Source organism: the organism of the source record quoted next, unplaced genomic scaffold (assembly GCF_019419815.1).
Source record: "Pyrus x bretschneideri cultivar Hongxiangsu unplaced genomic scaffold, Pyrus_bretschneideri_v1 Contig53, whole genome shotgun sequence".
NCBI classification, from domain to species: Eukaryota; Viridiplantae; Streptophyta; class Magnoliopsida; order Rosales; family Rosaceae; genus Pyrus; species Pyrus x bretschneideri.
This window is the reverse complement of record NW_025999791.1, coordinates 1,546,936-1,619,024: the sequence shown is the minus strand read 5'-3', so window position 1 is coordinate 1,619,024 and position 72,089 is coordinate 1,546,936. Positions and strand designations below refer to the sequence as shown.

Sequence of the window (72,089 nt, the reverse complement as noted above, 5' to 3'; positions counted from 1 at the left end):
TTGACTACCTCACCCTTATCCAAACCAACCCTCCTCGCATTAGAATTCGGTCAACCCTTACTGGACAACCCACGACAAGATTGTAGATGAATGCTACCGAGCCAAGAATAACTCTAAGCTCGGCCCAAAATAATATTTTGGGCCCAAACAAATACAAATCGTCAAAGCCTAACTAAGTTCTCCAAATTGATGCCTCCCCCCTCCCTATGTTGCGTAGAGAACCCTAATGGTTAAATTGTTTATTTATACTACTAAAAAATAAAACCCTAAACGGTCTTAGAATAAAACTAGGAAACATAATAAAATAATAAAACAGAAAATAAAAGGTTTCCTGTTTGAACTAAAATTCGGACTTCACAGAAAATTGGACCTTTGACCAAATAAATCAACTCCGATTTGTTCCCAAAGGGTATCTTTTGAAAGCTAGAGACGTCCCCTACAAATCCTCAGAAGGAATCTTCCTCAAAATATGCCATCTTGATCTCCAAAATACCCAAAACGTCTAGAAACGTCAATCTGGGAAAGCCGCGCGCTGGGCCTTTTTTTCATCGTCACGGTCAAACGGCTTGGTAGAAAAATCTGGAATTTTGATATTATCATCTTGACAGACCCACGAACATCTTCCAATTGGAATCACTCCAAAATTCATTCGGTTGATCACTTTTTGCTCCAGAGGAAGTCGAATGTCCTACATTGAAAATATATAACAAAGTATTAAAATTCTACCAAAATAACCAATTAACTATAACTAAGAATAGGGTAAAATATATGGTATAATATGAACTCATCAGTGCTTATAAAAGGTTGGGCTACTCCCCACATTATCAATTAGTTTTATGGTGGAACCCCAATTTTCTTCATGGTATCAGAGCAAGTTGGCTCACGTGTGAAGTCCAACAGCCAAATGTGCTCTACGTCACCCAGTTCGTTTTGCCCACGTGTTTGGCTTACCACACGTGAAGGGGCATGTGAGGATATGAAGGTAAAAGAGTTTCATAGTGAAAGAATAAACTTTGCAGGGGCTTATAAAATATTTGGCTACTCTCCGCATTACCAATTAATTTTATGGTAAAATCTCAACTTTCTTCATCTCTCTCAGCCGCGTTGAGTATATTGTCTGCTGTGGCACAAGGAGGAAGAGAAGAGAAGGGTCACTATCCTATTGTTCCTTATCTCCTTCCATTACGTGGCTGGAATGTGACTTTGCCTGAGAACTCTACTGTCATGGGCCTCCCAAACTTTGCTCTTTCACATATACAACACCATATATCCATCCTAGCTCCTGCAACATATGTGTTGCCATGTATGGACCAAATCGATGGATAGAGACATCTAGAGTGGTGCCAAGTGTCCCTTTAGCCAAGGCTTGTTTGGATGCGACACATACGTGTTTTTCGTCATTATTTTTGTAGAAAATTTGATGCTTCCGTGCATTTAACAAAATTTTCATTATGGCATATGTGGGTATTATTCAACGCTCTAAATAATAGATCAAGACTATTTCCGTCAATTCAGATTTTAAGTATTCAGGTATACACATCAACATTGAATTGAAGGGTTTTTTTTTTTTCTTTCTTTGTGAAATGAATTGAAGGGCTTGATATTTCAAATGCAGCTAGCGTTAGGAAATTCGGGGCACATAAGAAAAGGTTTTTTTTTAATTAATAAATAAGTGAACATTTGATATCCATTTTATTTTTAATATTTAATTGTGTTGTTGTTGTGGGGGAAATATAGCGAGGGGGAAGGGTAATGGATGTAGAAAAGTGAAGGAAGAAGGGGGAAGGGAAATGGATATGGAAAAGTGAAGGAAGAATGGAGGGATGGTGTAGAAGAAATACACAAAGAAAGACGTCTAACTGAATGCTAAAAACTAGAAACAATTTCTAAGTTGTTTCAATTTTGAAGATTTTATTTTCTTTCGTTTGTTTTTAGTTTCCTTTTATTGAAGATTTTATTTCACTTTGAAGTTAAGAATTAAAAAGTGTGATAAAAATAAAAAATGATTACTTCAAAAGCAATGACATTCTAACAGAAGCTTTTAAAAGCGACATTTAGATATTGCTTTTAAAGTTACTTTCATAATAAGCTGAGCAGAGCCTTTAATATAAATATTTTAATTCTTATAATAACCTTATTATATAATTTTTTAAAATTACATCATTTACTATTCCCTTATGTTTTTGACCCATATACTCACCCGCTACCACCTTCCACCACCTGCCATTGCCACTCCCACTATCGCCGTCGCATCCACCATCGTAGAGGCTACCATCCCACCACCATAATTATCTCACATCAACATTGGCATTACCTCTCCCCCACCACTAATGTCGCCACCAACTCCCTCACCACAACCCCCCACCCCCCCCGGGGGCACTACCATCTCTACTATCACCCCTGCCACTACAGCTAACTATTGCCGTCACCGTCGCTACCACCACCACAATCATGATCACTTAACCAAATCTTATCAATTTTAGACATTATACACATCAAATAGTATGGCATAAAATTTTATCAAACATTGTGGCACTGCTTTTCACACTCTAAATACGTTTGGTCTCAACTCTCAACCTGCCACTTCTTTGTTGGCAACTTTGCATAGTGTAGGTCTCTCTCTCTAAAGCTTCTTTCGAACTCATGTTTGAAGTGAAAGTTATGTTCACTGATTTTACGTACATATATGTACGGTGTAGCTGGAGATATATACTAACAGCTTGACTTTATATAGCCTGTATTGTTATGAACTCGACAACTTTTTCGGTAAGCTATGTAACTTTAACTCGGTACCTAAGCGATGTCCCACAGAAAAGCACAGGTTTGGGTGAAGTCATATAATGTATTTGTACGTATTTAATGGTTTGTAGGTAATGTGCTATGTATTCTCTGAGGCGTGCCACATTATTCTCATGAGTGTTACATATATGCATGCCCCATATCATGTGTTGCATGATCCACATGGTTATTAGTGAATCTAATATATATATATATATATATATGAACTTTACTTTATGTAAGAAATCGTTTCTCCAGCCATGCTTGTAAGTCACAGTTTGACACTTACAAAAATAACTCTTCACATTTACGAAAGGAAAATTTTATGCATATGTCAAATTATAATTTCGTTTGAAAAAATGAGGGACGTTACAAAATCTGGAGCGAAGTATTCACCGTCTAAAATTCCTGCAGTTGACTACATGCAGAGGATTTGAGCTTGACATGATGACAGAAACGAAAAGGGAAAAGGCTATAGCATACATTCCTACCTATTTGCTCTTTGATCACATGTGACTTCACATTTTAAGCTACAAAACCAGATCAGTGTTTGGAAGAGATATTAATTTGGCAGTAGCAAGCAGAGATGAAGGCAGGAATATATGTGCAAGAAAACCCAGTATGCAAGTTGGCAATGGAAACATGAAATCAGATAACCCCACCATGCATTATTTCAATTCCCTCTTAATTTGAAGCATATATACGAATAAAAAACAAATTTAAAAAATCAAAACCAAACGAAAAAAGGCCAGCAAGTTATGCCCGGACCATTTAGAACACACATATAACATGCATATATGGGGATTAATAAGTCCTATGACCATGATGGAATGAGGTTTTTTTTTTTTTTTTTTAATTTTATTTTATTTTAATATTTTCTACTGTCTTTATAAGGATGACTCTTTGAACTCTTTAGAATTAAAACTTGATGGGTTTGATATCGTTGTTGTCTGAGATTAGAGGATTTGGACCACCAAAAAAAGGCATCTTTTTCAGATGTTGCATTAACAATGTGGGGGCATATTTTAATTATGTGATATCCTTGGTCCCTTTCCCTTTTGATGTATAAATTGATATCTTATGTTTGAGCTAGGATTCAGTAAGCTCGAAGACAGATATTATAGGGAACTAACTTTGTGAATTTAGAATCCTACATCTACTTTCTGTCTAGATCAGATACAATGATATATATTTCCAAACTAATTATTGAGTGTGAGATATTGATGTGAAATTGCATATAAATATCATTTGAATTGATATATTCAATTTCTCAATAGAAACTTCTCTTGTTTGATCAATTTCCTTATAAATCAATCTTCAATGGTAATCAATAAATCAGTGCCTTTGTCCTATTGTAATTGGATAGATATAGATGGGTGTCATGCCATCATTTTGAAAATTGATTTGTTTTAATACAGATTTTGAAATTAGTTTAATGTGGATGGTAACTAAGAGGTGTCAATTTCATTAGGGTTTACCACACTACTACATTTAACTATTTGCGTGACGAACAAAAGTTGGTTGCACAAAATGTATTTCTGTCGCACAAACGTCTAAGAGATGGAAACTTCGTCACGCAAAGATCATGAATAAAGACTTTGCGCAACAAACAATAGCATTGGTCACAAGAACGCGGCACGGCGGTTTAGCCTTCGTCGCACAAAATTTTTAGGAACAAATGAGTTCATCGCACAAAATACCAGGATACAAACGTAGGATGACTAATATTCGTCTCTCACGACGACAGTTTATTCTTGCGTGACGAAACCTTGTTAGTCGCTAGAATTTTGCAAGACGAAGGTATTCATCGCGCAAAAAGAAAAATATTTTTTTTAAAATTTAATTTTTTGTTCTATTCTTTTTAATTTTGTAATAAAATTAAATTGCAGTTAAAAAAATGTAATAAAGAGAAAATTAATTTTTTAAAATAAATATAAAACGTATGTACAAGGAAAATGTTTAAAAAGTAAGGGAGTAAAAAACTAAAAAAATAATGCAGCGTAATCTACGAGGTTGTCATTTAGAGGCGGCTGGAAGGTCTCAAGGTTGGGGACGGGCTCAAAGGTCAAAGGGGCAGAGTTATGGGCATGCTCAGGTTAGAGAGGCTCAGATGTCGACGGGGGACGAAGATCCAAGAGACGAATGCTAGACTGACTGAGGGCCTGTGCAATCAGTGGCATCTGGCTCTTATATGATGCGAGCTCAGTCCTAAGGTCGGCCATCTCAGTTGTCAAAGTTTTCACCTCATTCTTTGACTGCGATAATGAAGAGGCTCTAGGTTCCGGCCACCGGGTATTCCCCATCCCCCTACAATACATCCCCGGCCTCCGCCCAAGAGTCTAATCCAAGGTCTCTATAAGGATCTAAAACCCCGCATCCTCTTAGGGGATCCACAGACTTGAGCGGAGTCTCGGGATGAAGCTAGAAGGCAGACTCCTGAAGAACCGTCTCTTCTCTATCATCGTCGCCTGTGTAATATAACATGAAATATTATTAATAACATTCAAATAATAATCATGATACTTGAATGCATAAGATAGTAATTACAATTGAAGAATACTTACATGAAGGGACTTAGTCAACTCATCCCCGAGTTGAACATAAATGTCACTAAAGACATCGATCTTCGGGAATTTTGAACCCCCTATAATAGAACAAGAGAAGAAAAATGTTAGTACAAAAAAAAAATTAATATTATTGGCATATTAAAAATTGAATATGAAAAATTTTATTATTACTTGCCGCCGCGCCTCCATCTTACATGAGAAAGGCCTCGAACCGGAATGGTGGAGAAGAGTCTTCTTCTCCCGATTGCTCTTGTTGGCTTTCGCCTTCTTCTGTTATACAAAAAATAAACGTATTAGTTCTAATTTAAATGAAATATAAAAAAATCAACAAACATCAGTAAGAAACGTATAATACTTTTAAACTTAATATAAAAAACGTACCACATATCCGGGCTCATGAAAATGATTGCAGAGCCACACCCAATTATCTTCCTAGTCCTCAAACTCCTTCAGGCAACCCTCCTCAAGAGCGACATGTGGATCATCAAATGTCTCAAAATATTGGTGCAGGTCGCTTTTCCACTGCTTGTACCATTCAGCGAAGAACCTGTTGACATACGCCAACATATTATTGTTGATGTAGTCGCAATTGTAGTGTGTCGACAATGTAACAAATTAATTACATACATTAAGTAATATAAATATATAAAATTTAAAGGAAAAACAATTAAAAGGTAGGATACTTACCGACAACTATGCGTGCACCTTCGTCCTTACCTCGTCTGGCATCGCCTTCCAAGACTTCCATTGCATAAGGCAATAGGTCCAAACGACGTGACCAATGTCGAGGGCCAATGCGCTATGCTGCTCCACCGTTGGTGTAGCCCGATCTTAGTCGTTGTATCTGATCGTGACACATCCGTTTGTCACTCCGGTGACCTTTGTTGTCTTCAACTGGCGACAAGGTCCCTGGGTATTTTTCTTTGCTGAAAAAAAATAAAAACAGTCAAACAAACACAACAAATTAAACCAAAATTTTAGCAGAACCTCCCCTAATTCCCAAACCCTGGACAATGTAATGAATAATATAAGATATCCAACAACAATCACAATAGTTGAATGCTTCAGTAGTGGATGCCAAGTGAAATATTACATAGTGTATATCTAGTTTGTAACCTATCCAAAATCAAAAGCCAACTAAAAATTTTAATCGCATGAGGAACATTTAAATTCCACATTCTATTTAGTAACTCAGTTTATAAGTTATTTGTTGTTACATTATTTTGAATTCAAGTCGCAGGTTTGACAGTAAATCGACCATTGGCATTCATGCTCCAACAAATAGAATCATTTATATCAAACACTGATAACAGAATACGAAAAATTTTATTAGCAATATAAATATTGACAAAATTTATCATAAGAGATTTATTCAAACAGTTATTGGAAATAAAATGAAAAAACTTTCAAGTTGCCAAGCTTAATTGATCTTCCTGTATAAGATGGAACAATCTATATGGAGAAATCACCAAGGCATTATAGAAAATTTCAATTCTCAATGTTTATCACATGTTTACTTTGTTGGGACCTCGAGGCATCAGTATTGGATGCTGATGTGTCGGACGTGCAGGGGAACTAAAGAGGCTGATGACGCCAACACTTGGGAAACCCCGGGACCAATCGGATCGATCGAATTAATCGGCTTGTGGTCCATTTCTGCTGAAGCAATGGCAGCTAAAGTAGAAGCAGGGGGAATCAAACGGGCAACATTCGACACCGCCTTACGACTTCTAATTAGATGTGACATCTGCACAATGAGAAGTTAATAAATTGCTCTCTGGACTGTTGGTTGTACAAGCAGCCAGTCATAATTCTTCTAAAACTTCTATAGTATTTATCAGATTAATCATATAAGCTTCTCCCATTTATATTAGAAACTTTAAAAAATAATGAATAAAAAGAATAACATTGAATCAAGGACATAAGAAAAATTCCAGTTCTATTGAAAATTTGTGCAACAAAGTTTTGTGTTAAATAAGAAAAACAGTGTATCGATTATGAAAAAAAGCTGGCACATAAGATTTAAGCCACAAAAGCCTACTTATTAGATGCATCCAAGTAAATCAACCATCTTTACCTTCAGAAGGTTTTCAAAGGAAATTCTTTCACAAGACTTTGAAACCTAGCATCATAGTTGTTTGAATTAAAATCAAGCAATTACAACATTAAAAACAAGCAGACTAAACCATTAACTCAGTAAATTAAAATTAGCATAGTAGTTTGAATCTTAGCATAAGAAAGATGGAATGTCAGATGGCCAACTAAACAGACTATATTAACTGGAAAATTGCCAACTCAAATGACCATATTAACTGGAAAAAAGCCAACAAAAAGTAGCAAGGACTTCCCTTTATTCTCAATGGAGAGAAGTATGTTTCATGTATGACAATAAGTTGGATAAAGTTGATATAAATATGATGGATGCTTTGATTACAATTCTAGTTCTAAAGCCTCAAGATGAAGTTCGTATATAATTGGGAAAGCTCCGCTTAAGTAGACATACCTAATAAACACAAGTGAGAAAGAAGAAAGCTCGCTTTATACTTTTTACCCTTTTTTTTTGTTAGGGAAAAATGTGCATAACACCGTTGGGTATGACCATATAACAATGCACGGATATAACAAATGATGAGGAATAAATCAACACGAAACTTTATTAAAGAAAGCAACACAAATATGAACATGTATTTCATCCTTGTGTTCAATCAGTTAAAATAAAAATATAACAATGCACTGATATGACAGCTTGTAAAACATGTATTTCATCCTTCTTGATAAGATAGCAAACCTTATTAAAGAAAGTAATTGCAATAAGAATTAGTTTGGAATCAAATCAACACAATACAAACACAGCATCTTTATCTTTACCCCAATATACCTAAACACTAAAGCAGCCCTCTATAATTATAGTGCATAACGTAGTGGGACTCCGCACATGTTTGTACAATTCATACACAAATGAACAAAACGACTCAATCACTAGTGAAAAAATCATAATCATGGAAGAGCTTTGACCATGCTTAATAGTAGTAGCATCTACTATATTGATTTCACAATTAATGATAGGCTCAAACTTTAACTCTTCCAATCAACATTTACACTCCCAACAACCAACATCAAGAATTTTAACACAACTTATGCTTATTTACAATTTCAAAATCCTTTAGTAAGTTAGATAGTGCTTGAACCATAAAAGATCACTGAACTGTAAAACAAACATCACCCAATGTCCACCTCAAAACAAGTAAGTTGAACTGTAGCTCAAATATAACAATGTTACTGATGTTATCTTCACCTAATCTCCACTCTACTTGACAAACACAAAAATTATTCTATCCCAAATGTTAAGATTAAAAGCACACCACAAAGTAGCACACAAATGTCCTATTAATTTTCCTTATTAACAATAAGATTTGTCAATTGTAGCATATGAAAATAAGGGTCTTTCCCGCAGAAGATTGTTTTATCTAACTACTTAAAATGTCACAAAAACTGGGTTCTTGTCCCTACTGACCAACCATCGAAAAATAATTACTAGACTGACTTACACTTATCTAAAGTCTACGAAATTTTATATGCAGATACTAGACACATAGAGAACACTCACACAAATTTTTGGGATTTTTGGAGTTGATTTGCTATTTAAATTAAATCGAACAAAAACAGAACAAAAACAGATTTTTAAGTAGTTCACAAATTAAGAAAAAACGAGTTAGGGGAATTGCTATCCACCACCAAATAATCATGCAAACATGTTATGTTTCATTCAAATTCCTTTCATTTTTGGATGAAGATGCTCAAGTTGGCTCAATGTTAGAACTCAACCTATTACTCTTTCTTATGTAGTATGATAAGAGAATGACGTTTTCAACTTAACTTAGTCCCTAACATGCAATCTCGAATGGTGTGTTTATAGATTTAACAAGTAGAAATCATTAAGAATGAAAAGAGTTTGAGTCATCACAAGGCATCGTAAGTAATGGCGTTATCTAACTTATCCTAGAAATTGGTTCACATGTTAATCGCAATTAATAAGTACTACTCTAGAACATATGTAGGTCCTCATTCGACAAGGGCAGGCACACACATATTCATAGCATTAGAATCCTAGATATGCTTACAAAGTATGCATCCGTAGAAAACACATAAAGAATTCATCAATGAGACAAGTAGTGAAACAATTTTCATCCATTCATAAAAGTAATTCAAACGAAATGTCATAACAAACTTGCAATCATATTTGGGGCTTCAAAACAGCCCCTAACTGCTAAAAATTAGTTACAGATAATTCTCAAATTAAACCAAAAGAAAGACATGAGTTTGAGAAGATAAAACCGAGAGAAGAGAATGCCAAGATTTCCTCCTTCCTTTCATTCTTTCCCCAACGCAGCAGCCTTGCCTTTTTTCCTTGCTTTCCTTCTTTTTGTTCTATCTTTTTTTCACACTTTTCTTTTTTTCTCTTTGCTGCTACAACCTGTAGGTCTTTTCTTCTTTTCTGCTGCCACAGTTTTTTCTCCATAACTCACCCCACTAACAGCCATTTAGTGATGACAATAAGTGAGAGGAAATGCTAAAACAATTGTAACTCTTTGGGCAGCCTTTATGCCCATTACTCTCACTTAATTTTCCATTTCCTCTGATATTTGAATAGGTGTTAGCTGGCTTGTTCTTGGCTGCATCAGTTTTGGCTGTTAGTTTTATTGGATTTATTGCTTTCAATGCTTTCTTGTCAGTTACAGACTGCTCAGCCTCTTGGGAACCTTTCAGTGTTAAAACAGCCATAACTTCTTCTAGAAAAATGATATTAACAATCTGCGAAATGCTTCAGAAAATAGACATCCGTAGCTTTCCAAGAATATAAGGGTCATTCTCTAATTCATTCTGAGCTGTCCACAACTTGCTTCCAAAGTCAGCTGACGTGCACAGGCAGTTTTGACGAATTTGTTACTTAAAATTCCACTTGTGCTATTTTTCTTTTCTTTACTTGACAAATCCTACAAAACACAAAAACAAAGTAAATAGCTCAACAATATAAGGAACTAACTAAGAAAAGACAAGTGAATTTGATGTAAAATATATATAGATATGAGCTTATCACCAAACTACTGTCGAGAAGACAAAATTTAAAATAAAACTGAAATAAACCCATTGAATGCACAAAATTCAAGATGAACCAAGGTGGAAAATAAAAGTGTAGCTAAATAGATTCAACTATTTTGCAAAAAACAACTCAACAACACATTGCAGTTAAATATGTTTGCTGAATTAAACTCAAACAACTCAAGGGAAACCCTTCTCAGACCAACTGCTAATGTTGACATTTTTAACATGACTAGAAAAGCAATTAAGTATTTCATCATGTTGCTTTGTAGTTAATATTCACATGATAAGTGCTTCTGTCACCCTTCTATACAATCAGATTCTAGAGATGTTCCCTAATTTTCCCTCGACTGCATGTTCATATATATGTGGTTTCCTAGGCCTTACTAAAGCATGTCATTGATAACTAATTAAATTATTGCAGGTATTCAATCCATAAACTTGTCAAACCCTCTTTCGATAGTAACAGAGCATAGCTCTTCAACAAGCACAACCATTCATTTAAATTTCCTAACAACAAAGCGCAGCTCTTCAACAAGCAAATGTTATAAATGGCACTAACTTTGTAATACTACCCTCTCCCTCCTACCATGAATTTGCAGTCGATGAATTATGTGTATAAACATCAATTATAAAAATCAAAGCAATTATCAAAGCAGATTAGAACCCATATTCAAAACATTAGATTTTAAGCAACCAGAAATCAATTAATTATAAAAATCAAAGGACATTAGAACCCTAATTCCTAAATTTACTAGAGTTAAGTAAATTGAAAATTACCTTAGAGAGAGAGGGTTGTCGTCGGAGGAAGAAAGAGGTTTGTTGGAGGAGGAAGAGAGAGGGTTATCGAAGGAGGAAGAGAAAGTGTGAGGGAGAGCTGAGGGAGATGGATGTCGGAGGGAGAGAGTTTACATAGAGGAAGAGGTGAGGGGAAAGTGTTTGTGATTTTAGTTTAATCCTGAGGTTCTTGCATGACAAACAGAAGACATTCGTCATGCAAAAAATTCAAATTTTCATGAAATTATTTTCGTGCCCGCCAGAAAGTCAAAATTTTTAGCTTCCTGCGCAACTAAAGGGAAATTAATCGTCACACAATGAGCTGAAAAATTAATTTACCTGAGTAAATTTTTTTAAATTTATATTTATGAAAATAAAACAATTTATTTATGACATTAGATAATCAAATTACAAACAATTTCATTTAATATGTTTTACATAGCAAGTCACAAATAAATTGCATTATTCATCATCCGAACTATAATAACTTTCGTTATCTTCGCTATCATCATTTTCGGTCTCCCAATCCTCTTCCTCAATAGGTACGTCACTGTTGTCGTTCGAGCCCATTGCACCATTGTATTGTGGAATATTACCAAGGTCAATTGTAATTAACTAAATCGGTATTTCGATTGAAGCCACTCCTTGTATCTAAAACGGTTCTTGGATAAGATTTGTATCTCAAATTGTTTCTGCATCATTTTTCATTGAAGATTCTAAATGTTGGTCAGCGACGTCGTCAACGTTGACGTCAGTAAGGTCTTGTTCTGGTATAGTATACATGTTCCTCTGATCCATCTTCTGAACAACTTTGCAACCTCTCCCAGCTTTAGGGTCATCTAGATACACAATTTGTTTTGCCATGTTTGCCAAAATGTAAGGGTCGTCATCGTACCAAGTTCTGTTAGTGTTCACAGATAGTATTCATTGGTCGATTTTAACATTTTCCTGTCTATTTGGGTTTGTATCAAACCATCAACATTTAAACATGATCACTTGGTGTCGGTCTTTCTAAGCAATTGCACGACAGTTGTTAGTTTGCCATAGAAATCAATGTTTGTACTTTCACCTCCACCTGGGACATGGACACAGTTGTTTTGCATACATAACTTATCATCTCGTGCAGTCCCCAAAAACTTGACGCCATTAACATGGCAACCTAAGAACAATTCAATGCGAATCGGGCCGAACGCCAAATTATATAACTCTTCACTGTAAGTGGGGGAATTCGAAGCTTTCAATTTATTCACTTAATATTATACAAAAACATACACCTGTTAGTTTGAGAAAATTAAATACTACAATATATATCACAAATACAAAACACTTATAACTTACATATTTGAAGCTTACAATGGATGTTCTTGCTTCATCATCTCTTATCTAGGTATGCCATAATCTCATCACAATTGTTTAGTACGAACCCATGCGCTTCCTCTATGTCATTTTGGAAAACGATTCACCTTGTATAAGATCTCCAAAGGATCATGCGTATTGGGCAAAAACAAAAAGTTTCTCCTTTCTCACACCCCCGTTATTATTGCATTGATGACAATTGAAAGTCGTCTCAACATCTTTTAAATACATTCCACAAAAAGTAAGCGACATATATTGAACCCAAGCCTTTATAATTGATCCTTCAGGCTTCACCCTGTTGCATACATTTTTTTTAGCTCCTCAAGAAGCTTGCCAAAATAAAACGATATGATACAAATTAGTAAGCGTGGGTTAATGATGCATAAACAAATGATGAGGATTATATACCTTTCTATTGGATACATCCAGCGATAGTTGACAGGACCAACAAGCAATGCCTTTTCGGTCAAGTGAACCATCACATAGATCATACTTGTGAAAAAAGCTGAAAGGAATATCATCTCAAACTTGCATAAGACTTAGACAATGTCATGGTGTAACTGATTAACGTTTGTCTTTTGCAACGTTCTTGCCCTCAGTTGGGAAAAAAATTTAGACAACAATATGATTGGCTTCAAAACATCTTCGGGCAAGAGGTGTCGAATACCCACAGGAAGTAAGTGTTGCATAAACACATGGCAGTCATGGCTCTTTAGTCCAACAAATTTACCCCCATCAACATTCACGCAATGTGCGATATTAGAAGCATACCCATTGGGAAACTTTACTGACGATACAAACTTTAAAAACTTTTTTTTGTCATTTGGTTTCATGGAAAAAAAAAATGCAAGATCCCTTCTGGCTTTATCATTATCCCTATTCATCCATAAACCCCTCCGTATGCCTATTCTTTCCAAATCAATACGAGCTTTGATATGTCCTTTGTCTTGCCCTCAATATCTAGAATGGTGCCCACCAATGTGTCAAATACATTTTTCTTAACATGCATAATGTCAAGGTTGTGTCTCAATTTTAGTTTCGACCAATCCGGGAGCTCAAAAAATATAGGCTTGTGCGTCCAATTCGTATGTATAGAAGATTTGGTCCTACTCATTGTTTTCCCGAACGGAGCAAATTCCAAATGGTTAAGTTGTTCCAAAATCTGATCACCTAACCATTCTCTAGGTCTGAGGCGATGCTCTGTTTTCCCGTCGAACTTTTTATCCTTTTCCCGCCACTTGTGGTCCCATGGCAACCATCTCCGATGACCAAGGTAACAAACTTTTCCGACATGCCAACCAAATGTTACATCCTTGCATACAAGGCATGCCATATAACCCGTAGTGCTCCACCCAGAAATCATTGCATATGCGAGAAAATCGTTCCCAGTTCACATAATTGCTACCTGCAAAGTGAACATCTTCCTGGTGCACTTATCGTACGTGCGCACACCGTTTGTCCATAAATCCTTTAGCTCATCAACCAACAGCCTTAAGTAAACATTGATTGACCTACCAGGATCCTCAATTATCAAAAGAGTCATCATCAATTTTTTTTTTTCATGCATTTCCAAGGTGGCATGGGAATATGAAAATCGGCCAAGTGATGCGGTGTTGGTTTAGAACCTTGAACGGATTGAATTCGTTAGTGGCAAGTCCCAATCTAACATTTCAAGGATCAGCAGCAAACTCAAGGAACGTTCAATCGAACTCTTTCCATGCCTTCCCATCTGCAAGATGCCTCATCACATCATCGTCTACCCGTTTTTCCTTATGCCATCTCATGTCAGTGGCAGTATGCATCAACATATACAATCGTTGCAACCTAGGTTTTAGGGGCAGATAACCCATGACTTATTATGGGATCTTAGTCGTTTTATTATGAGATGCATTTTGAACATCAACTCATTGCATACAGGGCATTTATCCAATGCTTTATTCTCTTTGTAGACTAAAATACAATTTTTTTTGCAAGTGTGAATTTTTTTCATAACCCAATCCAAGACCGTTCAACCCCTTTTGCGCATGTCTATGGTCTTTCGGCAAACAATTTTCCTTTGGAAGCATTCCCTTGAAAACCCCAAAGAGTAATCGGAACACTAGTTTGACATACAATACTTTATTTTTTTTTTTCCATGCATTAGTTCCACAATGGCCCTAAAAACGAAAAAGCTCTCACACCCCAGGTATAACTCTTGGTTGGTATTTTTTAATAGTTTTTCATATTATTCAAACTCTACACTATCCATTTCTGCATTATCCATTGGTGTAGGCACATCATCTTCCCCTTCCTGATTAGTGTTTGTCAAGGCAAATGGAAAAGCATCATTTATAATATCCATGACTTGTTCATTAGGATCCACAATAGGTTCAACATTGTCCACTCTTGTGGTGTTTGAAGATGAAGCATTGTCTAATTGTTCCCTATGATGGTTCCAAGTATTATATGTCTCAATCAGTCCATTCCTTACTAAATGAAATCGAACATTTTCAATTGTCTCCCTTAACATGTTGTTACACCTCCTACAAGGACACTGGAATCTAGTTGCACCCGGGTTATGTGTACGTGCAAAGTCAATAAAATCCTCAATTTCATCCAAGTATTCGTCCGCACATCTATTCGGGTTCTGTATCCACGTCCTGTTCATAAATCCTGGAACCACAATAATAATTACAACAACTTCATACAAATGATAGTGTCACCTTATGCCTCCGGCAAGGGCCCTATCCCATTCGAAAATGCATAGTTATGTCACGTAATTTATGGCTACATCAAATTAGATTTCGACGTGGATGAATTTCGACAGCATCTCGGTACAGTTCTTTAGATGTACGATGTAGATATAAAATACCTATGTGCCACCCGAAGAACATACAAAGATGACACCAAAATCTCCACAACTAAAATCTAATCCTTCAACCATAAACTATGCGCCATAATTGTGCATTGCCAAACTGTCCAAATAATGGGAAAATTCAAGAATTAATTGGACCGCAGTCATGCTTTCGCATCCATGCGCGAAATCCAACTAATCCTCGAACGGGAAACTAAGTTTTACTAAAAATAAAAAACAAATATGAAGTTAATTTCAATTAACTCCATACATCACAACACATATTTGTCTGTCACGTACAAATTTAACAACATAATATAAATATAATTTCACAGCACAATATAAACATAACAACATAAGTTCAACATAATTTAATTAATTTGATATTATAAAAAAATAAAACGAAGAAAAAACCTTCTCAATCGTTCTCCACCAATTGCTAATCACACACAATATCCCTATAGAAAACGAAATTCATGGCATTAGTATGAATTTACATTAATACTTTTACCCTAACAAAAAAAAACAAATACCAGACACACCAAGATAACTCGATCAACCTAGAGAAGAGGATGGAGGGAGTATTAGATGATGAAATTGAGAGAAAATGGAAATGACGGATGCCGAATTGAGCAAAACCGAAAGGGATGAGTGCAGAGGCTAAATCTGCAATTTTACTGCAGTTTGCCTCTGCACTAGCTGAATCCAGATTATAAAATTCACTTTTGGACGAATGATGCACGACTAATGGAGAATTTGTCATGCAAATAACCTTTGTGCAACAAAAAAAAGTATTCATCATGCAAGTTTACCATTTTTTTATTTTATTTCCATTACTTTATAGTTTACTCTTTTCAATAAATTGCACAATGAAAACATGTATCGTCGCACAATGCATATTTTTTTACTTTTTTTTTTAAGTTTTTCCGTTTTCTTTTTATGTAATATAAATTTTATTTTAATCTAAATTAAATACTCAAACCTAATTAAACATTAAATTAATTAACAAAACTAATTTATTATCCCAAATAAAAATTATAATTAATGTAAATATTAATACTCATCCACATAACATAAATTTATTAATTAAAATAGATATAAAGTCCACAAAATCTCATTCCAAAAAAAAAAATTACAATTCAACTTCAATCCTCCTCCGCCCTCAACACATCAAACATCTACTGCTGGAAACTCTACTTGAAAAGCCCATCCACATACTTTCGATGCTTCTCATCGGTTTCATCAATATCCCAATGAACCTACATTATTAATGTCTATAACAATAAATTAGTAATTTAAAAAATATTACGTTTTCACAAAAATAATTATTCATTATTTACTACAAACTTATTGATAACTCCCTCAACATGGACTTCTTCAACTCCTCAGGGACCTTTTTCCAAGACTCAAACTCGGCAGAACATTCCCTCCGCACCAAACTCCCAATGTCATACCTAAATTTGGCGTACGCATCAACCATACTTTTGTCTTCAAGGTATGGCACTTGCTTTCGTCGATACCTCTCTGACCGCACTATAAGTTTATTTTTGCCAGAACCTTCTCCAGAATCGACCATTCTTTTGAAACAAAATTTATTTGAAAACTAGGGTTCGGAACTTGTGTTTATATAACACTAGGATCCCTTTGCGTGACAAAGATATTTGTCGCGCAAACGAGTCATAACTGCGCAATAAATGGGAAGGTTTGAACGCAATCTAACCGTACTTTGCACAACGACAGCTGTTGTTCGCCGCGCAAAATTGTCTTAAGCGATGAAAATGGCGTCACACAATATATGTCGCGATGAACAGAATGATTGTAATTATAAGGTTTACGTAAACATACATATCTATGTTTACGTAAACTGTATAATTACAAATAAATATTCAGTAAAATATTTATTCTAAAAATAATTACTACCTTAAATATTTATTCAAAAAATAATTAATACCTTAATCCATTCATTTATTTTAGAAAGCAAACAGGAATTGAAGCCTAATTAAGTCCAAATACATAACTTCAAAAAAAAAAAAAAAAAAACCTTCAATTTAAATATTGTCCTCAAAAACATAAATTTAAAACTACTATTTCGATGGTCCTCCATTCCGCTCGACTTCATAAGACCACCGATTGTAACCTCCCTTAAACTCATCCTCCATCAACTTCATCAACTATTTGTTCGTATCATCATCAAGAGTATACTTACACTGTTACACATATATGCAAATAATTAATTCCAACATTTAACCAAAAATTTCACAAAATTAATTATTGATCCATCAACATTATACTTACTAATAATTCATCCATCACCGTCTTCTTCGCATTCTCGGGCACATATATCCAAGAACGCCGCTCAGCAGTAGGACAATTATTCCACATGGCTACGACAATCACATGCCCAAACTCAAAATGTTGCCTCAAATCATTCAAGTCGGCAACGGGCACACTCTGATCCTTGTTTTTATCCTCCATCCCAGAACGAACAGAATTGTGAAGAATAAGGACAGCAAAAGCTTATATTTATAGGAAGGTTAGGGCCTTTGCGCGACAAAGCCTTTGTCGTGCAAACATTTGTAATAAATGCAGTATTGATTCCTCTAATTCACCTGCAATGAATGGTCTGAGTGAAAACTGACAGGAACTTGTGCAACGAAACCTTTGTCACACAAAGGTCCTTATTTCATCACGCAAGGTTTTCACGCCAAAATAAATTACTTGATGACTTTGCGCGACGACAACTATTATTAGTCGCGCGAAGTATTCTTGCGCGACGAAGGTTTTCATCCTCATCATGCAAAAAAAAAAAAAAAATCTCCTTTCCTGTCTTTTTTGCTTGACGACACTATTTTTTCCGTTGCGCAAGTACCACTTGTACGACAAAATATCGTTCGTCGCGCAAACTATTTTTCTACTAGTGCCATTTTTAATAAAAAATAATAGCAAAGCATGGACATATAATATGAAATTATAAATTAACTTGGTTATTGTTTTTTGATCAATTGGTGGATCTTCTAACATGCAGGGACAAATATTTAGTTGATTTAATTACACATTAGAATACTTTTGATTAACATGAGTCTGATTAGGAATGGGAAAATATTATATATGAAATTATAAATTAACTTGGTTATTGTTTTTTGATCAATTGGTGGATCTTCTAACATGCAGGGACAAATATTTAGTTGATTTAATTACACATTAGAATACTTTTGATTAACATGAGTCTGATTAGGAATGGGAAAATATTCAAGTAATACTGCACATAGTTATATTATATATTGTGTGAATGGTTGGATAATATTATGATTTTTTGTGGCTCTACATCAAAAGGACTCTTGTTAGTGGAAAGAGTAATACTGCTTATGGTCTTTATGGATTTGGGAAAAGCGTATGCTAGGGTCCCAAGAGAAATCTTTGGAGGATTCTAAAAAATTAAGAAAGAAGTATGAGTAGCATATATCCAAGCAATAAAGGATATTATGATGAAGCAAGGACTGCAGTAAAAACTCATAAAGGATAAACTAAAAGCTTTCCTATAACCACAAGGTCACACCAAGGTTCAGCTTTAAATCCTTACCTTTTGTATTGGTAATGGATGAGTTAATGGGACATATGATGTCCCTTGATGTATTTTTTTTGCAGATGATATAGTGTTGATAGATAAAACCCAAGAAAGAGTAGCAAAGCTTAACCTTTGCCGGGAATTTTTGGAATCTAAGGATCTTCGCCTAAGTAGGTCAAAGACAGGGTATATGGAATGCAAGTTCAATAGGAATGGGAATCCAAATGAGATGGGAGTAAGAATGGAGATCATGAAATACCAAAGGGTCAGCGATTTCATTATCTTGGATGTATCTTGCAAAAGAATAAAGAATTGGATGGAGATCTCAACCATACAATACAAACTGGATGGATGAAGTGGAAGAGTGCATCGGGTGTGTTGTGTGACCGATGTATGCCATTAAAGCTCAAGGGAAAATTTTATAGGATGACAATAAAACCAACAATTCTTTATGCACAAAATGTTGGGTGGTCAAGTCAACACGTAGAAAAAATGAGTGTAGCAGAGATGAGAATGCTTCGTTGGATGTGTGAGCACATGAGAATGGACATGATTAAAAATGAGGATATCCGAAGTAAAGTATGAGTAGCCGCAATTGAAGATAAGATGAGAGAAAATCGGTTAAGGTGGTTTGGACATGTGAACCGAAGACTTTAGATGTTTCGGTTAGAATATGCGATTATGAGACAGAGGCTCAAGGAAAAAGGGGTAGAGGAAGACCTAAGAAGACTCAGAAAGAAACTAAGACTTGGAGTACTTAGAGTTATCGAAAAAGACATTTTAGGATTCATATAGCTGACCCCATTTAAAAATGAGGCTTGGTTGTTGTTGATGCTACTAGTTACTAGCATTAACATATGGATACTTGACACTCATTTTATAAGGTGAATAGGGTAGTTTGATTTAGGGAATATGAAAATATATTGAATTTCTAACTTCTCTTTTTTATCAAATGATGAGATTGGCCTTTTCAGACGCAAGGGCATATAGTCACAAAGACCTAAGAGAGTTCATCAACAACATTAATTCATTTGACTACAAGATTTTCTTCCAGCTCCAGCCCCAAAGGGTGTACAAGTTTATACAAAATGAAAACCAAAAACTACTTTAAGCAAGATTTGTTCGTTCATTCTTTCTCTCTCTCTCTCTCTCTCTCACCATCATTCTTCACGCGTCATTTCTCATATATACTTTTTCATATCTCAAATACAAAAAAATAAAAATTAAAAACTAAATGTATATTACACAATCAATTACACAAAATTGACATGGCTTGAACAAACCATTAATCGATTATGACACCTAAATGTAGAAACCACATTAAAACATTAAAACATACTTAAAAGAAGTGGATAGAAATAGTCCAACACAGTAACCACGCAACTTACCTAAACTTTTAAAGGAATGAAGTACAGAGTTAGGTTACAATCATTTATTAAAACTTAGGTCTCTTAATTATACATTCAATTCATTGTACTAAAAAAATATACATACAACTCATAATTATTTGGGTTTGCTTGTCTCGAAAGTACATGACTTGTAAATTCATAACAGGAAATATAATTAGAGATGCCCAATGGACAGGAAAAAGAAGTATGGAGAGAGCTTGCTAGGTTATATATTTTCAAATTTCTACATTGTTTGAGTTTAGGATTCTTACAACCGAGTGCAATGGCGTTCTAAAGTTCATACATCCCACTCCACTTAGTGAGATAATGCTTTATTATCGTTGTTTGTACCTTATTTGAGTTGAGTTTGACATGAACTTTCCACAGCCATAGAACCTGAATTTGGTAGTTGGTAAGTTAACGACTATCACATGAATAATGTTCCCTACATTTACTTCAATCGCCATAAAATTGGTCCACATCTTTAAATTAAGATGTCGACATACCAATCTCCAACCATCTTTTACCCTTTCATTTCATTTTTACCACATTTTTAATTGTCATAAAAGTGAAGTCATTGTTTCAAATACTACTACATTCATTGTGTGCAAAACTCGTAATATATAGAATTCAAAAAGGCAATGAGAGTAGTAAATATGACATTGTAAAGACATTTAGGTGTCATTCGTTTGGAAGTTATTTGAGAATGACTGAAAGCGTTTTTGGTGAAATAATTTTGGAACTAATTATTAATAAAAATGCAAATAAATCTTAAAAAAACACTTAAAGTGCTTCTTGCAAGAAGCGTTAGAATTGATTTTGGAACCCATTTTCCTAAAAGCAATTTCAATCATTTTAAAAAAATATTTCCAAACGCGTTGTTTCTAATTTGAGGCATTATGCTGATTTATGGGTTCTAGATTTTTTTTTTTTTCTTTTTTTTTTTTTGGTCAAAAGGTAGAACTTTATTGAATTACATACGAATGGTTACATTTGCATCCTCTGCTAGAATATTAAAAAGAAATTCTAGATCTAACTCATCCTAACCAAATCTCCCGCCATGCTTAACGACATGCGCTGCTACTGAGTGAGCTGCACAATTGCATTGCCGAGGGATGAAGCAAAACTCCACCAACTGGAATAAGCTCGATATCTTCCAAATATCTTGGAGATAAATATCCATAGCTACATCAGCCAAGACCTCCTGTTGAGCATCTAAATCAAACCTTTTGAGTCTGATTCCACCACCAATCGAATACCAGGTACCATCACCGCACTACCAAGTATCCATTCCATTCCCACCCCAATTGACTCTGCCTCTGCCATAATCACAACCCCAAACTTCCCTTCTACTACCCCTCCTACAAGTTTTGGGATACCTGCGAAATCACGAAGCACCCACCCTACCCCACCCACCTTCGAATTTTTCCACCAAGCAGCATCATAATTCAGCTTCAAAGTTCCAAAAGGGGGTTTCTCCCAATGCATCTCCGCCTTCTCCCTCTCCACGTCCCCCACACTTCCATCCCGTGGCTCCCTACCCCTCTGTTGTTCCCTCCCATCCATCGCCTCTACTTCCCTAAATGCTTCCAGTTGCTTCCTCCACAACTCCACTGCCGTGTGTGGTAGAATCTTTGTCCCAAAAAATACCACATCATTCTGACACTTCCAGATTCGCCAAAACCCAAACACTACCTGCTGCAATATTGAATCAGCATCCACCTCCTTCTCCAATCGCTCCACTAATCTCTGCCAACCCTCCAAAAAATCCACCACCCCTATAGCCGTCAAATCAATCTGCACGGACGTCCCAAACCAAAAAGCACGGGAAAACTCACACCCAAAGAATAAATGGCCCTCCGTCTCATTTGGCATCCCACAAAGATCACACTTGTTTACCACCCGAATTCGTCTCATCTCCAAGTTATGTCTCACAGCTAACGCCTTCCGACATGCGTTCCAAATAAAGAACCAAAGTTTATTCAGAACCAAGAGAGACCATGTCTTCTTCCATATGCCTCCCATCTCTCCCGCCGAACTTAACATGTCCCCCCCTTTACGTCCAAACTCACCATTTTTCAACATCTCCATCGCCACATAATACCACGACTGCACCGAATAGAACCCATTATTTGTATAATGCCAGATTCTCTTATCCCTGCAACCCCGTCTACTGATTGGGATAGCCTCAATTATATCCACGTCTTCCCGATCCACCATTGCCTCAACCAACTCCATTCTCCACCCCCGTCTATCCAGAGAGATTAGCTCACTAACCTTCACATTAGGAGCCCCTTGCCGCATCATATATTCGGGGCTCCTAATGTGAAGGTTGGTGATGACAGAGCTTCCGAATATATGATGACAGAGCTTCCGCACATAGGAGAAACAAAAAAGGCAACATTGGTCTCCCTGCCGAAGCCCTCTTTCCGGTCTGAAATAACCCGACAGAACACCGTTCACCATAACACTATAAGACACTATGGAGATACATTCTTTAATCCAATCACAAAATTTGGGATGAAAACCCAACTGCCCCATAACACTGATCAAAAAAACCCATTCCACCCGATCATAGGCTTTCGCCATATCCAATTTAATCGCCATCCGACTATCCACCCTGTCCACCCCTTGCTTTAAAGAATGCAAAATTTCATGAACCACCAGAATATTATCATGAATTTGTCGTCCCGGTACAAATGCTGACTGATTAATACTAATAACCCAATCCATCACTTTTTTAAGTCTCCGTGTCAGCACCTTGGTAATAATTTTATAAATGACATTGCACAAAGATATCGGCCTCAACTCCGTCATCTGCATTGAAATTACGCGCTGGAGATGCTAATGTTTTCGGTTTCCATTGAGCTACTATTAGTGTTGAATTTTCCTTACTGTTTCTGCCATGGTTTTATTTTCGTGGTTTATTCTGTATTTGACATGAACCCTCAATTATTTGGGGTTTTTGTGCTCATCCAAGTTCATTATATTTGGCCCGTGCATGTTTTAATGAAATTTCCTCTTTGTTCTTAAAAAACACACATTTTGGCTTCTTAAAAGTGGGATAGGAAAAAAGCACTATGTCCAAATAGAAGCACGGCATTTTTATATCCCACGATTAATTATTTTCAGAGTTCTTCATTTCTCGCATGATTTTACAGCATTAGATGCATTAGTTTCTATAAATCTTCCTTTTTTTTAGTCTCACAATATTTGTGATTATTTTTTTTGTAATCTCATATTTTTATTTGCAAGTATCCTCTTCTTGGGTCATATTCTTCATCTGATTATAATATTTTTCCCCTTTTATAAATGAAATATATTGTACCCTTTGTAAGAAAATAAACTAATCGGGTACAGCACACTCATGATTAAAACATACATAAGATTATATTTCAGCAAAATGACGACGACAAAAATGAGACATTAAAGAAGTTCGTGAACTTAAAACACAAAAGCTCAATTTTGAGGCTAAAGTAAATAATTCATGAATTATTGCTCTAATTCACTCTCCTCTACATTATTGCTTCAAGCCTTTGTCAAAACTCTCGTTCTCTTGGAATCCAACATGGGCAACTTGACTTTTTTCCCTTGGTGTTTGCAAGTGTGTCAAAAGGGTAGAGAGTAACTTGTTTGAGAAAACCTAAATGTAGATGAGAGAGAAGATTAAGTCCATGCACTTTTAGTACGCCATACACTTGGCTTAATTGATCATGGCCAAGTCCTCTTTCTCTGGCATTCCAAAGTGGTCCTCCAAATAAGACATGTACTCTCCTATTCCTTTGTCTTGTCTTGTATCTGCTGATACATGTTTTTCTTCCCAAATACACATAACACAAACAAAATATCAAACTTTTGAATCGAATAAAATATACAGCTTTAACTAGTTATAGAAACTATGTCATAAATTGGTTTACCTATAGTAGCACTTGCGTTTGAGGACTGTTATTTGCTTGTTTACTCCAAAAGGGAAGGAACAAATGTAGCCAATTAAACATGCATATTCTCATCTGGCTGTATCTGCCTACCTGAGAAATAATTTAATCAAATGAGGGAGGCAGCTAGCGTGATGGGTTCCTAGGTGGTTATTTTTGTACTTGAATAGGAAACTTTTGATCACAAGTTTTAACACATACATGATTCCAAGCAGAAAACTTATCACATAAGTTCATTTCAAAAACTATATGATAGTAATGCTCTTAGGGCATCTTTGGTAGGCTGATTGGGATAGGTTTGTGACCAATTAAAATGGATTTGAATCAAGCTCATTGTTTGTTGTGTCAAAATGCGAGATTGACAGGACTGAACATGATGAGTTATGAATCCATTATAGAGTGGGTTCATTACAAGTCCCGTCTTACCTATCCATGCCAAAAACTAAGGCCCAATCTCATCCAACCCACCAAACAGACCCTTAGGATTGGAGAAGTTAGGACGGGGTAATGTGTTCGGATTAGACTACGTTCAGGATTTAATTCCTTCTGATGAAGCTAGAAAGAGAAAACTCTCGTTATGAAGGTTAATTGATCTTGGGTGGAGGATCCTTAGCCTAAAACAGCGTCGCGATCCCTAATCGTCGATTTGTTATTTTCAAGATGGAAAATGTTTTGAAAATCAAACTTATGGAGCGAAATTTGTGGATTCCGCATAAGTTAGGTATTCTCTTGGGAAAAAAAACTACCTAAAAAGCATCTTACATTAAACGAATTTACCGCCACATGGCGTTCTTGTTCTAGCAATGCAAAGTCATGTAAAGATAAACTCACATATGGCATTGTATGATAAGAACAAGACGCTAGGACAAGGGTGAATTTTTTCCACGTAAGCTTTTTTCCTTCTCAAGATGAGACTTATCTGGCAAATAATCTAATGCCTAGGCATGTATAATATACATGGCGTGCCCTTTGAGCACAAACTGAACCGATGGGTGTTTGAAGGGCCCATTACTCAACGGGATAATATTTCATACTCATTCACAAAAGTCGCTGTTCAGTAGATTACAGGAAAGTAATTTAGAAGAACGATAGCACAAGATACTTATCCTTTTTGTAAATTGGTACCTGAAACTAATCACGTAGTACTTTCGAAAAGGAGTTCTGAAAACTTGTACAGCTCTAACGGACTTGGTAATTACGGCATTATTCAGTTGCCCGAGTCATACTATGAAAAACTTCACGCAGCAATGGATGAGTTCCTCTCGCTGAGAATGCGGTAGTAAGTGTCGTGATCCGATGTGTCTCTGAATCCAGGAATGAAATCCGAAAAGAACCTAAGGACTGCAGCTAAATTTTGCAAGTCATTGGAGGTACATGCTGACTCAAGAAACAGCGAAGGTCGAATGGTACTGACCTGAAAATTTCAAATCAAATTAAGAGTCAGGAAAAGCGCTTTCGTAAAATAAAGAAAAAATAACATATACAGTCAGGAAAAATTTGGTATATAAGGAATTACATGAAAGAATTACTAGATAGATATACTGAAACTTAATATTTTGGAAAATCACTAAAAATGTCGATACCAGGAAAAGAAAAAAGGAAAAAAAACTATACAGAATGGAAAAGGATACAGCAATGACAGTTCAAGAAAACATCTAACGGTCGTAATAAAGCAAACCAATCACTAAACACAACATAATAGGTTCAGCAGTCTCAAGAGCAAGAGTTTAAGAGCCAGGGAGTGGCGTTAAAACACAGCAAAAATAAAGAGACGTAAAACCAACAGGAAAATGTATTGGCAATCTGATTGAGAATATACAAAAAAAATCCTTTCTTTCCTCTGATTCCAAGATGGGAATTACCTTGTACTTCCGTGCATAGCGTAATGCTTCAAGGTAATATCCATCTTGCACTAGTAACAGTACATAGTCATGGTGTAAAGAAAGCTGCCTCAGCATATCTAAACCCAACTTCCTTGTTCGAGAGTTCTGACGGCCAGACTCTAGGAGTTGCATTGCTACTTCTTTAGAAGGTTCAAGAATCTGTTGAGAAACAGTTCTCCCCGTGAACATCAGACCAAAAATAAGCAGCATACTGTCGCAAGCATACATTTATAATAGGCTGTTCATATACCTTGTTTAAGACAAACTGCCCAAGTTCTGCATATCGCTCACTGCGTGATAGTAATTGTACGGTCAGGACATAGAGATTAGGATGGACTTCAACCTTTTCAATATTAGCACTGCAAAACAATAGCAAATAAGTATAGAACTGTGATCATTGCCTGATACATTCAAATTTAAAGTATTTAACTTCACACCGATCACAGGAAACCTAATATTCTGGAGACATTTTTAAAGAACGTTCGGGTCTAGGTAGGCTAGCCCCTCAGGCTGAAGTACTGACCAAGCAAATGATAACTTGATATCACCTTGTTCACAAAAATCAATGTTTTCAATTAAAGGGCAGGGGAAAAAAGAATAACAAGAGGGGGGCAACTATGGTTTCAATATCCAATGATCAAGCCTGCCAAAGGAGTAGTAATAGTGAAATAGTAAGTTTACTTCAAGCCGGAGAGAAAAATTAAGTCTTCTTAACCTCATCAATATCCATTAAAAACTTTTTATACGTATTTATAAGATATGTACCCTTCCAGGCAATTTTACAGTTATACAACATCAACCTGTTTTAGTAAAAACAATCAACCAACTAGTCAAACCCCAGGTGCTTGACTCCTCAAATACGAACTACACATATTAACTGTGTAGTGCAAATACAAAGGGAAAATTATGCAAATTCATCAAGAGCCTTGCTAAAACTGTGAAGTGCAGAGAATAAATATCAGGCTAAAACTCTTCTACCTATGTCCATCACGACTTTGTGTTCAAGGCCCTCATTATTAAAAGATTCATAAATATGTCATACCTACGAAGAAACTCAACAATGATGGCAACCAAGTATGAAGGTTCTCCAATAATCTCTTCCTCAACAGGAGCGAACACAAAACTGTACATTTCATAAGATGAAATTACTGGAGAGGTCGGTTGGGACTCTTGCTGCTCCGAAGCATTAGCATCCAATGGGCTGTTGCCGGATCTAAGAACTTGATATTGCAAAGATGAAGACCGAATTTCACCACCAGACGTTTCAGCACCCGTTAACTTCCCCCTGTCCATTTTACCATCGAACAATTGAGAGTTATTTGAAGTGGCCTTTGGCGCTTCAAAGCTTGTACTATCCTCAGAGTCGGAATTTGAATAGGTTAAAAATCTGTTAGGCGATTCACTGTCCAATCCAGCAGCAGATTCATATTTAATGGACTTCCCAACTGTGTCTACTCTTCTAGAAGATACATCAGCACTAGATCTAGGGCCACTCGTCTGTGGCTCACCAGAAGGTGATGTTTTTGCAGATTTTATTCCCTTAAGATAGGTGCCTGTCTTAATAGAGTGGGAGTAGGAGGAAACTAAAACATCTAATGCCCGAGACACTGTAGACACAGGTCTGCGTTCTAGAATAACAGTGCGTGCTATTGATAAGCACAGTTGTTTAGCCTGAAAAGGAAATGGAACAAAGTTATCGCCAATAGTCATTAAGCAGTTGCCTGAAAAAAAGCAATGAAACACCACAAGAACATGAAACCACTCGACCAGATGTTACAGACCATAAATATTTATCTTTTTAACTGCATGCTATATCTTGGATGGTAAAATGGTTTTGACATAATGAGCAACCCAAAATAGCCACTAAAAAACTAATATAATTGCATGCTGTAAGCAGCTGACATTTACAAAAAGAAAGAAAATCTAGCAACTGATGAGCATGGCAAAACCGAATGAAGAATTCTACCTTATTGGCTTCTAACTTCCGCCGTTGCAAGAATTCAAGTACTGACGGTACTTCTGAGCTACTGGCAGAAATTGCCTAGGAACAAAGAGAAAGACAGGTTATGCAAGAAAAGAACCCTTTTACTTTTCTTACTCTTAACTGATGGAAGAAGAAAAATCTTATTACTAGATTGAAAAATGGAAATAAATGGAAACTTGCCTCCAAATCTAAATGAATCTTCCACAAAAGTTGATTAGCAACATCACAGATGAGATCAGGAACGAGAAAAGTCCAATTATCTCCGTAGACGATTGCTTCATGGTCACTTAAAACATTAACTTCTGAACTTTCATTATCTTCTCTATTTGATCTCAGGGAAGAAGAATTAGACCTGGGGAAACCCCTGAATAGTAGAGGAAGTGGGGCTGATATGGGTGCCCGAGAATCTGCAAATATATCATACAGTATAACAACCTTCGCATCAACTTGATGCACAAGCAATACATTATCAACCACACTCACAGCAACCTTGCTTGAATAAATTGGCAAAGAACCCTGAAAAATATAGGTAAACACCATTTGTGTAGAATAAGTATATATTATGAGTAAATTTGAATAGCAACCACATGAAGCCTAGGTTTACTCACAAATGCACTAAATTAAACTGATCACATGAAGCCATTATTTACTCATAATTGTACCGACACTCTCTCACAAACATCACCCACCGATACGATTCAAATTTACCAAGAATTTTTTTTTCATATCCTTTATCTATGCAGATGAATTGAAGTACAACCAAACAATAATACGGACAAGGAGGCCAGCCCCAATTGTACATGTAGCCTCGCGAAGATAATGACTGGAAATAATATAAAGCAGGATTTCTAAGGATTGGCAGTTTACACTCCAGTAATTTAGATATATCAATGGAGTATCACAGAAGTATCAGTGCAATATACATATAACGCCCTTGCATAACATACCTATGCAAAATATCTTGAAATGTGTATTTTACATTTATGATTTACCTGAAAACTCTCCAATGGAGAGATGTAAAAATATCCATCTTCACCAGAAAATGTAAATAAAAACCTTTTTTTTTACATCTTTTGGTTTGGTGGTGGGTCCCGCCAATCAAAGGGAAAAAAATAAATGGAATCTCCCATTTACATCTCCCGTTGGTTTTAGCATCTCAATTTTGCATCTCCCCATTGGAGACGTTCTCATAAAGGGAATCAAACCCTTCATCTAGCTTACTCCTAACCCATTTTCCCACCCACCCTCATCACTACGGCCAGTTAGTTGACATTTCAAATTAAAGTGGAGCAAAAGATTATAACAGACAGTTTGAACACAAAATTTACCTGTTGTACAACCACATCACGGTAAAACCTGTAAGAGTGAAGGAGCATTGCAATCCTATCAACTTGCAGACAGTATATTCTGCCATAGCTGAACAATGAAAGGCAGTATATAAGCCTTAATTTTGGTTGGCCAATAAAATCTGGCAAAGAGAAAAATAGGATAGGGACCTACACAGTGACTATAAAAATATCTTCAGCAGCAAGGACAGGTTTATTGTTAGCCTCAGATTTAGCCATTGCCATCTCAAACTTTGGCAGACGAATAATGCCTGCAGATGAGAGCTACCCGGAAGAAGTAGCACATGTGTCAAGACTAAAACAAGAGAGTGCACTGAATGCCTTACAAGCATATATATGAATAACTCTGCTAAGAAAGATAATTACAATGGGACTACAAGACAGAAAACTATGTTGTGAAATAACTCTTTTACTTTTCTTTAACAACAAAATGCAAATAATAAATACTGCCACATATGTTACAGCAACAATTGTTCATGGAAGTAATTTCCTGATCCATTTTTCTTAATACCAAGACAGCAAACTTAAAGTTCTAAAACAAAAACATTATCAGATTTACACATACCTGAAAACCATTGAAGGTTTTGCACTGCATTCCTGAAGCAAGAAGAACCATGCGACTTTCATGTGTGTAAACATACCAACTCACATTCAATTTCCTCGTCTCAACCAACTGGAGTGATTTTGACTCAGAATTGTAAGCAAACAAGTCCAGCCCACTGAGATTGAAATCCATGCAAAATGAAAGAAAGGGTAAACCTTGGCATAAACAAATGTGGTCGAGAAAAATTTCTATTGTAAAGATGATTCCCTAGAAACGGTTCACAAAACATGCTCTATCTCCTCAAAACTCAAGATTTGGTACAATACAATACCCTTCACCTAGAAATCCTTTGCATGGGGCCACAACAAAGACAAAAGTTTCCTGACCATGTAACTCAATGGGCAGATTATACACGAAAAGCATGGCATGTTTTTAGTGGGAAAATGGAATTGTATCCAAATAACCAAGAAAGCACCCTTTAAATATAGTAATTTAAAAAAAAAAAATTAGAAACCCTCCAGCAATGACCCAATGGTAATCTTTTATGGCTACTATTACTTGGTAAATAATGGTACTTGAAAAGTAGAACTTTAAGTTCTTCTTGATGACCAGACATCCGTTACCATGTTAAACAAGCGGAGGAAAGATTGGCCATGACAATAACCTGCTCTCTGCTTGCAGCACTACAGTCCTTCACACCTCCAAGCTATCAAAGGCCATTACCCTGTGTCAGTCCTACTTAACACAGGATCCTCCGAGAAGAGATCCAGATATTATCCTACCCTTCAACGTTTTTGCATGAAGTCACCCTCAATAAATTATAAATTTGGAAATAGATGTTTTGTATATATCTTTTTGTTACTGCACCACAAAAGAGGTACATTTTGGCAACATAACCCAATTTGTTTTGTCTTTCCTGTGTTTTTAACAAACAGAAGTGTATCCCTGGACCTCAAAAAATAAGTGGCCTTTAACTAGTTTACTTGTCCTCCAAAGTGGGAAAAGTATAGAGGTATACCCATCTTCATGAAAAAAAATTCTTGACAGAAGCAGAACCATGAATGACCATCCAATCAAGATACTAGAATTTTCTCTCAAATGATAAAAATCTGCCTATTTGATAGATCAATGGTCCAAGTTCAACTGAACAGATGGGTAAGACTAAGTCGCACAGACATGGATATGCGATACGATACGATATGGTGATACAGAAAAGGTACAAAAACCAGGAAACAGACCAACAATACGCCAATGAATTATGCTATAACAAATACAAAATAAGTAAAACAGAAAATCCATCATTCTGCATCCTGACAAAATACTTTGCACATTGGTCACCTATCCTTTCCGGAAAAACTTAAAGTCGTCAACTTAACCAATACACATTTGGATATGCATGCAGCCGTAGCGGCGTGCATCCATATCCAGTAGTACATATCTTAATTTTGGAATATATTTGCTTTATAGAGTATGACAGCAGACTAAGCCCTTTTGCATGTTTAACATTTTTTGCTTCCCCAAAGAACTATATGTATCATTGTATCCAGAAACTACAAAGATAATGAATATACGAATAAATACACAATTCAAGTAAGATTCAGTAATACTCGTAAAAAATTGAGGAAAAACGTATCCTTACCTGGTCTTTACAAATACAATATCACACACTGGGCAATCTGTCCAAAAAAAACCCAGTATGCTCTCTGACTCTAACTTGCACATCTGACTAAAAGTTTCCCCACTTCCTCTATCGTAGAACTGTACCTCGTGATCAGATCTTTGGATTGCTATAAACTTTGCATCTAATGAATATCGAATAGATAAGATGGGGCCTTCACTAATTGAATCAGAAGTAGGAGTAACCACAGGATCAAAAGGAACAGTTTTCCAACAGAAGACCTATCTCAAAGAAAAAAAAAGGGAAAATAAACACACCACCTGAATCAAATTGGAACTAATGACTTAAAGAATTGGAAACATTCAAATACAATATCATATTACCTGATCTGATGTTGGGGAAAGCAGCAACTTATTGCCATCATCATAAAATAAACCCTTTGAACCAGCTACGCTGCTTCTTAGGGGCAGATATGGAATATAAACATGTGACAGAGCACCAGACCCACTCAAACCAATGCTAGACTGTGAACTTGATGCTTTTCCAGACATCTCGTTTGATTGATTTTCAGACTTTTGAAGAGTTATTGCAGGGCTTAGCAAGTACTGCTACAGATAATGGGAATCCTCAACCAGGCTCTGGGCTGGAAAATGAAAAAAAAAAAAAAATTGTTTAAGGTACAGAAGAAAGAGATGAACTAAATACTCTAAAGGATCATGTAAGTGGAACCGTATGAAAGTTAATCAAAATTTTCTAGGAACATGAAGCACCTTTTCCAAATGGTCCTAACTACTGTCTCCAAGCACAGAAGGTCACACTTGCTGGCTCACGGCTTTCCTCGCAGCTATTCAGAAGCAAACAAGGAGACTCAAAGCAATTTCTCTGGAAGATTACAAGTGCAGATCTGCCATACAATATGACATCTACTATTAATATCAAAATGATACCACATTTTGCATGCAACTCTTTAAAGCAAGAAATTCTTTCAAGCACATATCACGTTCAACTTGTGGAACCTTTGCTGCAACACAACCCCCGTATTCTTTTGCCTGCGTGGAAGAGATATATTAAAAATAATGCACCATACAGGTTCCAAGGTTTTTTGTATACAAGCAGCTCCTAGAAAATATCAGTTTAAAATAAAAACTTTGTTCTCCAAACTGCATTTAATGTTTTTTAAAGATTGACTGCACAATGTAACTAAAAGGACACAAAAGATTAAAGAAGCTATTATACTTCTTCGTTTTCCACATAATCTCTCTTCTTCTACCTGAACATGATTTCAATGTTTATGACTCCCCATGACAATATAAATTTTTCCTGCCAATATTCCACTCTCGGATAATTTCATGTATCCGGAATGAGTATAACTCTACGTAATAATATAACATCTTCATAAAAAATCATACACTATTTTTTGTGCAAAGCTTCAAACTTGACAACAACCAGAAACATCTCGTGCATCAAAAGTTTAAGGCTACACTTCTCAACCTAAATTTAAAACCTTGTTTAAATTCCCGGGTACTGAAAGTCTCTGTGCAGCTTCTCCCAATCCCGTAGCACTTTAAACTAAAATTAAACATTCCAAAATCAACAAATTCGACCGCAAAACCGCCCAATACAAGGATAGAAAACCTTCTTGGATCAAAATTTACTCATTCACGTATAATTAACATAATCAGTACTTGCAGAAAGTAAAGACATTTACATACCTGAGCTGCACAAGTCACTAAAATTCGCTTAAGGGTGGAAGTAGAGTTCCTTTCTTTCATATCCCCTTACTGTGAAAGAAATAGCAAAATAAATAAACAAAATTGTTAATAAAATAGTTATAAATCTAACAAAAATCGTGGAATTGTTAATACACGAGCTCAGCTAAAACAACGCAACAGTAAACAAATCCCTCAATCAAACCCTAACTACAATTCGTTCAAATTTCCCAATTTTTTTTTACAAAATTTTACGCAAAATTCCACAGCAGCAAGCGGAAGAAGAAGGAGAGAGAGATGGAAGTTACCAGATGAAATTACCATCGGAAGATTTGAGACGATCACAGTAGAGAAGGCGAAGATCTCAGAGACTCGGACCGTGTGGTAATGTTTGGGGACGGAAACTGGAAAGGACTAACCGATGAACCTAACAGTCAGTGTCGGGCGTCAACAAACAGCCACGTTAAAGGTGGGCTTTGCGTCATCTAGTCTCTGGATGTAATCAGGTGGACCTTTGATTTGTGGCTCAGAGCTTCACCAACTGGCCCAGTAATCAACTGGACTTTCCAGCGTTTGTAAGATTTTTTAGTGTGACCGGAACACTGAGTAGTACATCACGTGTCATTATACAAATGGTAAAATATGTGTCAGAGAGTCAATTGAGAGATTTATCAATTCTCTGTCACATTACAGTTTAACATTAATTATCGTGCTAATATTATAAAACATTGTTAAAAACATGAAGTGTCAAAGAGTCAATGGATAGTCTCATTTTTAAGATAGTCTCCTTAGCTTTTCTCAAAAAAATAAAAAAAGCTTAACTACATTATTTCACCTATGAGTGTACGTATGGTGCACCTAAACCTTAAATCTAAGAGAAAATTGTAGCATTGGTTTCTCAACTTTAACCCAATTAGAGTAATGGTCCCTTAACTAAATATTCATGGCAATTGGTCATTTAACTCATCAAAATGTGCAGCTATGGTCCTTTCATTAAATTCATCAGAATTCGATAATTTCCAACGGGAAATGGACTACAGCAGGGTGCGTATAATTTCTATAGCTCCACCCACCTTATAATTATTTACATACTAATTTATTTTATATTGTTACACAATTAATGAGTTGTTTTTACACAATATTAGGTTTGTGGTCTACGGTGCCAAAAATGGTACTAATACCCCTTGATTTGAGTAATGCAATCACATTCATGCATAATGACCTACATCAATTAATTAATATTGTACTAATTTGAGTAATGTAATAACATGGGTACAATATTAACAATGTCATTATGTGTTATGACCTATAACCTTATCATTATTATAAAACATCGTACTGTAAGGTTTGACAATTACAATTACATTACTTGTAATTGGACGTACGTTGATCATCATTAATGTTATATTGCAACGTTGTTAAACGTGAAGACAAAAAAGTCTAAAATAAATATATGACTGGCAATTTCACGACGTTCGCTAATAATTTTACTAAAACAACATATTTCAGTACCCCTTTTTGTTTTTAAAATAAATAATAGAATTTCCTTATTAATTTAGCTACTAGTGGATTTTTCTTTGAGTGCATTCTATATGACTCGATTCTCATACTTTTGCGCACACGAAGACTTCCGAGGCACTCATCCGATATAATCATCAATAATGGCAGCTAATTATATCTTAATTTGATGCCATCATCAAACATTGAAGGCATATTCATGTTCTTACTTAACTTAACCACTTTCTAATTATTAGAAATTATACTTTGTGTTAATATTAATTGTTTTTGTTGGAAGGAGATGGTTGACATGTCGTTTATTGACCCATAATTTTTATTTTTTTTGGCAATTACTATTTAATATATATATATATATGTTTTTTTTGGCAATTACTATTTTTTTTTTTTTTGGCAATTACTATTTAATATATATATATATTTTTTTTTTTTTTGTACGTACCTGTAGCCAGCTCATGGACATCTTATGTTATTGACCAAAACAAAGGAACATCGTTTGTTGGTTTGCCAGACTAGTCGTTCTCAACTGCTCGCGGCAAAAGATTTCGTCACCCTTTGTTTTGTGTTTGTGGTTATAATTGGATTTGGATCCTGAGGCAATTGGTAAGGATCTTCCTGATTAGTAGATCATTGGATTTTTATCCAACGATTACGAATATGAGGCCCTTTGAAAATTATAATAATTGTAGTCGTTAGATAAAAATTCAACAGTCAACTAACACTGGTCAAGAGGATCCCGACCAGTTGCCTCAAAGAGGATCCAAATCCGTTATAATTATTTATATATTTTTTTACTTTGAATATAATAAGATTTTGTCTATAATTGCATGGAAATTATAAAACAATATTATGAGAAAAGAGAGATTCGAATTTGGAAACTCCAACCAAACAGAGGATTTTTTTTTTTCTTTCAGTACAGCGATATATTTGTACACTAGGGAATGAGAGAGTTCGGTTAAGCCACATATTGGAAAAAAATTTCAGTTTGATCGGCACACAAAGCGTATACCATGTGTCACTATACAAATTTTGGAATATGTGTGTTAAAAAATTAATAACTTAAAAAATAAAATTTCCCACCATTTACATAAAAACACATGATGTACCATCCGTGTTCGTGTCACAATTAAAAATTTCTCCACACATTGAGCAATCTAATTTGATATCGAATTCACCATCCACAAAATTCAAACCTAAAACATCTTACTCACAAATGAAGAAAAATATCATCAGACTGTAATACTGAATAATACCAAACTAGAGTTTTAGACATGCTAGTATGCGCGAATTTAAATTTCTATCGGTATTGCTCGGATCATAACTATTGAAATTCAATGTTAAAATTAGCAAAGCACATTTATACATTTCAATGTAAAAATTGTATTAGGGGAATATGTCGTCATGGTCGATGGATGATCCACTAGGAGGTTAAGCTGGGCGAATTAACCTTGTGGCGACCAAAAATGTCTAAGCGAGGTTCACCAACGCCTTTGTGTGTGTTGTCGACATTTATTGAAAGACTTTCTCGGCGAATGTTTATATCCGTCAACAAACTCGCTTGGAAGCTGTTTGCATTTGTCGACAGCCGTGCAATATGTGACTATAGGCCATCAATTGTTTAACAAAATGTCACAATGAAAATTTTACATTTTGTTTATGTACAAAAAAAATTTGTGCACTATGCGTGCTATTTCCTTACTTACTACCTTTCCCTAAGAACTTTTCCTGTATTTGCGACCACAATAACTTGCTATTGAAACTCTCTCACAAATATGCAAATTTTGAGGTGTTGACCGTATGTTTCTAGGGCTCATAAGATATTAAAATTGTCACATCCCCGCCCAGGCCCCCCATATCCTAGACTCAACTCCGCCCTATCACGATATTGTCCGCTTTGGACCCCAACCACACCTTCACGATTTTGTTTCTAGGAACTCACACTAAAACTTCTCAGTAGGTCACCTATCCTGGGATTGCTCTCGCGTGAACTCGCTTAACTTCGGAGTTCTTACGGAACCCGAAGCTAGTGAGCTCCCAAAAGACCTCGTGATAGGTAGAGATGGGAATATACATATGTTGACCCTAAAAATTACAAAGCCTATGTGGCGCGCAGGTCGAGTAACTAATAAGATAACTACGTCATTCGGTTGAATATGGGGTCTGCTAACTCGTCGGTCGAGGAGTAAAATTTGTTGATGTTGCGTTGAGTGCGCTGCTGACTTTTTGATCTTGCGATTATGGCTGAGGAAGGAACAAATCTCAGCCTTTTGGTTCTCGAGCCTAAAGACAAGGCTGCTAGTTCTACGAAGTTCAATATCGAATTCGGCTCTCAAGGTGCCGAATGTAGTAACCTGGTAACACCTCACTTCACCGAGAAGGCTAATGAGATGACCTCTGCCAATAAGGATTCGAAAATCTTTCATAACCGAGACTTGGATAGATAACCAGTCGGCCTCGACACAGTGTTGTTCATCCAAACTGAAGGTGTTTTGTGGTCGGCTGATTTTACGGCAACAGTGCTGTTTATCCAAACTGAAGGTATTCACCGGTTGCCTTCACAGTGTTGTTTATCCAAACTGAAGGTGTGTTGGTAGAAAAAAGAAAATAAAAAAAATCTCAAAGTGTTTGAGAGGTTTGCGGAGAGCAGTTGTGTGTTGAATTGGAGGTCTTTTCTTGTTGCCACTGCCTCTGTATTTATAGGGCTGATTACTTGCTTGACATGGCCTGGACGATAAGCAGAGCATTTCAATTGCACCTAAAGACTTTGGAATATCCTGAGAAATAAAACGATGACCACATGCGAATCTGGACGTCAAATAGGGACTCTGCATTCTAATCCTATCTTATTCCAACTTTGACTTACCTTTACCCCATCACTGAATTTGTTGGACGGTCATACACAGTTCTTTTCTCATCCAAAACAATCACCTTGTTTTTCTCAATGCCTATACGCCCCACACGTTGTAGACACCTATCCAATTTGCTACTGGAACTTATCCCACCTGCAAGTTACCTATGCATGCATGAAGACCATGCATCCCACAATTCTAATCAAACCCCATACTGATATATTCAGTCGTAACCATGCATGAAGGCCATATGACAAGATGGAATCCAACTACAATCTTGTTGGATAAAAAATCTATTTGTTGATGTAATTAAACTCCAAGATAACTACTCTGATGGATAATATCTGGATATCTTTAATCAAAATAATTATCGTGAAATTTAATAAAAACATCTTTATCCTAGGAGCGATTCAAATATTTTGTCCATCCAATGCCGTACCGATTATGTAAAATCGGGCCCAAACAACATATAAGGCTTACATGATCCTCGTCCCTGGGCGATGTGAGATCTTACAATCTACCCCCCTTAGGGCCCCGCTAGGTAGAGATAAGAATATATATATAAGGCTTATAGAATCCTCATCCTTGGACGATGTGAGATCTTACAAAAATGGTAATATGAATGCTAAATATGGTAATAGTTGTGGTTATTTCTTGAAATAAATTTTTATATTAGTGAAATTTACTACCTTGCATGAATAGTCATTATTATGGTACCTCAATCCAGAAATCAACTTGGCAAACCTAAGAATTTTATGCCATTAGATGATTTTATTTTGTTTTGTCTTTCATTTTCGTTAATTTAGATTGACCCATTTTAATAGATTTTTTGACTTCGCCACTTAGCCTAGCGCACCACCTTAAAAAATAGAAAGAAAAAAAATGAGTCATAGCTTCAGCCTCATCATTTGCAATTTCTTTTGTGGTTATATAATAAAGTTATTAGTTATTTATTCCCAAAAATTATGGTGGGTTAGGCTTGATCATATCTTTTAACCCCATGCAATAACTTTCATCCATCTTCCCTTTATATATGGACCAACACTTTTATGTTAAGGAGTTAAAAATTCATCAAAGTTAGGTGGAGATACAGTTTTTCACGTTATTGACAAAGCGTCTAACAAATTTTCCACAAAACTTTAAATAATAGGGTGCTCCAAAGAAAGACTGCAAGGTAAATTTTAGAGTTTTTCTCAAACATGATGATAAACCACATCATCAGTTTCTAAGAAGAAAATTGAAGCTGCCACTCAGTACTCTGGTCTGGTAATATTTTTTTTTACCTGTAAGTAAGAGATCTTAGGTTCAAATCTTGTAGATAGCGAATTCAATACCAAATTAGGTTGCCCATTGTGTAGTTTAGCCAAAAAATATATCTTTGTGAGGACAAAAGGTTCATGCCACAATGACCAACTAATATGAAGCAGTCGGGGTCAATCATCAATGTATGTCCAAACCAAGCACAACAAATGTTGTATGCCAAGACCAAACACAAGAAAAGAAACCTAAGAAGTGTTTTTTTCTTCTTAGAAACTGATGATAATTTTGGCGAGTTGAGCTCAATTCTAACCCCCTTTTTCTCTTAAATAAAGCAAACATAATTACTAAATTCTCAAAACTTTCAAACAAGTTTGATGCTTATGATTTCAATTCCATTTTTTCTACTTAGAAACTGATGAAAATTTAAGCTGCCACTTAGTAATATAGTATGGGGGTATTCCTCTTCACTTGTAAGTGAGAGGTCTTAGGTTCGAATCTCGTAGATGGCGAATTCGATACAAAATTAGGTTACCCATTGTGTAGCTTAACTGAACTCTCATTCCTTCATGTAAAATATATCGTTGTGAGGACAAAAGGTTCATGCCACAATGATCAACTGATATCAAGCAGTCGGGGTCAATCATCAATGTATGCCCAAACCAAGCACAACAGATGATGTATGCCAAGCGCAAGAAAATAAACCTAAAAAGTGTTTTTTTTTCTTCTTAGAAATTGATGATAATTTTGGCGAGTTGAGCTCAATTCTAACCCTTTTTTCTTTTAAATAAAGCAAACATAAATATTAAATTCTCAAAACTTACAAACAAATTTGATGCTTATGATTTCAATTCCATTTTTTTAGTGACTCAATTGCTCTCTTTTGATCACAATTTTCTAATGCAAAAGAAGAACCTTCAATTTTTCTCCTATTAACTATCTTATATTTTGTCTAATTTCTTCATATGGCCTCAAAACCCTTCCTAACGTCAATTTATGACCATCCCATTACCCAACAGAACCAATAAACCCTAATTATAACAATCCTCAAACCAAATATCCACTTAAGTTGGGACCGATATACCAATAACACGAGTCAAAATAAAGGAAAATTGACAGGTCCTTGGATCCGACAGAGGGCATGAATTTCTCTTTTTCCTCTTCCAAATTTGCCATTTTTCTCACAAATAAAAAGTTACCCAACTCCCCCGTCGGCCATTGGACCCCACCCCCTCTTGCGTCCCTACCCCGTCGCACACCCACACAGCTCCTGTGACCTCTTGACCCTCTGATAAACATTAAAAATTTAGAAAACAAGTACGGTTTAATAAATTCCAAGTGATTTGTTTTGCCAACCGCAACAGGGTCGTCTCCGGATTTTTTTTTACGAGAGTTATAATGATTCACGAATTGTATATTGTGTGGTTGGTTTTTATCAAGTAATTTTTGTCTTTAATTTTAAATAAAAATATTTAAAATAATATTTGATCACACGATGTACCATGAACGGATACGATTTAAGAATTCCCAGAATCCTTACAAAGAGGATCCGACGAGGATCTAGATATTTTTTTTCTTCAAGTATTTAGTATGTAAATTGATGTTACAAACACATAAAAATATATTCTTTATTTATTTATATTATTACACGTAAAATGCTGACTATACAAGTAGAGGAGTATGTAAAAATATATTCTTTTTTATTTATATTATTACACATAGAATATTGATAGGTTTTATGTTCGAACATTGAAAATGACGATTCACAACTAATTATTCATTCACCTTTTGTAAATATATTGTTGTATAAAAATAATATATATGCAAGCTAAGAGGTGAGAGATATGATATACATTTAGGCAAATCGGTGAGAGAAGTCACATAATCGATAAGTCATAATAAATTGATATCACACTCGTTATCAATAAAATTAGAACAAGAAAGCTTTCGTTTACAAATATAAAAGAATATTATTAGACCTTGATATAATTTTTTTTTTTTTTTTTTGGAAAGAAGACCTTGATACAAATGAAATTTAAAAAAATTAGAAAAATAGAAAAAGGAAAATAGCCCCACCATTTTCCAGCCAGCCTTACACTGAGCAACAGCTACTGTACCAAATTCACTCTCTCTCTCAGTCTCTCTCTCTCTAACCACTTTCTTTTTTCTCTTCCTTTCTCTCTCTTTTCTCGGTTAGCATTTTCTCTCTCTATAACTACAACGGGTGGTGTGTAAGTATATGCTGAGGCGTTTATATGCGTATGAGTCCTTCTTACTCTCTCTGCAAAAAGGCTGAAATTCGATTAAGAAATGCTGATTGTTCGCCTTTGATCGAATAAAGCATCCCTTCCAAGGCAAGCAAAAAAGTTCAGATATCTCTCTCTCTCTCTCTCTCTCTCTCTCTCTCCTCTTTCACTTTGTCTCACTAACTCACTTGCAGCAGCTTCTCTCAGATCCGTCTCGCTCCGGCTTCCGAGACGATCTCTATGATATAAAGGTCGCTTCCTCTCGACTTTTCTCCATTTGGTGCATGCAATTCCCAATGCTCGTCTGATTGCCTTTACAGGTGAGGCTAAAAAGCTTTGGGGTTTTTAATTTTAATTTTTTATATGCTCTGTTTGGTTAATTGTTGTTTGGAGTTTGGGAGCTGGAAATTAAGTGGCTGCGTTAAAATTGGGTTGAGAAAATGTAGGTAGCTGTAATTTTATTTGGGATATTTCTTTTCCTTTGTTTAATTTGTGTTTGGTTGCTGAGAAAATGAAGGAAAGTGGATAATATGGAGTTTCGGATTTTGCATTTATGTTATATGTGGTGACATAAGCTTAACTAACTAATTCAAGGACTAGGTGGAAAGAGTTGGTTTTTCGTTGTTCTCCGTATCGATAATGGGAGTTACTTTACATTCCATATGCCACAATCATCTTTTGCCTTTACAGTTTTCTTGGGAACCAAACACAGTTTTAGAGGATGGTAACTAGTAGAAGTACTCAAAATTTGAACTTTCAACTTCAATTCGGTTGCTTTTTTGAACTTGTAGTTACTTCTGTTGCCAGATAGTATAGCTTTAGAACAAGCTTAAGAAAGTGTTAACAAATTGAAGAATTCAGAAGTTGAAGTAGTTGTTGATTGATGCTGAAGTGGAATTTTTTGTCATTGTGTAGAAGGGGAGTGACTTCCAGTGGTAATGGCGTCCAAATACGGATCAAAATCAAAAAAATTAGGTTCGAGCAGTTCAAAGGCTGCCAATTCCCCTGCATCTTCGACTACAACGTCTTCAAAACAATACTTGGAAACATCTATTGAATGTCAGAGCTCTCCAGCAACTTCTTCAGCTCGAAGTAAGCAACAGTACTTGTACTCGGAAAGTTTGCCACAAGATGGGGAAAGATCCAAAGAAAACGTCACTGTGACGGTCCGCTTTCGTCCACTCAGGTTCATTTCACTAGTATAAATTGTGCTGTAGTTGTAAAGTTTCATGAGTACTTAATAAATTGGCTGTTGGTTTTCGTCTATGTCTGGTATAGCCCGAGGGAAATTCGCCAAGGAGAAGAAATCGCATGGTATGCAGATGGAGACACCATTGTGCGAAATGAGCATAATCCATCAATAGCTTATGCATATGGTATTCTATTCTATTTCACTCCATCACATAAATGGTATTGCGTTCTCATTATATGATGCAATTGTGGGGAGGAAGAAAATAGTAAACCAAAGTTAATGATCTTGGGATAGTTGAATTGAACTTGCAAAAAAAAAAAAAAAAAAATCTACATGTAAGTGTGGATAGCTAAGATTCATTGAGATCTCACTCACTTTGCTTCGTAGTCGTCCATGTATAAAAACAAGTCCATCCTTGGCAGAGAATAACTTTGTATATAGAATTATAAATGATAAAGGCAGTTGAACATTACAAGTCAGTGCAGAGTTTTTCCCTTAATTCAATCGAAGTTTATGGTTTCTTATAAAGTAAAGATGTTATATTTCTATATCTTGTTAGTGAATTTTTTTTTATCAAATGCATCGATCATAAAAACTCAGATAAGTTCATTTTTGGTTGAACTTGTATTTTTTTTGTTCATTGTTTGGTGCTAGATCGGGTATTCGGCCCTACAACAACAACGCGCCATGTCTATGATGTTGCTGCTCAGCATGTTATTAGTGGCGCTATGGAAGGCGTCAACGGTAAATTCCTTGACTTCTTGGTTTGATGAGCTTAATGTTAAATTGGTTTCAGCTTGATTACATGCCCTAGAAATCTTAACTGTAGTTTGATCAGCATTTCCTTTTTATTTAACCGGTTATAAAAGACAGGGAATGAAAATTTATGAGTGTGTTTTTTTTTGGTACAAAGGAAGGGCAACAACCCATGCAAATGTGTTTTTCAACTAGTATTAAAACCAAAAATTGTTACCCAACTGTTTGTAGCTTTGTGAATCACAATTGGAAGCTTTAATTTTTTAGCATATATTGTGTGGTCCGGCCTGACTCAGTGATCTTGATGGCTAAATTTCGAATGGTTTTAGGAAAATTGGATAGTAATTGGGCTACACATAAAAGGCAGCACATTTCCCTCATATATATATATATATACACATAAGTTATAAACTATGTTTTAAGAGTCATTCCGCTCTTGCTGGATTAATTAGGTTGGACATATTTTCTCTTTGCTTTTGTTTCCTTTACATTATCATATTAATTAAAGCACTAACTTTTAATTATAATTGTGATGAAGAATTTTGTGGAGTGCCATTCATGAAATCCATATCATTTCATATTTTTTCCCATTATATTCCACCAAACATGGCTTAATTGCATTGCAAGATGTGGATATAATCCTTGCATGCACCCAGCGATGAAATTGTAAATCTATTCGGGAACTTGCAATTCTTACCTCAGTCATTCATTTCAACAACATTCCAAGGAATTCCTATTTCCATCCTAAAGTCTTCTTAACTAGGTTGCTGGATTCTGCTGGATGATGCTATTGGTATGAGAGTTGATTGTTAATTCCCATTTGCTGAAGTGTAGTTGTATTCTGGTCGTGTACTGAATGAAGAAAGTAGAGAATCTTGGGACTTAATGGTCTATTACATAGGGAAAACCTGAGATCAATAGCTTTTGGTGAACGATTGGAAACATAAGATGATTAATCTTTTCCGGTTTTTGGCCTAAAAAGTTTCGTTGACCATCTAGAAAAATTTGGAATCTTCTCTTTCTAAAGCTTTGTGATTCTGACTAGATAACCTATTTGGATGAACACACCATCTCAATTCTCTCTTCAGTTTTGTTTCCTAGGTAACCAATGCATTGCCTGTCAAGGGTAACTTGGGCACTGGTGGTTTGAATAGTTTAAGCAACTTGTTGCTCAACGATTAAAGTTATTTGCAGTTCACACTAAAACTTAATGGAGTAAACTCTTTTCTTGGTATTCAGATAATTAACTAGTAGATACACATAATCTATTTTTGTTTCTTTAGCTTCTGATTTCCTTCCATTACAGGTACAATTTTTGCATATGGGGTGACCAGCAGCGGGAAGACTCACACTATGCATGTGAGATAACCTATTTATTCTCACCCTATTCTTCTACAGAGTATACCTGGTTAAGATGCATTGATCAGGCACTTCTATATGTTCGTAGTTTCTCATAGGAGTAACATTTATTCTGCTATGTATTAGTGGGTTAGGTATTAATGTGCTTGGATCTGTTATGATTATCAGTATGTTTATATTGGTCCTACAAATTTCAGGGTGATCAAAGGTCGCCTGGAATTATACCACTGGCTGTGAAGGATGCTTTTAGCATCATCCAAGAGGTAGTTTAAACGAGGTTCTAACTTCTATAGCTTTTCTTATTGGAGAAACTACATATTAAGATATCTTTCTTTTCTCCAGACTCCAAATCGAGAGTATCTTCTTCGTGTGTCATACTTGGAAATCTATAATGAGGTAATAATTGTTCCATTCCTATTTCTCTCCAGCTTACTTATGGTGCTCTGATTATATGTCTGTTGCTGTTTGTAGACCATTGTAGATTGAAGTTTTCTGGATGCAATGTTGAACTTTATACTTCAGTGGTGCTTCTTTTTTTTATCATATGAGTTTCTTTCATCTCAGGTTGTTAATGACTTGTTGAATCCAGCAGGACAGAATTTACGAATTAGAGAAGATGCCCAGGTGCTTTATTAGTTTGCAATCTTTGTTTGAGTTGCGATTAACTTCGTAAATTACTGTTCTGCAAATAAAGATGGATGCTGTCATTTTATAAATATCTTCTATCAAGTCATTACTCTTTCACGTTAAGAATTCTTGTTAATTGCTTAATTGATGGCTGTAGGGCACTTTTGTTGAAGGAATTAAGGAAGAAGTTGTACTATCCCCAGCTCATGCCCTTTCACTTATAGCAGCTGGAGAAGGTACTAGAACATTAATCATATGTTATGATGAATCTATTATTATTATTATTATACTAAATCTTGTTTATTTGTCTAGTCGACAGATGATATAGGTTTTTGTCATTTTAAATCGCTGTTGTTTCTTTCATGAGTCTTGTTTCACTTTTTGGTTTTCATTTTGCCAACAGAGCACAGGCATGTTGGTTCGACAAATTTCAATCTACTCAGTAGCAGGAGCCACACGATATTTTCGCTGGTGAATATCTTAATATAGCATCTTGTAATCTTACATTTGATTTTACTTTTAATGTTCCTGTTCCTTGACACAGACACACCTATTCATTAATTGATGGTAAATAGTGATATGAATTGAATCCTTGATATCTATTTGGACCATGAGTTTATTTATTTTTGCTCAATTAAAGTTCTAGTTCTCTTGGTAAAATGTTTTCTATGTTTAAACAATTACATCAACTCTCCTTCTTTAAGGATAGTTGAGATCTACCTTCTTTTTATTTTCAGTTAAAAACTAATGTCGACCCCCGTTGATGACTTTATATATTTGTTTGACTACTTTGTTGACAGACAATAGAGAGTAGTCCATGTGGGGAAAATTGTGAAGGTGAAGCTGTAAGTCTGTCGCAATTGGTAAGTATTCAACACTACGGACTGACATCAATTACTTGTTTGTTGTCTTCCTTGGTTAATCGTAATCTTTTCACTTTTTTTATATTCAATATTTAGGATTTTCTAATGAATCTGTCATATCTAACTTAAATGTGCAGAACCTCATCGATCTGGCAGGTTCTGAGAGCTCGAAAGCTGAAACTACTGGTGTCAGACGGAAAGAAGGATCCTATATTAATAAAAGTCTGCTAACTCTAGGAACTGTGAGGCCTCAACATTGTTTTAAGCCAAGAAGTTTGAAACATTGTATTAGATTGTCCTCCGATTACGTCCAGTCATTGTTCATCTTACATGGTATACTTATTTCGGAATATTTTAACTTCTGGTTGTAGGTTATATCAAAGTTGACAGATACGAGGGCTACTCATATACCATACAGGGATTCTAAATTGACAAGACTTCTTCAATCTTCTCTAAGTGGACATGGGCGTGTATCTGTAAGGCTTCTCCTGTTGTTATGGTTTCACCTCTATTCCATCTATCTGGATATTATTCCAATACATCTTTCTGGCAGAACCAATACTGCTAGCAAAGAAGGTTTTGCAATTGAGATATTTACTTATATTGTTCACTATTACAGCTCATCTGCACTGTTACTCCTTCATCAAGCAGTTCCGAAGAGACACATAATACATTGAAATTTGCACATCGGGCAAAACACATTGAAATTCAAGCAGCACAAAACAAGGTATGCTTGTTTTATCTCTTCTCTTTAAACTGATAATAGTTTCATTTGTTTCTCACCTCACATTATTTTTTGTACCTGCAGATTATTGATGAGAAGTCACTCATTAAGAAATATCAAAACGAGATACGTAGTTTAAAGGAAGAGTTAGAACAGTTGAAGAGGGGGATAGTCACAATTCCTCAACTAAAAGATGCTGGGGAAGATGATATTCTGCTCCTTAAACAAAAGGTGCATCCAAATTCCTCTAATGGGTTGGTCTCAGGGTTATTTCTGGGTCTGCAAATTTTCGACGAAATCAAACCCGAATTAAATGCTAAAACATTACTAAAACTAGTTTAGAGCCAAAAGGAACTTATCAGTAATGGACAACCCTATATATTTAAGTCTGAGTGTGTCACTAGTTTTGGGATTTTGGTTTTGATTTTCTGTTCCTTCTGGATTCACTTAAATAACTGTTATGGATCAATTGTAAAGCCATCTTGGGCCCCATCCTGGATAAATGGGTTCAATCCTCTGGTTTTACCAACAGACCTTTTGCCATTCAGTTGCTGCATAGTTTCCTCTAGTAAAAGTTGTATAAATATATTTCTGAATAGTCATTGTTGTATGACTTGAACTGCTTCTTTTGCTGTGATGTGTAAAGTTAGAAGATGGTAAATACAAACTGCAATCAAGACTGGAACAAGAAGAAGAAGCCAAAGCTGCTTTGTTGGGAAGAATCCAAAGGTTGACAAAATTGATTTTGGTCTCAACAAAAGAAACACAACCGTCAAGGTTTTCTCACCGACCTGGAGTTAGAAGAAGACATTCCTTTGGTGAAGAGGAGGTTGGACTGAGTTCTCCCAAATTTTCTCTCTGCTAGATGAATAAACAAGTTTTGTTTGCTTATTTTCTTTGTCAAAATTACAGCTTGCATACCTACCATACAAAAGGCGGGACTTGATTTTGGATGATGAAAGCATTGAATTGTTTGTTCCTCCTCTTGATGGGAGTACTGAAATGACTGATGACATACTGAAGGGGGAGAAGAAGACTCGGAAGCATGGACTTTTAAACTGGTTAAAAATAAGGGTATGTACCATTTGGTTGGTAGAAATCTGTCGTCCTTTCTTAAGGTTGATATGTACATTTTTCTATCATGTTGATAAAGAAAATCACCAATAGTAAACGTAGAAATACGGCATTTGGTCTAGGTTTCATCATCCTTGATACGGCATTTGGTCAGTTTCATCATCCTTCTTGTGTCAACTATTCTATCCAGTATCCAGAGTGACGTTTTGTTTTCCTTATCTTTGGTTTCTTCCTTTATCCAGTCATTAATAATGTTAATAATGCATTGATTTTGGAGCAATGGTCTAATATGAAATTTAGGGTTGTTAGTATGGATGCTTAAGGTGTTTGTTCCAGTAGTTATATCTATTACAGTGGGTCGTATTCTTGAAGATGATGTAACTTACATGCTTTAGTAGCTTTATCTTGTTACATCTTGGGCTTGATTTTTCTGTTTTGGATTCTTTTACGGCCATAAATGCTGCTAATCTCAACTTGTTCTCAAATTCCATGGGCAACCATAAACATGGAATTCTGGAAACATTGTTTTTCCCCCTTAGAGAAATATAATTGTAAGAAAATCCCTTTGGTTTTCTGAATTTCCAATTATAAAAGGGCATGAACTAGGGACTGCTTGGTATGGTCTGAACCTTCAGCTTTTCTGAAAGAACTGGTTACTCAAAAAAATCAAACTCGTGCTACTTGTGCCTGACAGCCTAAAATGTTTGTCATTGCAGCAGATTTTTTGTACTTTTTATTGATTTCTTTCCCATCCCATCTTGTTTCCATTCTTGATCAGAAACGTGATGGTGGTACGGGGACCTTGACAAGCACAAGTGATAAATCCAGTGGAATAACTACTAGTGCACCTTCAACACCTCAAACGGAAAGTGGTAATTTTCATGCAGAATCCAGACTTTCACATTCAGCACTTACAGAAAGCTTTCCATCGGCTGAGTCTGAGGCTAGAGAGGATAGAGAAGTTCTTCAGGAAAATTTCCTGGGACAAGAGACACCTTTGGTATGTGAATGTTCTGCATAAAGGATGTTAACTTGTACTTGAGCCCGTATGTCCCTAATGAACATTTCTGGCATCTCTAGTATGATAGTATCGAATATTGCTCATTATGTCCATATACTAAAGAGAAAGGCCAGACATAATGCGGGTTTTGGAGCTGTACTGTTATTAATAATTGCTAGGACATAAACTGATCTTAAAAATAATAAAAAAAAAGAAATAAGGGCAAAAAAGAGTCAACAGCTTGTAATTTGTATCTAAGAAACAGAGTTTCATATTGAAATAACGTGGATCAGGAAATGGAAATGAACACTATTTCTGGCCAAAGAAGTAGCCATGTGCTGTTTGTGACATCATATTTTCCTTCCCTTGTCTGCATATGGTTTGAGCCATGTGTGTGTGTGTGTTTTTTTTGGGCCTGAGCAAACATACAGGCTGATAACTTCTTGAAGTATATACTAAGTATGGTCCAAAGGATTAAATTTCCATGCTTCAACTAGTTTAGTTCTCTATTTCTTGATTCATTCATTGCTCATATTTAATTGTTTATCCTGTCAGACTAGCATGAAGTCAATTGATCAGATCGATCTTTTAAGGGAGCAGCAAAAAATCTTGTCTGATGAGGTAGCACTCCATTTAAGTGCTCTGAAGCGGTTGTCTGAGGAGGCTTCAAGACACTCCGAAAAGGATGAAATTAGGATGGAAATGCGAAAGTTAAAAGATGAAATCAAGGCGAAGAAGGAACAAATAGCTTTGGTGGAAAAGAAAATTGGAGAGTCCTTTTCACACAACAAAATGGGTCAACTGGAAGCATCCCAAGTAAGTCAGGGCTTCCTTCTTGTTGGTCAGCTATTATCCTTTTCTTTTTCTTCAAAAATAAAAAAAGTATGCCCTTGTATTAGGAGTTGTTTTTAATTTTGTTTAAACTCAAACCTTATGCTGTTTGTGGTTTATGCTGCAGTCTATTGCTGAAGTGATGGAGCAATTGAATGAGAAGTCCTTCGAACTTGAGGTGATAAATAATAACTTACTACATTTTGATCTGAGAAAATATAGCACAGTAAATTCAGAACTATAAAATAGTTCATATAGAGCATCATGTTGACTTTACAGCCGTATGTTGAGTTTACGTGTAATTTTTTTTGTTTGATAATTAATGTCGCGGTCAAGGGATTAAGTTAATATGCCAATTGACACACTAGAAGCATTTGAGTGTATTTGAGTATCTGTGTTAGTGTTACCTCAGTTTCCAGAGTGCAAGACTTTTGGATATTATGCAAATCACAACTACAATATCAAAGAAATGGAGAAATTAAATGAAATTTTCCAAGGCCTCTACTCCAAGTCTATTCTGTTGACTGTTGTATCATTTTTTGCCAGGTTAAAGCTGCTGATAATCGTATAATCCAAGAACAGCTAGAACAAAAGGTACAGGAACCACTTTACTAAAATATATTTGTTCAGTTCATCTTTAGATGAGACTTCAGAATTCAGAACCTCATATGACTTTTATGTTACATTACCAGATCGGTGAATGCAAAGGATTGCAAGAAACAGTCGCCTCCTTGAAACAGCAGCTTTCTGAGGCACTAGAGTTCAAAAATTTGAGCCCAATAGTCACTTCTCGAACTGGTTCCAAAAACTTGCATGAGGAACTGTGCACAGAGAAAGATAATGAAGTGTTGCATGAAAAAAATGAAGTTTTTCTTCTACAAAAGCAGGTTTTCCTCCTCTTGTGGCATCTAAGTATTTGTTTAATTGGAAAATTCGAGTTTTGTAGTACTCCCAACAAAAGGAAGACTTGGGGCTGCAAAATAGTTCGCAGTTACCAAGTAGTTATGGCATAAAGATTATGTTCATTTATGCCGAGAAGAAAATTTTATTATTTTGAAACAGTGTTTTTAGAGTTTAATGCTTTCCCAAGAAAAAGTACCACAGACAAGCAGCATCTGTTAAATTACTTTTTTTTTTTTTTTTTTCACCCTTAATTAGGTCGAAGAACTGAAGCAGAAGGTGGTTGAACTGACGGAGTCAAAGGAACAGCTAGAAGTTCGGAACCAGAAACTTGTGGAGGAGAGCTCGTATGCCAAAGGTCTAGCCTCAGCTGCTGCCGTTGAGCTCAAGGCATTATCAGAAGAAGTTTCCAAACTCATGAACCAAAACGAAAAACTAGCTGCTGAGCTGGCCGCATCTAAGAACTCTCCTACTCAGCGTCGCAATAGTAGCACACTCCGAAATGGTCGGAGAGAGAGTCACACCAAACAGGACCAAAGTGGGCTTGTCTCAGAAATGAAGAGAGAACTGGCGGTGAGTAAGGAGAGAGAGCATTCATACGAGGCTGCTCTTACGGAAAAGGATAAAAGAGAGGCTGAGCTTCAAAGAAGGGTTGAGGAATCCAAGCAAAGAGAAGCGTACTTGGAAAATGAACTCGCCAACATGTGGGTTCTCGTGGCAAAGTTGAAAAAATCACATGGAACTGAAACCGATTCTTCAGACTCAACAAAGGAGACCCGACATACTGATGGTTATGGGGCATGGTGACGTGACGGTGTTTCAAGATGATCCAACAAGAGTGAGCTTTCAATAAGATTGGTTTGAGAGAGTGAGTGTAAAAATGTGTGTGTTGTATGGCAAGGGCTTATTGTTTGTGTATAATACAAGTTAGGGTTTTCTTTCCTTCTTTTTCGGTTTTCTTGCCCAAGGGGGTTATCGTTTGTTCATAACGAATTAGGCTTCTTTTCGTTTTCACGGTACTTTCAAATGTATTCTACAAGTACACGGTTCGGATTCTCTATTTTTCCCAGGTTAGTATTTGTCGAGGCATTATATTGAAGGCTAATAATATTAGTTTAACATGCGGCCAGTCATGCAAAAAACAAGTTCCTTTTCTAATGTTTGTCAAATTTACTGAACTTCTCTTGATTAGTGTATCGTGAATTAGTGATCATCTGGTACGATGTGCCTTTTTTATTATTTTTGGTAAGGGGGAGGACTAGATGACTTTGTTGTTTGGGGAAATCTCATACTACGAACACTTTTTATTACAAGTGATATTATTATTCTAAATTTATCAAAATTTACTAGTCCAAAAGAATATGTGTCATTAAGTTTAGAAAAGAAAATCTAATAGGTTTAGATTGATGGGACGAATTCAGTTGACTTACATATTCTAAAAGTGTTCTTGATTTTAAGATTATCAATTGGGTATTGATTGATTCCGACTAGATTAGTACATACTGTGTTTATGATAAAACGTCTCAGGCTATTGTGTTTTGACACTAAAACAAATGCATAAGTGCTTATTAAAGAATAAATTAATTGAATGAGATCAAATAAGAATCATTATTAAATATATAATAAGAATTCTTATTAAATACTTATAGCGTATATATTTATTCATGTCAAACGAGGATTCATTGGTTGTAATGATACCGAATATTTTTTTTTTTTTTTTTTTTTTTTTGATATGAGGCATCACATTTGTCTTGTAAATGAGGATTCGAGCATTCATGTCAGTCGACAAGGCAGAAAACCTGCTTTCGTAGAAGGAAAACTTCATTTGTGTGATTCAACACTGCATTAATTGTCTCTCTCTGTGCAAAGTTCTTTTGGTGTCAAAATTTGAACGGAGTCAGGATTGGATTCAATACGTATTTGTTCCAAGTGTTGCTTTCAGTCTTGGCGCAACAGAATGACTCAAAAGAAAGAAAGAATAGACGTGTCACTACTGGAGGCTGCCAACAAATAGAGTTTGTGTTCGAATATGTATGAAAGTTGCGTGTAAATCTAACTTCTTAACCAAATGATTGTGCACCGAGTGGGATGTTGGTTCAATTAAATTCTTTTATTTGCCTTGAGCGAACGAGGACTTAAATTTAGTGTAACTTCGTTTATGCTTGTCCAAAATGTATGAAAGCGAAATAGAAACTAAAGCAAGAAACAGAATGTAATCATTTCATGACGGATTCAAGATTACAAATTTTTGCAAAAGTAAAATCTAGACCGATGGGCCGAGTTACATGACTTGAAATATAAATTAACTAGAAATGTAAAGAAAGCAGCAAAACTCTAGCCATATTCAGGCCATGAAGGGAAAAATAATGCTAGAGGAGTCTACCAACTTCATTGGAGTAGATTGGACTTACTACAAAACATACGGTTCTAAGAGGGAATCAGGGTGGTTAGAATGACACATCAGCCGAATTATACCACAGGGTGGCAGAGTTGTAAATGAAGTGGATTCATGATTATTGGCAGTGTTTGCTTTGAGATTGTAGCTAAAGAGCTAAGAAAGTTTTGTTGAAGAGCAATTGGGTTTGTGTTAAAAAACAGTTGGGTTGATTGAAGAATCACTCAAAGTTTTGCTTAATTGTAGAGAGTGAATTTAATGAAGCTCCTAAGCTTGAAGGTATTTGGCTCTATTTATCGGCAATGGAGAAGAAGTAACCTCGATCATATTGTTGAGCTAGAGCAAAGGTACGGAGAACGATCATTTAGTGTTGACACTGATTGTAATTCCTGGTAAGTGGCATTCAACAATGTCTTGTGGCGGTTCACACGATTACAATGGTGACATCAAAGTGTTCGATGACGCATACAAACACGCTGCCGCGTACACGGGCAGTTAAGGAGGCAAGATATTTTCGGATATAGTCGTAAGCGTGACGGACACGCCACAGTCAGAACCCTGTCCGAACACACAGACATATTGGGATGGAGTAAAGTAGTTGTCCAAGCATTAGATAGGATCCTAATTGGGCTCCGAAGTTAGTGGGCCGGTATCGTGCGAGTTTTGTGTAAATGAAAATAGTTCAGGTCGTAGCATGCCTTATTTTTATTCATTACCCAAACAAGTTCCTGATGCAAGTTTTTATTTTTAACCAGTTTGAGAAGCGCTGTTGAGCTAAATTTTCTAAATTCTAGTGCCTCAGGATGCTATTGCTTCAAGGAGACAATTGTTTCCTGCAATCCACTGCATTCCTAGATCTGGTAGCAACGGACTTATTTATACACATATATATGATATGTTGGATTTACTATGCTATATTTTTTCAGAGCTGGTGGCATGTTTACAACACGTAATCAGAATCAAAATGTAGATTTGGATTCCAATTATAGAATATAACTTTGTTTCCTAAACTTGGTGAGTAAAACAAAGGGTGGGACCGATACAAAATTTTGGAATTAGATTCCTTATAACTACATGGTATTTGGATTCCTGATTGCTGAATAAAACTTTTGTTCCTTTTATGCGCTCATTTATTTTTTATCTTCCAAAACTATCCTTTATATTAACCCATTAAAGACTATCTCACTCTCTCTTTCACCGCAGCTTCCTTTCTCATCAGCCCCAGCTCTCTTCAAAATTACGGACAGGTAAATCTCTTCTTCTTCTGCGTTTTCATCTCTGAGTTGAATTTTTTGTTTTGAATTCGTCGTGGAAAGGATTTCATGATGGAGTAACTGGTTTCATCGTCGAAAAGGATTTTTTTTCTTTTGGTAAAACTCAGGCAACAGCTCCACCCTCCGCCATCCCTGATAAGTTCTCTACTTTCACGATGTATATTTTTTCACCGATATGCTCCAAGCTCAGCCCCTTTTGCCCACATCCCTGATAAGCTCCAACCTCAACTCCTTCTGTATTGTCTTCCACGATGTCGGCACTTACTATACTTTTCACTTTATATGCTCCAACCTCAGCCTCTTTGCCCACATCCCTAATAATGTCCAGTGGGTTGAATTTTTATTTTTTTTAATATTTATTTTTCATTTTAATATTGTATTGTTTAGGAAGAGTGATACTTTATCTCCAATTCTTTAAGCTCAAATGCTTATTAATCAAAATTTGGTCATCTTCAAGAAATTAGGAAGAATCAGGACAAGGTTGTGGCCACTGTGAGCTCTGTTCGCTGCTTGCATGTATATTATATTTTGAGACTAGGTATGAAGGAAAATAAATAATTATTGTGACTGATTGCGTTATGTACTGTCAATTTAGTTTAGTTTGGTGATATCTTAATTAACTTGTTTGTCACGTTTTTATCTCGCATTTAATGTTTCTTCTGAAACGTAAGATTATTCAAGTTATTCTTTTACTTTATGTTGTTGTTTTCCCTTTTTATTTTGCATTTAATATTTTTCTTAAAATGTAAGAAAATTAAGATCTTAAATGAATTTAAAGGTCAAACCATATCTGATAATAAATAAATGATCACTATAATTGATTCGAAGATCGCAGTGCCATTAAGGTTTAAATCCAAATGAATTCATTGACTGAATTTGAGATAAATTACACAAAATCCAAATGGATTTTCCTTTGAGAAATTTTATTTAAACCCATGTAACCTATCTTTACACCCAACTTACTCTTTGCACCCACTTGATTTTAAACTAAACTATTAATGTCTCTTTAAACCCAAGTTTATTACCTAATATACCCCTATAAATCCAATTCAATATGTGAATTTATTTTTACACCCATTTGATTGTTAACTCTATCTTTACGCCGTGTGGGAATGGACAGTGAGAATTAGGGTGTGAATTCAGACATGGTTGACAAATTTCCCCATCATAACCTCAAGGTAGTAGAAGTAGTAGGGTAGCGTGGTCGAAGAAATGTTGTTGAACAAGTCATGTATTTGATAGAGAATGTTGTAGGACTCGAGAAAATTGTTATTGATCCAGTCAAGCGGTGTGTTATTCATCTTACTGGAGTGAATGGAACACAGTATGTTGTGCAACACTTGCGTTTCTTTCCAGTTACACGTCCTGTTACAAACCTGGAGCTACGTTGCAACGTATAGTAATCAAGTTTTTATAAAGAAGGTAGTTGCGCTCAGCGAATATAATGATGCGGATGCTGCTGGTAGATTTTGTTTTTTGCCAAGAGCAGCATGTGTTTTGCATTTGGTTGAATCTTGTTCCCCAGTTCATTCAGGAATTGACACATAGGGCCCAAAGAATATGAAGTGAGAAATAATTACTGAGAATTTACAGACTGAAATTTATTGATTTGGAATAAATAATGCATAACTCTATGAAGATTGAAAACAACTAATGGAATATGTTCTGCTAACTCCACAAATGAAATCGTATGACAAAAGATGGCATACAAGTAACAGCAGCGCCACCTACAAAGTTACAATTTTTCTTCCATTTTTAACTACAGGCTTGATCCGTCAGAGAAAATATTTGCAATATTTGCAAGTCTTTTTGGGTACAAATGGACAGTGGGAGAGAGACTGCAGCAATTTGCTGTTACATAAAGATAAACAAACTATGTGGGATTGATTGAAAAAAAAAAAAATTAAAATCAAAATACACATTTTCTAAACTCTAAAAAAGTTGAAATCAAACGAACAAAAAATTCATAAATTGAGTTATACCTTGGTTGGAGGATTCAAAACTTCAAAATCATCATCCATCAATAAAAAAAATTTGTTTTTCTCTATGAGAACTATTAGGGTTTTAGCCGGAATGAATGTAAGATAAACAAAAAGTGATCGTATGGTTTAATTATAGTGTTTGGGTTTATTGATAAATTTGAGTTTTATTATTAATTTCATTTTATACTTAATAGTAATTATGCAGTAGGGTAAAATAGACAATTAACATTTAAAATTTAAATTAGATATAAAAATAAGTTACATGAGTTTAAATAAAATTTCAGTTTTCCTTTTCAACTGACCAACTATTTCCTTTCCTTTGAAATAAAAAATTATTTCCTAATATTTATATTTAACAAAACATGAAATGTCAATTTTCCCAAAAAGAAAAACATGAAATGTCAAAAAAAAGGAGAAAACGTTTCTGTATTGAATTTGCATGAGCAAATTTGGGCCCCACCGCCAAGCATATAAAGAAGAGAGAAAAAAAATCTGGCACTGCAGACTGTAACTGAAATTGCAGATGTTACCATTTGGAGGCTGGAGAATGGTGACCCAAATACCGAGAAATTTTTAATTGTGACGGAAAGATGGATGATACATTACGTGTTTTTATGTAAATAATGAAAAATTATATTTTTTTTAAGTTATTAACTTCTTGACATATATATTCCATCATTTATGTAATGATACGTAATGTGTCATCCTGTGTGACAATCACACCTAAAAATCTCTTGTAAACACCTACTTGTCTTCTCCAAAGGTTGTCATGGCTCTGAATTTCATGGGTTAAAAGTGTAATCTGCTTAGACTTCTGCCCCCAAACAGTATAGTGAACAGAAACTAACAGATGATTTTCGAAATTGTTATGAAAATTAAAATTTTAAATTAAATGATATATCATTAATAAAAATAAGCATATTAATCAATTAATCGATATCTAAATAATAATTTAATCATCAAAAATCATATTTTTTTGATTTGGAAATTTAGTTCAAAAAATTTAACCTTTCTAACATTATCCTTTGAAAATATCAAATATATATATAAACTATCAATTTAGCATAAAACAATATAAAATAGTAGCTCTCACTACATTTTCATACCACATTTATACTACATCTCTAATAGAGATGAGGGTGACATGTCTTGAAGGAGCCTACATATGTTAAAGGGATAATACAAATATGATAAATGTAGCATTACTTAAACATTATATTAGAACTGCCTTATTAATAGATAAATTGGAAGATTGGGGAAAAAATTCTTCTTGTACATGTCTTCAAGAAAATACAAATGTGATAATGAAATGTATTTTTTTAGTAACACTGACTCTAATGAGCACAAGACGTAATTTTAGAATCAAACCATTGTATAAAATGTACTAATAATAACGAGTTAATATGTATTTTTGTATGCATGTGAGCGACCAATGTTTTTGGTAGCTTATTAATCATGCATCTGTCCTTAAGCAAACAACATACCTCCTAGTTAGAGAACTATGTACATGATAATAATTGTAGCAAATAGTTACCGTAAATATATGTTCCACCCAACTTCATCAACGATCCATAGTATATTTTTTGGAGAAATTAGGTTCTCGTCTTTCTTTTTGCTATTCCATTGATTAAAATTCTATTCTTTCTCAATTTTTGATCAAGGTCCTTGGTTGTTAATAACATCATTAATTATTTCAATAATAATTATTTTTATTTCTAAATATATTCATTTAATGTTAAAAATGTTACAATTAGTATATTTATATTTATGACTAAATTTTTCATCATATATTTTTAATTTAGTTTGTACCCATTTTAAATTTGTAATTCTTTTTTAATTTGTACCAATTTTCTTTTCAATTTTAATTTGTACCCATATATTAAATTCTTTTTGTGCCCATATTTTTTAAAGTTTATTTGTATTTGAACCCTTTTTTTTATGCACTTTTTATTTTTGCTAAATGTACCCATGCTCCCATGCTAATTATATGTACCTATTCATGTAAAACTTTTTATTTTGTTATATGTAAAATGTACCATTTTTTTTATATAATCTATTCAATTTTTTTTAATCCATTTTTAAACTTAATGGGTACATTATGTTGAATGTACCCATGTTTATATATATAAACACACACAATAGTATTTTTATATTTTTAATCCCACAAACTATGGTTTTTCATTTAAAATCTCATTTATATAAACAATTAAAATTTCTAATTTTTAATTAAAAAAATATAGTAATGTACATAGAAATAAATTATCAAATTGATTTCAGGAACCTCAATCAAAAATTAAAAACCAACAAGGTTTTAATCAAAGAATATTCATAGCTAAGGACCGCATCCAAAGTCTTCCATATTTTTTTTTCCCAAAATTTAATTTAATACCTAACAAAATGTTTATATCTTTAGCAAGCGTGTTGAAGATCCACTCCAGAAACATCAAAACTCATCCATGATTATCACCATTTCTAGTAACAAATAAAGCCACCGAGTGAGCTGCTAGGTTGCATTGTCGTGGCGCATACGAGAACATATTGAATCAAAATGCTTATCCACCTGAAAGAAATTATGAATGATCTCATCAGTGGATGCATCCACCTCTAGGTCCGGCAACATCCGGACCAGATTAATAGCATAAAATTCCATAATCAACTTTGAATACCCTTCTGCACTACAAAAAAAACAACCGCTTCCACTTCAACAACCAAAATAGTCATGGCCAGGAACCCGCCTCGACTGCCTCCCTTGATATACCACCACCCTGCGATGTAGCGGACCACCAACCAGCCCTTACCACTAACGTATCAGAGGACCAAGCTCCATTACAATTAACTTTTATAGTTCCATATATAGTTGGTTATTTCCACTATTGTGCCGCCTTACTGACTTGAATTTGAGTTGCATAGCTCGTCTCTCTGGCCTATTGCAGTGGCGATGTACTTAAGTCAATGGGGTGGGACAATCTTGGTCCTTGGTGGGAGGGTTGGTTGGGAGATGCGCAACAACGCAGGATGATAACAGATGAGGAAACATATTTTGTGGCATAATTCGATGGTTTAAGAAAGGATTGTGTGGTAGAAGTAATTTTTTGTACGTTTACACTGGGAATTCATCTAGACCACGCGTGGCTTGAAAAAGATATCATGAAGCCTCAAATTAATGCAAAAAAACCATGTCTGTACTAATTGCAACTCAGCCAAATTATTATAGTTCTAATAACCCTAAGTGTGTGTTTAATTAGAGACTTTAAATTTCACGGAGCTCAGGCTAATTTTCTTAGGAAGGTACGACAAAATCGCTGCAAAACATATGAGAAACCTTTCAAATGACACATTTGAAAGTTAAGGTGTATCATTTTGAAAGTCCATCTGTTAATTTAGTGTCCTTCTAGTGCATTTATAGTGTTTTAGTATTAAAATAGTTTCTTTATATAGTGTTCTTGTAGCACTTTTTAGGCGGCACCAAACTATTTTTGCAAATTAATGGGCATCTCAAGAAATGAAGTCTGGCATTATTTAACAACAATTTTTTTTCATGAAAAGGGTAGATGTTAAACTAGAAAAACAACCATTAATATATTGATGCTTAGAGCATTATATATAGTTCAGAAATCATAACACTAAAACAAGAGAGCAAGCCATTAAGATCTAGCTAGCTAGCTCCAAACTGTAACTTACAAAACCTTCTAATAATCCCACAATTACATGACTCAAACTCATTATTCCCATACATTATTCATCCATAAACCAGATCTAAGCACCTTGGTATATATAGAGACTCCGCATCAGCTCTTCAAAATCCAAGCCCTAGAGTTTGAGCTCCAAATCCAAATCATCATCCCTTTGCTCGGAAGTCATTTCCTCACCATCATGACCAACCCTAAAAATTGGGTCAGTCACAGTCCTTTCAGAAGACCTCACCGACCCTGCAGCTGCACCATTCCAACAATTAGTAGCATTATTATTTTCCCACTCAGCAAGATAATCTCTTGTATAGTTAATAACACCCTCTTGGGCCTCCTTCAGTTGATTATCCACTTCTGACCTAATCATTCCAAAAGCAACCTCATGAAAATGATAAGCACCAATGCTTGAAGCTGCAAGCAGGTTAACAGTATGCTGGACTATCCCATGATAACCCCATCCGGCTACATTCACCTCCAGAGGCATCTGGTAGGCAGCGAAAGCAGCCGACTGGACCTCCACCAGGGCAGCAGCAACATAGGGGTTACTTCCGTGGGTTCCAATGGCATCTGCGAGTCTCCTCATGTTATTTTCGTACCGGTGGGCGTTTTGGTGACCACCCAAGGCCTGACCAGAGGAGAAACCTTTCTCACAACGGGTGCACTTGAAGAGATCTTTTTCGCCACAGTTGGCCGTGCTGTCTTCAGAGTTGGTGGCACTGTTTGACATGGTGATTGGTTTGGACGATGAAAACAAGGTAAACTGAGAGAGAGAGAGAGAGAGAGAGAGAGAGAGAGAGAGAGAGAGAGAGAGAGCTGTGTTGGAGGAAATAGTGCTTAGAGGGGTTTATAAAGGAGTGAAAACCGGACTTGAAGTTGGATTCAATTAAAGTTTTATGTATGAACTTAAATGCAGTGAGATTCTGTAAGTGAGGGACAGATATCGTCTTGTGAGAGCTTTATGTATCTGCACTTAGGATTTGTGCGACTTGGACACAGCCTAAGAAAACTTTCAAGAAAAAGCTGAACTGGATAAGCACATAGTTGAGAGATTTTTTCAAGAACACGGTATGTTATTATACAAGTGTAGAGAATTGTTTTTTCAATGTCCTTCTACTTGTATAATGACTTATGACATATATATCTATGTTCCAAGCACACTGAAAAATCTCTCTACATATGTTTACATTACATGAAAAAACAAAAATCCTGTCTATTAATATCATGGACTTTCACATAACTTTATTTAGATTTTTTTTCATTTTGTGAAGAAATTAAAACAACCAAGTTAGCCAAAGAATCATAGAGGACACTATTAACATTACCATAAAGAGGTAAAAACATTATACGAGTATAGCTAGTAAGCATGCACTAATATAGTGAGATTGAATTTGACCGATTAATCTTCATATATGAATATCGTGGACGTGCTTGCTAGATTGAAACATATATAGTGAAATTTAATTTTACCTAATAATCTTCAGATTTAGCAAGTTGTGGATTGTTCTGGTGGATAAGGCTTTACTCTTCACTCACTGTATCATGAGTTCAAATCTTGCCCTTATAGTAGTAATATCGCTTCTAATAATTAAAAAAAATCATTAGATATAAATATAATTTTTGGAGCATTAATTATTTTGTCGGTTGTGCCTTTACGTTCGACGCTAATATACTTTATCCAAAATGTTTAGAGAATCAACTATTTTGTCGGTGCGCTGTCGCATTTCATTTGACATACATATGCACCCGAAAATTTTGGAGCATTAATTTATTTATCCAATGCATTGTCTCCTAGATTCTGACAGTAATATACTACGTATCTTAATAATCATACACTTCTACATAATAAGTTATTTTGTCGATGCATTGAGCGTTGTCGCATTTCACCTGACACATATATGCACCCGAAATTTATGGTGCATTAATTTATTTATTTAGTTTGTCTCCTAGATTTCGACAGTAATATACTACGTATCTTACACTTTTACAGAATAAGTCATTTTGTCGATGCACTAACACATTGTCTCAATGCATTGTCTATTGAAGACAAGTGTCTCTTGATCATTGGTAATCAGATAATCACTGCCACGTTAATTAGCCAAAATTATTAGAATATTGTTAAGCTATTAAGTGATTTGTTAGAGGGTTAATTAGTTACAAGTAAGCTTGTACTGTGTTCAATATATTAGAAATTACAACGCATAAATGTAATTAGTTAGTGATTTTCTCAGTTAATACAAAAGTCTTATTTCTCTCTTTAAATTCTCTCTCTAGTTCTTTATCTTTCTCAATGTTCATCTTCTCTTGAGAAATTTTGATAATTAGCCATATTTTATTACCACAAAATAATTTTTAGCCCACCGTTTACAATTCTTACAAATTTAACCAAAAATGCATACAAAAGTTCTAAATTGCCCCTCCATTCACCCTTGTCTCTTCTTCCCCCTCTCTCCGACTCCCACCACCCCACCCCACAGTCCCCACCCCACGCCACCCCACCTGTATCTTCTCCAAATCCACCACCACAGCCGCGCCCACTGTGACCGACATGCCACCATATCTCGCTCTCTTCGTACAATAGAAGATTTCCAAAAATGCATCTAAAACTGCAACGCTTCCTGCAGGTACTTTTTCATGTCATCGTTTTCTATGATATGTGGAATAATAAGAATCATGGGTTGTTCAAATTTGCTTGCATTAAAGCATTTCTGCACATTTTGAGTGCTCATTTTTTGTAAACCATTTCCTTTTTTTTTACTTCATAATTTCTTCAATTAGAAAAGTAGTCATATTTCTGCATATTCTACTATTATAATGCTACTTCTCAGTTGCATGTCATAATTTTTACTTACTGCATTGGACATTAATTTCTGGTTGCGAAGCCGATGAAGTCCCAGTTGCATGTTATTGGTGCACACAAGAGCTTGCTAATTAAGGAAGTAATTCAGAAGTTGTTGAGAAACAACTAGTTGTTTGCATAGTATTGTAACCGTGTAACATCGACTTTTTTTTTTTTTTTTGGTCTGTAGGAAACTTTCAGATCTCAGGTATGCCACATATATTTCTTCACATTAGTTTTGAGTGCCTAACTAGAGAAGAGATAGGTTGGGGTGGGGCTGTGGTGGATTGGTGAAGGGGGCAATTTAGAAAATTTACATGAAAATTTGGTTAAATTTATAAGAATTGTAAAATGTAGGCTAATCTTGAAAATGTTAGAAATCAAGATCAACGTCAATCAAAGCTTGATTTGTGGATCAAATATTAGAGAATAAATCAAATTGTAATCACTGTAATTAGGTCCTAAAGTTTAGCTATTTGTCTGCTAGTTTACTTCTTTTAGACTAAATGTATTCCTATATAAGTATTGTAAACAAGTTGTACAGATACATAGAAATATACAAGAAAGCCATTTCTTCATCATCAAATTCTTTATGGTACAAGAGCACCTCCCTGGTGCCTAATATTGCTCCTTTTTGCTTCCGCCAATATCATCGACCACCATGTCTGAAACTCCAACAAAGAAGTCAACCACCATCACCTCACCTATAGAGGTTATGGATTTCAATGATCCCTATTATATTCACCACTCAGATCACACTGAGCACTCTCTTGTCACTCAACTCTTGGAGGGTGACAACTACGCGAAATGGAGTCATGCCATGGTGATTTCTCTTAAGGCCAAGAACAAACTCGGCTTTGTTGACAGCTCAATCAAAGCGCTGTCAGAGGATGATCCCAAATATGGAGCTTGGAGAAGATGCAATCAGATCGTGAAATCATGGATCCTCAACCCAGTTAACCCAACCATGACCAATACTGTGATCTTTTCCAATATAGCCACTGAGGTCTGGTCAAACCTTTAAGATCGGTTCTCACAAGGTAATCTTTCCCGTATTTTCAAACTCAAACAAAGGATTGTTGAACATCGTCAACAACAACAGTCCATAGCAGCTTACTACAACACTTCAGTCCTTTTAGGACGAACTGGGATCGTACAATCCTCCACCTTCATGTAATTGTGAAGGGTTGAAGAAGATTGCTGAAAGGGAAGAGCAGGAGCAAATCCTCCAGTTCCTCATGGGATTGAATGACACATATTCTGCTATTCGTGGACAAATCCTTTTGATGTGGCCACTTCTGAATATCAGAAAAATCTGCTCACTTCTACTCCAAGAAGAAAAACAAGGGCAACTTGCCAATGCTCGTGACGTATCTATTCATGCCATGAACGTGACGAAAGGCACAAAGAACACAGGAAATAAGCAGCCGGCAAAATCACAAGACAATAAAGGGAAATCCTTTCTTTGCACATACTATGAAGATGATGCACACACAGTTGATCGCTGTTTCTACATTATCAGCTTTCCACTAGGGCACAAGTTCCATGGCAAGGCAGTCAAGCCACCAAACAAGAACAAGCATACCACAACCAACAATGTTCACGATGCCAAACCCGCCACTACAGAAAATACACATCAAAACTTTCCACACTTCACAGAGGAGAAGTACAATCAAACAAGCATACCACAACCAACAATGTTCACGATGCCAAACCTGCCACTGCAGAAAATACACATCAAAACTTTCCACACTTCACAGAGGAGAAGTACAATCAAATAAGGGCTTTACTCAGTAAAAATCAGTTTTGTGGAAACGTGACAGGTAAACCTAATACTGAAGACTATTCAGCCTGGATTATTGATAGTAGTACTAGTGATCATATATCCTCTTCATCTCATCTTTTAAATCAAACACCTTACCATGATACTGTTGGTTTACCTAATGGCTCACATATAGATATCCTAGATGTTGGATTAGTACAACTTAAACCAAATTTATTCATAAAAAATGTCCTTCATGTATCTTGCTTTCGGGTCAACTTACTCTCAGGTCAGTAAAATTACTCGTGACTTACATTGTATCTTCATTTTCCATCCTATTTTTTGTATATTACAAAACCTGAAAATGACGAAGTTGATTGGCCTGGGGAAGGAGCATAACGGTCTCTATTATCTGTCCAAACACACATCCATTAAGCCACCACCAGAAATCTGAACCAACGCTGTCTTCACCACTCCAAATTTTTGGCACTACTGCCTAAGACATCCCTCTGTTGCACCATTACAATTTTATCTAGAACAATTCCCAATGTTTCCTTTCATCCTAATAAGCATTGTGAAATTTGCCCGATGGCAAAACAAACTCGTTTACCTTTCAATTTAAGTTCAATTTCAACACATGCGCCTTTTGAACTCATACATTGTGACATTTGGGGTCCCCATCGCACTCATTCACATTTCGGTGCCCGTTATTTTTTAACTATTGTGGATGATTTCTCTCGCTACACTTGGGTGCATCTTATGGCCTTTAAATCTGAAACATAAACTACTAAAATCCTTTGTAGCGTTTGTTAAAACACAATTCCAATGCAACATTAAACAAGTCAAGGTAGACAATGGGAGTGAGTTTCTTTCAATGTGTCCTTTTTTTAATGATTTGGGAATTCTTTTTCAACATTCTTGCCCAGCAACACCACAACAAAATGAAGTCGTCGAGTGTAAACATTGTCATCGCTTAAATGTTGCTCGTGCTCTACGATTCCAATCTCACTTACCACTTACCTTTTGGGGGGAAAGCTTCTTTTTGTTGCTTATATAATAAATATATTACCCATACTTGTCCTCTCCAAAAGCACACCACATGAAAAGCTCTATAACACCACACCCCATTACAGCCACATGAAAGCCTTTGGTTGCTTGTGTTATGCCACCAACACTAAACCTTCACACATATTTGGTCCAAGGGCATGCAGATGTATTTTTATGGGCTACCTTCTTGGTCAAAAAGAATATCGACTATATGACCTCTCTACCAAAACATTATTTTCTAGTCGTGATGTCACATTCCATGAAACAATATTTCCATTTTCTACCCAGCCACGAGTCACACAAATTGACTACCCTGACTCATCTGTCATACCTTTGCCTTTATCAGATGTCACACATCAACCTATAAACACCAATATCTCAAACATAGACCTAGCACTAATACCTTCTTCGCCAACTGTTACAACATCAGCCGACACTCAGCCCAACCAATCCAATGACATACCATCTAGCCTACTTACTTCATCTTCACCAAATAACACCACATTTACCCTACCTTCGCTACCTTCTCCACAACTACCATCCACTGAACGTATACACACTACAATCAACATACTCATGCCATCATCAGTGACCACACCACCTATCATTCCATGACGGGGTCAACATGAACGCCACCCACCACCATACCTCCAAGATTACCAATGCTCTAATATTGTTGTGCGTCCCTCCATGTTGTCATCTTCTCGTCGAGGTAGCATAATTCTTTATCCGATTTTGTTTTCTATGATCATTTGTCTACTTCTCACAGTTGTTTTATCGCTAGTCTTTTTGCCAATAGCGAGCCAAAATCCTTTGCACAGGCTTATTCAGACCCAAAATGGAGGGAGGCTATGCAAGTAGAATTGACAGCTCTTGAACAAAACAAAACATGGGTGTTTTATGTCCCCAACCATCAGGAAAACAAGCTATTGGGAGCAAATGGGTCTACAAAATTAAATACCACTCCGATGGCATGATTGAAATATACAAAGCTTGCCTCGTCGCCAAGGGTTATACACAAATGGAAGGTCTCGACTGTACCAAAACCTTTTCACCAGTAGCTAAATTGGTCACTCTTAAATGTTTACTTGTCGTTGCTGTTGTCCGACATTGGTCCTTGCATCAACTTGATGTCCAAAATGCCTTCCTCCACAGCGATTTGGATGAAGATGTTTATATGTTGCCTCCTTCTGGCCTTCGTCGACAGGGGGCGAATATGGTTTGTCGACTTTGGAAATCGCTATACGGTTTAAAACAAGCATCGCGTAACTGGTTCTCCAAATTTTCCGCAACCATTAAGAGAGCCAGATTTTAACAATCCAAGGTAAACTATTCCTTATTTACCAAAGTACAAGGCAATTCATTTACAGCAGTGTTACTTTATGTCGACGATATGATTATCACAGGAAACGACAACACTGCCATTGATGAGTTTAAAAGCTTTTCACACAACAATTTTCGGTTCAAGGACTTAGGGCATCTCAAGTATTTTCTTAGGGTTGAGGTTGCCCGTTTGAAACAAGGTATTGTTATTTCCTAGCGTAAATATACTTTGGATATACTTGAGGATGCAAGTATGATTGGGGCAAAACCAACTAATTTCCCAATGGAGCAACATTTGAGGCTTACACCTTTAGATGGTGAACTACTCAAAGATCCATCACAATATAGACGCCTTGTTGGTCGCCTCATATACCTCACAATCACAAGGCCGGACATCACCTTCTGGGTTCATGTTCTAAGCCAATTTATGCAACAACCAAAGAAACCTCACCTTGAGGCAGCGTATCGGTCTTACGTTATTTGAAGAAAGCACCAGGCCAAGGTGTTTTATTCCCAGCATATGGTAAGCTGCAATTGAAAGGATACTATGATGCATATTGGGCAAGTTGCCCAACAACCAAGCGATCAGTTACCAGCTTTTGTGTCTTTCTTAGAGGTGTACCAATATCTTGGAAAACCAAGAAACAATCCATTGTGTCACATTCCTCAGCAGAATCAGAATATAGATCCATGACATCTCTTACTTGTGAATCAGCGTGGCTGAAATATCTTTTGCATGACCTACGTGTAACACACTTACAACCATGTCTCTTATATTGCGACAATCAGGCTGTTTTGTACATCGCAACCAACCCCATGTTCCATGGACGCACGAAACACATCGAAATTGATTGCCACACTGTGCGAGAAAGAATACAATCAAGTTTAATCAAGATAGCTCATGTTTCTTCAGCTCAACAAATCGCATACATATTCACTAAGCCACTCAACAGTCCATTATTTCATACTCTCATTCGCAAGTTCGGAACCTTGGACATCCACGTTCCAACTTGAGGGGGCGTGTTAGAAATCAAAGTCAACATCAATCAAAGCTTGATTTGTGGATCAATTAGAGAATAAATCAATCTGGTAATCATTGTAATTAGGTCCTAAAGTTTAGCTATTTGTCTGCTAGTTTACTTCTTTTAGACTAAATGTATTCCTATATAAGTACTGTAAACAAGTTGTACAGATACACGGAAATATACAAGAAAGCCTTTTCTTCATTATCAAATTCTTTAGAAAATGTGGCAGAAATGACAAATTAAAATAGGGCACAAGTAGCATCCTTGAAAATGTGGTTTATTATTTAATATTGAAAACCATTTTGCAAAATAAATGAGAGCCACCGGTGGTGCCGTGCATCTCTTTTTCTCGGTGGAGTTAACAACAAAAAATTATGGTCGAAACCTCCACTAACTACCGTTGCTAATTACCAATAAGACTTAACATATATTCCACGATGTCTCACAATTACATTTTGAATTCATGGAGGAGAATCAGGAGATAACCTCTTACAATTCATCATCAGCAAGTATCACTGCCGACAACAACAATAGAAACGGAAAGGGTGCACAGACTTTAGAAATGGAAAGCTAGTCCTTCTCTCCCTAGCTACCTGGCAATAATTTTTTTTTTTTTGAGATTTTTTTTTTGGACTCCAAAAATGTAAATAAATCTAAGCAGTGTAGATATTAGCTCCCTAAATTTTTCTCTAAGTATACGTTTTATTTTACTTATTAACCTCTAGATAAATCTGAGCATATGATGCATATATGTGAGGAAAGAAAGAAAGAGAAGACTAATAAATGAAGAGTGCATGATAACATTTTTAGAGTATATGGTTCATATTATGTCTGACACTAACATACTATATATAAATTTTGGGAGAATTCATTATTTTGTTGGCAAGTTGGTGCGTTTCATCTTACGCTATTATTTGCATCGGAGGTTTTTGTAGAAATGTTTTATTTTGTCAGTGCGTTGTCTCTTAGCTTCCAATCATAATACATTGCGCCTCTTACTCTTTTGGGAAATAAGTATTAGAGGTATTCACCGAATTCCCCCCTGAACTTGTAAGGAGTTGCCAATTTCCCCCTGAACTTTAATTTTAGCCAATTACCCCCCTGAACTTGTGTAATTCACCAATTTACCCCCCACCGTTATATCTTAAAATTTTCCATCCAATTTACCATCCAATTTGGTCACATGCTTGGCACATGCTAATGGTGTGAGGGTAAAAACGTAATCATATACCATAACCAAACCTGATCGATGTCGGGTATATGGGGAAGCGGGGGAATGCAAGCCGCATCCTAGGGTTACAATTTAAGAAAAGATAATCAGGAAGTAGGGGAACGATAAGTATCGTGGTCAGAGATGGTGGACATCCTCCAAGATACAATAAGTCTTCAATTTTTCCTTCTCAATTTCCTCCAAGATACAGACCAAGCAAATAATTATCAAATTATTCTCTCTGTCTATCCCTCACGTAAGCTTTCTAGGTGTTGTTGTAATTGTCCAGGTTGGGATTTCAATCCTTTTCAGATTCATCTTTGCCTTTTCAACTAAAGCATTGAACTTCCAGAAGAGATGAAAACAACCCTTATACACGTACATGTGAATAAATTGAGCGACTTAATGATCTTTAGTTTTTCTCAAAGTCCACAAACATGTCCTACAAATTAACTATAACGTACTTGGGTTTAGGGTTGCTTCACACTTTTGTCAACATAAAAGACACATTTAATTAGGTGAACCATCTTCATTCTGATTATATTTTAATGCATTTGTTGTAGGTAATCATGACCTATTCACACTTGAAATACACCATGGTGGTCACTTTAAAGCTGGTCAGTATGTGGGTGGTATTGTACAGTGGGTTGACAATTATACTAAAGATTATATGTCCATGCTTAATCTGTATGAGGTTGTTATAGTGCTTGGGTATAATAAAGAGACTGTAGGTTTTTACTATTGGCACCAAATAAAGGGTTTTTTTTGCAAATTGAATGCGATGCAGATGTGTTTCAGTGGGTTTCACTCATATCTCCTCAAGTTAGGTTGCATTTGTTATACTTGGTTGACTTAAGGAAAATCACAAACAATCTTGGGAGTAATCCGTGTGCAGCTACATTTGTTGATATGGATGTTCAGTTTGAGGGGTTTAATGTGGATGATGAATATGAAGAAAATAAGACTGTGGAGGTTGTTGGAGACACTGTAGAAGGAATAGATGAAGAGGTTACAGATTCAGAAAAAGAGGAAGATGACGATGGGGTTACTCTTAAATTCAAGGATTTTGACTATGAACAATCTGAGGAAGATGATGATAAAGGTGCAAAAAAAGTACAGGCAAATGACGTCTTGTTTGATCAGATTGTAGCGAGTGATTCTATTGAAGAAACACACAGAGAACTTGGTGAGATCTCCACTGAAGAATACAATTCAGAAGATTTAGATAGTGTTAGGTCTGAGTCTGAAGAGCATGAAGCCAATGTGAGGGTTAGAAGAAGACTCAAAACACCTAAGCTACCTCAATATAGGAGAGAGTTAGATAAAATTAATCCCACTCTTCATCTAGGGTTGGAATTTCCAAATATGAAACAATGCAGGGAGGCAGTAAGGGCATATGGCGTGTCTGTTTGTCGACTGCTGGATTGGGCAGTGAATGATTCCAACAAATTACGGATTAAGTGTCTAGGGAAAGCTGCAGTACCTTGTCAATGGAAATTGTATGCCTCTTTTGTGGGGAAGGGACTAACAGTTAGAATTAAAACCTATAATCCTGAACATATTTGTGTAAGGGAGGAGCATTCTAAATTTGCCACCTCCTCTTGGTTAGCTGATCGGTTTGATGAGGAGCTTAGATCGAAACCTGATATGAGTGTGACTGGTTTCATGGAACTTGTGAGAAAGCATTATGGTATTGACATAACAAAAAACCAAGTTTACAAAGCAAAGAGAATTGCCAAAAAAGTGACAGAAGGTAGTATAAATGAGCAATATGCCAAGCTTTGGGATTACCTGGAAGAGTTGAAAGTGAGAAATCCTGGGAGTACTATCAAAGTAAAAACAGATTTCCAAGGTGAAAACCCTATTTTTAAAAGGTTGTACATATGCTTTGCTGCATTGAAGAAAGGCTTTCAACAAGGGTGTAGGTCTATAGTGGGTTTTGATGGGTGTCATATTAAGGGACCCCATCCTGGTCAAATCTTAAGTGCTATTGGTGTTGATGCCAATAACGGCATGTTTCCAATAGCATTTGCTGTTGTGGAGGTGGAAAATAGGGAGACTTGGACTTGGTTTTTGGAGATCTTTTTCGAGGATGTGGGAATTGAGAATGGAAATGCTTGTACATTCATCACTGACAAACAAAAAGGACTAGGCGATGCTATTCGGAGTCTGATGCCAACTGTAGAACACAGACATTATGTTAGACATTTGCATAATAATTTTAGAAGTGCAGGTCACACCGGACTTGCCTTAAAACAGAGATTGTGGGCAGTAGCAAGAGCAACTACTGTACCTGCTTTTGAAGCTGAAATTGAGGTGATGAATAATCAATCTGATAAGGCAGTGGAATGGCTAGCTGATAAGCCACCTTGCCATTGGAGCAGATCTTATTTTAGAACATCGGTAAAGTGTGATTTGTTATTGAATAACATGTGTGAGTCATTTAATTCTGCAATTTTAGATGCAAGAGATAAATCGATTATTACGATGTTACAAAGGATTCAAAAATATTTGATGTTGAGAATGGCTAGGCTAAGAGAAGCTAAGTGGATGCAACAAGTTGGACCTAGAATTTTAAAGATTGTTGAAAAAAATCAAATGGATAGTTTCAGTTGTTTTGCCAATTATTCAGGGAATGGTCAATATCAAGTGCATACTTTGGTTGGTAGTATGTTTGCAGTAGATTTGGAAAGGCACACTTGCTCTTATAGGAAGTGGTAGCTATGTGGCATTCCTTGTCCCCATGCTATATCCGCAATTGCTAGGATGGAGGCTAGTCCACAATTGTTTGTTCACTCACTTTACAAAAGGCCAGCTTATGATAGGTGTTATAAAGGGTATATTGCTCCTATGCCTAAAAAAGAACAGTGGAAGAGAACCTACCTTAGGCCTATTAAACCCCCTTTTTACTACAAACAACCTGGAAGACCTAAAGGCAAAAGAACAAAAGCACCAGATGAGATAAAGAAG

General features: G+C 35.9%; 3 protein-coding genes across 14 annotated transcripts; 1 reads left to right on the top strand and 2 right to left on the bottom strand.

Moving 5' to 3' along the window:
- Nucleotides 1-25,292: 25,292 nt before the first annotated feature.
- Nucleotides 25,293-33,869, bottom strand: LOC103957177 (regulator of MON1-CCZ1 complex). Of its 10 annotated transcripts, none has more exons than XM_009369289.3 (15): nucleotides 33,692-33,869; nucleotides 33,387-33,455; nucleotides 32,622-32,723; nucleotides 32,445-32,518; nucleotides 32,058-32,317; nucleotides 31,696-31,955; nucleotides 30,078-30,231; nucleotides 29,667-29,776; nucleotides 29,495-29,582; nucleotides 28,347-28,682; nucleotides 28,149-28,223; nucleotides 27,225-27,853; nucleotides 26,433-26,541; nucleotides 26,162-26,341; nucleotides 25,293-25,713 (listed from the first exon to the last, which is right to left on the bottom strand). In XM_009369289.3, exons 5-15 carry the CDS (start codon nucleotides 32,223-32,225, stop codon nucleotides 25,537-25,539), a joined length of 2,286 nt encoding a protein of 761 aa, XP_009367564.1. In that variant the 5' UTR covers nucleotides 32,226-32,317; nucleotides 32,445-32,518; nucleotides 32,622-32,723; nucleotides 33,387-33,455; nucleotides 33,692-33,869; the 3' UTR covers nucleotides 25,293-25,536. The 10 variants fall into 10 exon arrangements, with proteins under 10 accessions (XP_009367564.1, XP_048426440.1, XP_018505373.1 ...); XM_048570483.1 differs by having other exon boundaries at nucleotides 32,445-32,578; nucleotides 32,675-32,723; XM_018649857.2 differs by having other exon boundaries at nucleotides 32,445-32,578; nucleotides 32,691-32,723.
- Nucleotides 33,870-41,351: 7,482 nt separating this feature from the next.
- Nucleotides 41,352-51,695, top strand: LOC103957176 (kinesin-like protein KIN-7K, chloroplastic). 3 transcript variants are annotated; one of them, XM_048570508.1, is made up of 24 exons: nucleotides 41,352-41,370; nucleotides 41,458-41,570; nucleotides 42,166-42,436; nucleotides 42,529-42,626; nucleotides 43,097-43,186; nucleotides 44,505-44,557; nucleotides 44,755-44,820; nucleotides 44,900-44,953; nucleotides 45,122-45,181; nucleotides 45,342-45,420; nucleotides 45,588-45,655; nucleotides 45,985-46,047; nucleotides 46,185-46,289; nucleotides 46,419-46,523; nucleotides 46,667-46,774; nucleotides 46,856-47,002; nucleotides 47,418-47,600; nucleotides 47,684-47,845; nucleotides 48,624-48,845; nucleotides 49,401-49,661; nucleotides 49,804-49,854; nucleotides 50,223-50,270; nucleotides 50,369-50,563; nucleotides 50,835-51,695. In XM_048570508.1, exons 3-24 carry the CDS (start codon nucleotides 42,189-42,191, stop codon nucleotides 51,381-51,383), a joined length of 3,015 nt encoding a protein of 1,004 aa, XP_048426465.1. In that variant the 5' UTR covers nucleotides 41,352-41,370; nucleotides 41,458-41,570; nucleotides 42,166-42,188; the 3' UTR covers nucleotides 51,384-51,695. The 3 variants fall into 3 exon arrangements, with proteins under 3 accessions (XP_048426465.1, XP_018505371.2, XP_048426466.1); XM_018649855.2 differs by lacking the exon at nucleotides 41,352-41,370 and having other exon boundaries at nucleotides 41,442-41,570; XM_048570509.1 differs by lacking the exons at nucleotides 41,352-41,370; nucleotides 41,458-41,570; nucleotides 42,166-42,436; ... (1 more) ...; nucleotides 43,097-43,186; nucleotides 44,505-44,557 and having other exon boundaries at nucleotides 44,776-44,820; nucleotides 45,029-45,181.
- An 8,342-nt stretch (nucleotides 51,696-60,037) lies between these two features.
- Nucleotides 60,038-60,643, bottom strand: LOC108868088 (zinc finger protein 1-like). Its single transcript, XM_018650408.1, has one exon. It carries the CDS (start codon nucleotides 60,641-60,643, stop codon nucleotides 60,038-60,040), a length of 606 nt encoding a protein of 201 aa, XP_018505924.1.
- Between the last annotated feature and the right edge of the window lie 11,446 nt (nucleotides 60,644-72,089).

Bases quoted from the DNA above. Each gene is read 5' to 3' on its own strand.
- LOC108868088 (XM_018650408.1), bottom strand. From the start codon at position 60,643: ATGTCAAACAGTGCCACCAACTCTGAAGACAGCACGGCCAACTGTGGC.
- LOC103957176 (XM_048570508.1), top strand. From the start codon at position 42,189: ATGGCGTCCAAATACGGATCAAAATCAAAAAAATTAGGTTCGAGCAGT. The intron at 44,821-44,899 runs GTAGTTTAAACG...TCTTTTCTCCAG, and splicing joins CTTTTAGCATCATCCAAGAG to ACTCCAAATCGAGAGTATCT. The intron at 46,524-46,666 runs GTAAGGCTTCTC...TCACTATTACAG, and splicing joins GTGGACATGGGCGTGTATCT to CTCATCTGCACTGTTACTCC.
- LOC103957177 (XM_048570481.1), bottom strand. From the start codon at position 32,225: ATGTCTGGAAAAGCATCAAGTTCACAGTCTAGCATTGGTTTGAGTGGG. The intron at 30,232-31,695 runs GTAAGGATACGT...TTTCAATCTCAG, and splicing joins ATTGTATTTGTAAAGACCAG to TGGGCTGGACTTGTTTGCTT. The intron at 26,342-26,432 runs GTATATGAACAG...GTTTCTCAACAG, and splicing joins GGCAGTTTGTCTTAAACAAG to ATTCTTGAACCTTCTAAAGA.